The sequence below is a fragment of the Urtica dioica genome, chromosome 8 (genome assembly GCF_054948205.1).
Source record: "Urtica dioica subsp. dioica isolate 48M chromosome 8, U.dioica_male_clone48M_v1_H2, whole genome shotgun sequence".
Classification (NCBI taxonomy): Eukaryota; Viridiplantae; Streptophyta; class Magnoliopsida; order Rosales; family Urticaceae; genus Urtica; species Urtica dioica.
The window spans coordinates 14238753-14309223 of NC_142763.1; the positions used below are offsets into that span (position 1 = coordinate 14238753).

The 70471-nt window shown below is 38.9% G+C and overlaps 5 protein-coding genes and 4 pseudogenes across 12 annotated transcripts; 5 read left to right on the plus strand and 4 right to left on the minus strand.

The window, feature by feature from the left end:
* Positions 1–4285: 4285 nt before the first annotated feature.
* On the plus strand, positions 4286–5511 carry LOC149388390 (uncharacterized; annotated as a pseudogene).
* Positions 5512–7327: 1816 nt separating this feature from the next.
* Positions 7328–9493, plus strand: LOC149388391 (uncharacterized). Its single transcript, XM_089622414.1, has 2 exons — positions 7328–7562; positions 7665–9493. Exons 1-2 carry the CDS (start codon positions 7328–7330, stop codon positions 9491–9493), a joined length of 2064 nt encoding a protein of 687 aa, XP_089478540.1.
* Positions 9494–13019: 3526 nt separating this feature from the next.
* Positions 13020–19738, minus strand: LOC149388392 (pentatricopeptide repeat-containing protein At3g18110, chloroplastic-like; annotated as a pseudogene). The gene is made up of 5 exons (XR_016300643.1): positions 19357–19738; positions 16711–18549; positions 16408–16615; positions 14080–14170; positions 13020–13570 (listed from the first exon to the last, which is right to left on the minus strand). The product of XR_016300643.1 is annotated as a pentatricopeptide repeat-containing protein At3g18110, chloroplastic-like (transcript).
* Positions 19739–21376: 1638 nt separating this feature from the next.
* On the minus strand, positions 21377–23098 carry LOC149388393 (non-structural protein). 2 transcript variants are annotated; one of them, XM_089623987.1, is made up of 7 exons: positions 22915–23098; positions 22755–22812; positions 22332–22637; positions 22206–22254; positions 21996–22090; positions 21712–21824; positions 21377–21552 (listed from the first exon to the last, which is right to left on the minus strand). In XM_089623987.1, the coding sequence occupies exons 1-7, from the start codon at positions 23061–23063 to the stop codon at positions 21495–21497; spliced, it is 828 nt and encodes a 275-aa protein (XP_089480113.1). In that variant the 5' UTR covers positions 23064–23098; the 3' UTR covers positions 21377–21494. The 2 variants fall into 2 exon arrangements, with proteins under 2 accessions (XP_089480113.1, XP_089480114.1); XM_089623988.1 differs by lacking the exon at positions 21712–21824.
* A 2797-nt stretch (positions 23099–25895) lies between these two features.
* LOC149388394 (preprotein translocase subunit SCY2, chloroplastic-like) lies at positions 25896–33985 on the minus strand. Its single transcript, XM_089623578.1, has 8 exons — positions 33928–33985; positions 33706–33789; positions 27682–27823; positions 27277–27393; positions 26966–27095; positions 26702–26825; positions 26458–26564; positions 25896–26208 (listed from the first exon to the last, which is right to left on the minus strand). Exons 1-8 carry the CDS (start codon positions 33971–33973, stop codon positions 26119–26121), a joined length of 840 nt encoding a protein of 279 aa, XP_089479704.1. The 5' UTR covers positions 33974–33985; the 3' UTR covers positions 25896–26118.
* A 200-nt stretch (positions 33986–34185) lies between these two features.
* On the plus strand, positions 34186–39551 carry LOC149388395 (protein HUA2-LIKE 2-like; annotated as a pseudogene). Its single transcript, XR_016300644.1, has 9 exons — positions 34186–36137; positions 36326–36779; positions 36950–37040; positions 37144–37256; positions 37403–37581; positions 38222–38669; positions 38757–39111; positions 39207–39383; positions 39496–39551. The product of XR_016300644.1 is annotated as a protein HUA2-LIKE 2-like (transcript).
* A 16-nt stretch (positions 39552–39567) lies between these two features.
* On the plus strand, positions 39568–43549 carry LOC149388396 (isoamylase 2, chloroplastic-like; annotated as a pseudogene).
* Positions 43550–56171: 12622 nt separating this feature from the next.
* On the minus strand, positions 56172–62729 carry LOC149388397 (serine/threonine-protein kinase GRIK2-like). Of its 5 annotated transcripts, none has more exons than XM_089623349.1 (14): positions 62571–62729; positions 62355–62388; positions 61916–62134; positions 61411–61821; positions 61059–61133; positions 60903–60947; positions 60753–60827; positions 60532–60619; positions 59459–59527; positions 58206–58335; positions 57110–57281; positions 56893–57030; positions 56614–56818; positions 56172–56520 (listed from the first exon to the last, which is right to left on the minus strand). In XM_089623349.1, exons 4-10 carry the CDS (start codon positions 61756–61758, stop codon positions 58325–58327), a joined length of 711 nt encoding a protein of 236 aa, XP_089479475.1. In that variant the 5' UTR covers positions 61759–61821; positions 61916–62134; positions 62355–62388; positions 62571–62729; the 3' UTR covers positions 56172–56520; positions 56614–56818; positions 56893–57030; positions 57110–57281; positions 58206–58324. The 5 variants fall into 5 exon arrangements, with proteins under 5 accessions (XP_089479475.1, XP_089479473.1, XP_089479476.1 ...); XM_089623347.1 differs by having other exon boundaries at positions 59459–59548; XM_089623350.1 differs by lacking the exon at positions 57110–57281 and having other exon boundaries at positions 58286–58335.
* Positions 62730–66216: 3487 nt separating this feature from the next.
* LOC149388398 (uncharacterized) lies at positions 66217–68437 on the plus strand. Its single transcript, XM_089622415.1, has 5 exons — positions 66217–66864; positions 67030–67167; positions 67279–67671; positions 68073–68324; positions 68375–68437. Exons 1-5 carry the CDS (start codon positions 66259–66261, stop codon positions 68435–68437), a joined length of 1452 nt encoding a protein of 483 aa, XP_089478541.1. The 5' UTR covers positions 66217–66258.
* The last annotated feature ends 2034 nt before the right edge of the window (positions 68438–70471 follow it).

Here is a 70471-nt window from a genome sequence, read left to right on the forward strand (position 1 = left end):
AACACGGATACGTCTGTGGTGCGAAATGTGGTCCCAATGCCAATGCATATAATTCGGAGGATACGGATAATCCATCTTGGCTCATGCGAAATACCTACATACAACCATTAACGAGTCGGTTAGTGTCGAAGCGAGTTTAATCATATTCTTTGAGTTAATTAGTCAAATACCTATTCCCAAAACCATTTTGGGAACTCAAGTCGATGCGCTTCTTCAACATCTGGCCGACCTTCTAATTCCATGAGATCTATGTGTTCACTGAAATAAAATTCATGTTCATTTAATACATCACTTCGTATAAATAATTCAAGTTCATTTATTTCACTCATTTACCTCATGAAATAGTCAATTTCGGGACAATTTCATAAGATGTACCACTCAGCGAGCAATCGTATATTCTCATCTAAGCGTATCGTGGTCATCTTCCCGTAAGGCCGACAACTTGATGACTGAAACACCGATAACTCCGGTTCGACACCTTCGAAGTTAGACGCGACGTCTGTTCGTTGGGGCATGTTGAAACGATTCTCAACGCCTTCTAGATACCTTGAGCAGAATGTCAATGCTTCGTCTACAACATAGGCTTCGGCAATTGAACCCTCTGGTCTAGCTCGATTACGCACAAAGTTGTTGAGCGTTCCAAGGTATCTCTCAAATGGATACATCCACCGCATATGAACTGGACCTCCGTTAATTGCCTCCTCCGGTAGATGCATTACCAAATGAACCATGATTGTGAAGAAATCAGGCGGGAAAATTCGTTCCAACTTACACAATATAAGCTTCACATCCTCTTGCGCATTCTCAATGTCTGAAATTACAAGTGTTCTAGAGCAAATAAGTCTAAAGAAGTTGCAGAGCTCTATTATGGCATCTCGAATTGTTCGATCCAGAAAAAGACGAATAGCAGGAGCCAATAGGCGCTGCATAATCACATGACAATCGTGAGACTTCAAACCCGTCAACCCGTCATACACTCTGACAGATCTCAAGAACTCAGTAAACCGCTTCCGTTCTGAAGGTGTCAGAGTGTATGACGAAGGCGGTTTCATCCATCTATCTCCTTCTTGGTACAAATGATGCTCGTGCCTTATGTTCCAGTCCGCCAAAGTCAACCACGCCTTATCTGTGTCTTTCGTCTTCCCCTCGATGTTCAGCAAGGTACCAAGAAGATTGTCGCATACATTCTTTTCTATATGCATTACATCAAGGTTATGCCTCAGCGTAAGACTCGACCAATACGGCAACTCGAAGAAAATACTTTTCTTTGTCCAATTCAGCTCACTCGCATCGCGCTTTCGTTTCTTCCCGCCGAAGTCAGGGTGCTTCCCCGGGGTTGCATCTCCCACTAATCGCAATTTTCGAAGTATATCGCTCGCTGATTTTCTCACTGGTGGTGGTCGTTTCTCATTTCATACCTTGTACAGTTTGCTCTTCCTCACCGAGTGTAACAACGGCAAGAATCGACGATGATCGCAGTAAATAATCTTGTTTCGAGCCTTGAAAGATGGTGTGTCGTTGTTACACGTCGGACAAGCAAGGTACCCTTGACCACTCCATCCCGACAAACTGCTTCTCGCTGGAGAATCATTCACCGTCCATAGAAGTACGGAAAACAACCTGAATAGCTCACCGGTCGAACCATCTCTCAACACAACACTGGTTTCCCACAATTCCTTCAGCTCATCAATCAGCGGTCGTAAGAAAACATCCATGTCTTTTCCCGACGCACTACGACCTGGTATAAGCAATGTTAACATCAAGTACGATGTTTTCATGCACAACCACGGCGGTAAATTATACGCAGTCAAGACTACCGGCCACATACTGTACGATAAACTCATGTCACCAAATGGGTTGAAACCATCGGACGTTCCTCGGTTCTGCCGCAAACATGGGATATTTTCGGTCGATCTCCTTCCACGTTGCTCCGTCTGCAAGATGTCGCAGTACACCATCCTCCTTAATGCGTTCATTCTCGTGCCACTGCATCTCTAGAGCTGTGTGCCGACTCGCGTACAGTCGCTTAAGTCGATCTTTCAGTGGAAAGTAGCGCAACACTTTGTGCGCTACTTTTTTTCCACCGTCTTTCTTCAGCCACCGGCTCTCATTACAAACTGGACACTCGTCTAGATTGGCGTTGTCCTTCCAAAACAACGCACAATCGTGTTTGCAGACGTGAATCGACTCGTAACCCATACCAAATCGACGCAATTTCGCCTTTGCTTCATAGTGTGACTCTGGAATCGTGTTGCCGATCGGATGAGATTTTTTCAGTACTTTCAGTAGCTGATCAAACGACTTATTCATCCACTTGTTCATCACTTTCAAATGCATCAACGTGACAACAAATGAGAGTGACGAATACTCCGTACAACCCGGCCATAATTCTGTGTTCAGGTCGCTGAAAAGGTCATCGAACTGTCCACTCTAGTATTCTGCATTCGGGTCAATACTGTCATCGTCACCATCTACGTCGTTGTGATCTAAGATATTGTGTACAGCATCAAACATCCCTCCTCCTCTGTAATCCGTCTGATACTGCATTACGTCATCTTCTTCCTCCCCGTGAAAGTTCCACCTCATGTAATTCCTCTTAAATCCTCTGATAAAAGATGATTCTCTATATCAGGAATTTTTTGCATCAACACGTTGTTACACCTCTTGCATGGACACTTAACTCGTCATTCGACATTCACGTGTTGTCGGGCCATTGCCATGAACTCTGTCATGCCAGCCGCAAACTCAACGCTTAAACGTTGGTCCTCGATTATCCAATTCCTATTTGGATAACTCATTTTACCTATAGATTGAACATTTCAAAATTTAGTAGTTTTCGGATTTTATTTTATAATTTAACGATCCTACCGAAATTTCGGCAGAACCTCCCCTATAAACTTAACAACCCGGCATCAAGCCTTTAACTTTAAAACCTGCATAGAAACATCCTAAAACTAACAATAAATCCAACCTCAGTGGTTCGCTTATTAAAATTCATAATCCATCACATTTTTAATCATTTCTAACAACAATTAAATACAATTCCATTTAATTTACATAAACTAACTAATTGTTTTTACATGCTTTTACATAATTTAACCAAATATAAATATTTATAACTAATATTAAAATTTATAACTAATTTAAATATTTGTGTAAACAAAAATAATTTAAATATTTATAAAATTTATAACAAATATATAATTCTAAAAATATAAATTATGTAAATATAACTAATTAAAATAAATTTATAACTAATATATAACTAAAGTTCTATATATATAAATAACTAATATATATAACTAATATATTAATTAATCCTATAACTAACAAATATTTATATATATATATATATATATATATATATATATAAAGTTTAAAAAAAAAACTTACCGATCACGTACGGGGAGGGATAGCGCGCGACCAGAGAAGGGGAAGCGGCCAATGAAGGCGTCGGCGGGGAAGTGGCTACGGCGTCGGCGGCGGAGCGGCGGAGTAGTGGCGGAGCGCGGCGGAGGAGTTGCAATGGGAGAGAGAGAGAGGCCGGTAAGGAGAGAGATGTGAGGAGCGAGAGAGAGAAGTGAGGAGAGAGAGAGAGAGTTACCGGGTACGACGGTTGGCGTCGGCGGCACACGGCGGAGGAGGGCACGGCGACGGCGGGAGAGAGAAAAAGAGAGAGAATCGATTTAGGTTAAAGAAAGAGAAATGGGGAAGCTGGGTCGCGATCTGGTATTTAAAGACATTTACCGACGATTTTTTCGTCGCTAAATGATTTCATTTCGTCGCTAAAAGAACTTAAATCGCCAGACATTTAGCGACGATTTGTTCATCGCTATTAGTAAATTTCACATATTTAGCGACGATTTTATCGTCGCTAAATCATTTCGTTTTAATTTAATGGGAGGGATTTTTCCCTCTTTAAAATTCGTCGAAATTCGAAAACATGTAGCGACGATTATTTCTTCGCTAATTGTATAGCGACGATAAAAAACTATTTAGCGACGATAATATCGTCGCTAAATGTTTTCGTTTTAATTAAATTGGAGGGACTTTTCCCTCTTTAGAAGTCGAAATTAATTCTACATTATTAGCGACGATATTATCGTCGCTAAATGAATTCACAAATAATTAGCGACAATTTTATCGTCGCTAATTATATCCCCGCGAACTAGCGACGATAATATCGTCGCTAAAAGGGTGATTAACAACGATTTATTAGCGACGATTAAGTCGTCGCTAATAGTTTCGTCGCTAAATGTGGTATTTCTTGTAGTGGCTTTGTGATATGGCTAATTGTTGTCCAAAAGTTGTGTCATTTTTCGGTGTCATACAACTAATATACACATTATTCTCAGCTTCTACGAAGAGATGGGAAGTCTTTAATGATCATGTGAAAGGTCTCACTGTCAAGCCATTGTCGGAAACACGTTGGGAAAGTCGCATTGATAGCGTTAAAGCAGTAAGATACCAAGCCCCGCAGATAAAAGAAGCTTTAATGTTTTTGGCAAATAGTAATGAAGATGCCAAGACAAAAAGTGATGCTGAGACTTTAGCCGTTTACAATATCCATAATTATGAGTTCTTGTTGGCATTAATTATTTGGCATGATCTGTTATTTGTTGTTAACAACGTGAGCAAATTTCTCCAAACTAAAGATATGCGAATGGATGTTGCCATCAAAGAATTAGAAAGTCTACTTGGCTTTTTGAAGCAATACAGGGAAATTGGATACGATCAAGCTAAATTACAAGCTACAACGATAGCAATTGAGATGGATATAGAGCCCGTGTTCATTGAAAAACGAAGAGTACAAAGGAAAAGACAATTTGATGACAACGCTAGTGACGCGCTCTCACAATCCGAGGAAGAGTCCTTCAAAATTAACTATTTTTTCTACATTGTTGATCAAGCTATATCGTCATTCCATACCAGGTTAGATTATTTAATCTTACTATTCAACACTTACTATATCAACAAATATTTTTGTTCATAATTTATTGTCATAATTATCTTTGTCAGTAGGTTTGTACAGTTTCAGGATTTTGAAAAACAGTTCGGGCTATTATTTGATCTGAAGAAATTAAAGGTCGCCGATAAACATACTTTAAAGAGTTTCTGCGACAATCTTGCATCATCGATGGAGCATAATGAGATTTCAGATTTAGACAAGAATGATCTCTTCAAGGAACTGGAAATGTTGAGCCATAGTGTCCCGGAAGATATAAACAAAGCAATAGATGTTTTGAATTACATTAAAGACTTGGATTGCATTTATCCAAATGCGTGGATCGCTTACAGAATTATGCTAACTTTACCGGTCACGGTTGCCCATGCAGAAAGAAGCTTCTCAAAGTTAAAATTGATCAAGTCTTATCTTCGTTCAACTATGTCGCAAGAAAGATTGAGCGGTTAGCTACTCTGTCTATTGAAAAAGATATGGTCGAGAAACTTGATTATACGAATTTGATTAGTACTTTTGCATCTAAAAGTGTTAGGCGTGTTATGTTTTAATGAATGAAAACCTTGATTATAATTTTTTGTTTTATATTTAATTTTTTATTGTTATCAAAAGGCCCCAAAATTTTTATTCGCCTAGGGCCCCGGATGAGATCGGGCCGGTATGATTGTGCATTTTGTTATAATTTTATGTCATATGTTGGTTAGTTATAGCATTGAGATACAGTGGGACTGTATACATTTTGCCTGATAATATCTTATTAACAGTTGCCTGATATATATATATATATAGTGGGACTATGTATATTATATATATATATATATATATATATATATATATATATATATATGCTCGTTTATAATATCATAAATTGGGCAGATGCCGGTGTGAAGAATTTATCTTAAGAAAACTTCAGGTCTAGTTCAAAAATTAAAAATTTAAGGGCATACAACTAAACATTTCCCCTTTTATGGTCAATAAAGAAGTATGTAATTAAAACTTTCATGTAATAACTATTGTTAATGCCTGAAAATGGATCAACACGAAAATCGGTCCGCGGTTCGGTCTAGGACCTGACCCTATGACCGCGCGGTGGTCGAACGGAGAAGTTGTCCCAACACCTGTACCTCCGCCGTACCGGAAAAGGATTTCCGACGACTCGTCACCTGAGAAAAAAGAGAAACGTGAGCTAAAAGACCGCGGAGGGGTTTCCTCCGGCGGGCACTCCGACGCTCAACATTAGTCTAGGTGTCGTGCTTCAAAGTTCTAGAGAGAGAAGCTCTGACAAGAGAGAACCAGAGGTTTTGTAAGTGTGAGCAAACTTACCTCCAAATGGGAAAAATGGAGGTATTTATAGAGATGTGATGATGGGTTGGGGTAAAACCGTCATCTAACCGGGCTCCCCCTTCAGACATGAGGTGGAGGTCGAGCCTGGCTGGAGGTCGAGCCTAGCTGGAGGTCGAGCCTGATTGGAGGCCGAGCCTGGCTGGAGGTCGAGCCTGGCCTGGAGGTCGAGCCTAACGGGAGGTCGAGCCTGGCCTGGAGGTCGTGCCTGGCCTGGAGGTCGACCCTGCCTGGAGGTCGTCGTTACGAGGGAGGCCGTCATTATGAGGGGGATGCCGTTGTTATGAGGGAGGCCGTCATTATGAGGGAGGCCGTCGTTATGAGGGAGGCCGTCATTATGAGGGGGAGGCTGTTGTTATGAGGGAGACCATCATTATGAGGGTGGAGGCCGTCATTATGAGGGGGAGGCCGTCGTTATGAGGGAGGCCATCATTATGAGGGTGGAGACCGGCATTGGTTTAGATTCTTAGATGTTCGAGAGAAATCTTAGATTACCATTATCGTGAGCGTGATTAGCAAACATAAGAGTGTGTGTTTTGTGCGTAATTCCCGAATCCAAACCATAGGAATAACTTGTGAAGCCATAGTTCTTGCTTTCTCATAATCGTAATCTTTCGTATTTTAATTGTTTTTAATTTTCGTTCGTTTTGATAACCATCACAATCTTCAAATCATCGAGTTCAATTCGTGCTAGTAATCTTGTCAATTTAATCAAACATTTTGCTCATGGGATCGACTCGTACTTACGAACTTTACTACTTGAGCGACTACGTGCACTTGCGTACGGAAAAATCGCAACAAGTTTTTGGCGCCGTTGCCGGGGAATTTTGTTTTAATTAAAGATTAGATCAACTAGTTTACTATTTGAACTTCTTTTATTTCTTTTGTACTCATCTAGTTTCGTGTTCTCTTTTGCTTTTGTGAAGGTGCATGCGAAAGGACGGTGAATCGAGTCTTCTTCAGATCGACCCTGAAATCGAGAAAACCTGCAAACAGAATCGACAAGCAAAGAAGACATAATCAATGATGGCAGAACCTGCACCCGAACGACCACTCATGGAGTATGTGAAACCCACGGTCCAAGGGTATCGCTCGGCGATCAAGAATCCATCGGTTGAAGGGAATCGAAGCTTCGAGATCAAATTGGGGATGATTAACATGGTTCAACAGAATCAATTCTCGGGAGCCCCCAATGAAGATCCGAATGAGCACATCGCAAACTTCAATGAATTATGCGATACTTTCCAAATCCATAATATCAGTACTGATGCCATTCGTCTTCGATTATTCCCTTTCTCTCTACGCGACCGAGCAAAGTCTTAGCTCAAGTCGCTACCCGTCGACTCCATTGAATCATGGGAAGACCTCTGCAATGTCTTCTTCGCCAAGTTCTTTCCGTTCGAGAAGACAGCCCGACTACAAAACGAGATACATAGTTTCGGACAATGGGAAGGCGAATCTCTACACGAAGCATGGGCTCGCTTCAAAGAGATGCTGAGAAAGTGCCCACACCACGGAGTCACCCTTCCGATCCAGCTTCAGATATTCTACTACGGGCTACTCTCATCCACGAAAACTTTGGTGAACACCGCGGCAGGAGGCACGGTGCTAACTAAGACACCCACAGAGTTCCAGGAAATCCTAAACGAGCTGGCACGAGGCAATGACCAATGCCCGGTGGAGAAGCGAATCATGAAGCCACCCCCAGCATCCGCGAATGCCATGACATCCACACCTAATGTGGAAGCAATTAGAGCAGTGACGGCTGAATTGGCGGAACTTAAGAAGCAGTTGAAGGAGATGCAAGCCACAGCCCATGCGGTGCACTCAGCACCGGAGCCATGTTTCTGGTGTAACGGGCCTCACTTCATCGACGACTGCCCAAACGCAAACGAGTTTCAATCTGAGAATGCAAATTTTGTGGGGAACTACAATCGTCCAACGTTCCAGAACTCCAACAACTACACCGGAGCACGGAACAACCACCCAAATTTAACATGGAAACCGCAGCCTCAACAACAACAGCAACATCAACAGGGGTTCCTGAATCAAGGACCGCCCCGGGGGTTCCAAAATCAACAACAAGGGCAGCAACAACACCAACATGGGTTCCAGCCACAACAAAAAAATCAGCCCGCTCCTAAGGATGAAATGAAGGAGATGTTCACAGCATTCATGTCCCGAACGCAGACGTATATGCAGAATCAAGATGCGGTGATGCGCAACCTCGAAGCACAAATGGGACAGATGGCTGCTTCATTCAACACAAGGCCCCAAGGTACACTTCCAAGCACCTCCGAAGTAAATCCAAGGGAGCATTGCAACGCCATCTCACATCAATGCGCTGCGATCATCGAGGGCCCAAAGAAAGAAGAAGAAGAGGCTCCCTCTGTCACCGAAGCTCCTAAGCTGCCCTCGTCGATCCATATTTATGAGCCGCCAATTCCATTCCCGCAAAGGCTCACGGTGGCACTTTCAGCCAAAAGTAGCGCGCTTCTACAACAAGAGCTCCCGCCAAAGTTGAAGGACCCAGGCCAATTCACGCTGCCGTGCACCATACGAGATGTCTTCATCGACAACGCCTTATGCGATCTAGGTTCGGGCATCAACCTCATGCCCATGACCGTCTTCAATAAACTCGGGATGGGTGAACTAAAGTCCACGCGTACCACTCTCCAACTGGCAGATCGGACCGTAAGGCACCCGAGCGGTTTTGTGGAAGACCTCATTGTCAAAGTCAGAGGATTTACTTTTTCGGCCGATTTTTACATCATCGACATGGACGAAAACCACGAGATTCCCATACTCTTGGGAAGGGCTTTCTTAGCCACGTGTGGTGCTCGCATCGACGTGCAAAAATGCGAGTTGACGACGCACATGAAGAACGAGGAGGAGACATTTAGGATCGACAAAGCCCAAAAGCATGAAAATGAGATAGAAGAAGTCTATGTCCTCAAGACTATTGAAGTCCAGCCTCTTACGCCTCCGGAGCCTCCGCCACCTCCGCCACCTCCACCACCACTACGTGCTCCTCCGGAAAAATCAACAAAAGGCACGAATAAGGGTGCAAAGCCAAAGTCTACATTCAAGACATGGCGAGGACACTGGCCGAAACCGTTCAAAGAGGTTTGGAGAAAAAAAGAGCGCATAAAAGAAGATCCACCGCCGCCTGAGCGCGACGGCAACGAGTAGGGGAGTTCAACCACCCCCGCAAGATAAATTTTCTTCCCATTTGTGCTCATTGAACTACATTGGGGACAATGTAGATTTTAAGTTTGGGGGGATTCTTATTTTGTGGATTTGTATATATTAGGATAATTTATTTGTTTTTGAGGTTTTTAGGTAGAAATTGGTGTGAAGTGTCTTGATTGATTGTTATATTGCTTGCCGATGATATTGTAATGCCTTAGCTTTAGAGGTGAGATTTGTTCATGAACTACTAGGTGAGAAAGAATTTGTCGAGTTCTAGAGTTCCCATATTTGACCCGAATGATGCATGTCTCGACCTTTTAGGTAACCTTGGATAGCAACTTGACCGATCGTTTGATTGAAAACACCCACAACACACTAGAACCTTCTCTAATTCCTAATCGAGGCGAAATAAGTTACACACTAATCTAAGCCGAAATGAAGTAAGATTAGGATGAGCCACGTCGACCTAAAAAGCCGACCCGATCATGGATATCCATTAGAACCCTGTTTAGAAAAAGCCAAACACTATGATCCATCTCGTTCTAAGTCACTAAATGAGCTTAACCAAAGAAGACATTCCCACAAAAAACCCGTTAAGCTAACTAGGACTTCATCGCTTATTCACCTCTATATGACTTGTTCGTAGAACGATCTTCCGAGTCTAAAAAAAAGAAAGTCAAAAGCTCGTTAAATACCGTCGTTGTTTTTATTCATGCACTATGTAAATAGAAAAAATAATAAAAAAAAAAGATATGTCAATAAGTAGCTCAATTTTTAATTTTGAAAAAATCAACAAAATCTTATTAAAAAAAGGGTTTTGATATGTTAAATATGTATGCTAAAGTACATAATTGATATTAATAGAAATGTTTAAGGACACTTATGATATTCATAAAAATTATAGGGATAAACGTGGTATTTTGATTAAACACGGGGTCATATGATACTTTCCCTTTAATTTCCTTGGGAAATAGATTTATAGTTAATAGATGTGCAAAGAAATTTGTGGAATTCTAATATATTTGTTGCTTTGGCTGGGCTATTTTCGTGATATAGGAGGTCCAAATGGGTTATGACTCTTATGTCTCTATATTTTCTTTAATGCTAGTCAGTTCTTAAAACGCAACAATAGAGCATTTATAATTAGAATAAATGACAGGATTGCCCCCTGAATTATAGCACTTGAGATAACATGCCCCTCGATCTTTAAAATATCGATATTTTCTCCTTAATCTTCATGTTTGTTACAGATTGGTCCTTCCGTCTATGTTGGGTCACGTTCCGTCAGTTATATTTGCACGTGTGAGTCACGTGTTACTAAGTAAAAGGGTATTGATAAAAGGCTAATATTTTCCCTAATAAAAAAAAGCTTGTAATTAATGATGTATGAAAATCAATTAATTATAAAAATTATTAAACTTTAAAATTATAAATAAGTACAAATACGAGTATTGAATTATTACAATAAGAATTTTTATTATCTACTTAATGTATTACGAAGAAAAAAATTATAAGTAATTAAAAACATATCAGAATCTGGATTATTAAGAAAATATTCTAATTAGAATCCAGTCACTTATTCAATGTATCCCCAGGATTATAACACCATGATAGATAAATATAACACAAATATATATAATTAGATATAAAAAAAAAAAAAAAAAAAAAGAGGAGTATATATCTTAACCAAAGACCTCTTTTCTTAAAAGCACTGCAAATCATTTATATATTACGTAATAGCATAATTTAAATATAGAAAAATAAAACTATAAAAATAAAAATTTGTAGATAATTAAACCAAGAGAATATCACGTAGAGGGCCCATAGTATCTTGAACAGTTAGCCATAAGGATTCTTGATATCTTTGATGTTAGGGTTCTTTTTGTTTGGGAATCATGAGATTTGCTTGTCGTTTTGTAATTCCAGTGCTTTCAAATTCATTATCTACCCGGAGAACCATTCGTCACCTCGCTAAAAAAAGTGTTCCGCCATGTTTCCAAAGTGATGGACAAAATACATCTAATCTCTCTTTTTTCTTTTTACTTTTTTTATGAATTTTTTTTTTCTCAAGTGATTGAAGATGAATACTTTGTACACAAACTTGAGTTTGTAAATGCCTACGTAAATTTGAGATTGGCACAACTAAAAGTTTAAACAAATGATATGATACGTATAATTATAAGAAGAATTTGAAATCATTTTAAAATTTCACTTGAGTTTGGTCTCATAATCATTTTTGTGTCGTTTTAAAAATCAACAAATTTAAAACTGAAGTAATAATGAGATTATCAATGGAACAGACGTTTGAATAATGAGTTCAAGAATTACGTTTCCTATAGGATTTTTGAGTTTGTAGGATAGAGAAACGAGTCGGAGGTTCATAATGACGACTATGAAAGTTGCTTCTTAGTGCTTACTCTTGACTTATAGTTTTTTTTAGTGTTTGATAATCACAAGATTTTACGTGCGGATTACCTAGTTTCAAAGTTTATTTTCTTTTATTTTTAGAAATAGAATATGTTATCATAAATTATAATGTTGTTCAGTTAAGATTACCTAGTTTCAAGGTTGAGTTACTTGAAGTTGAAGATATTGATTCCTACAAATTTCGCGTCCTTCTGATAGATTACATGCAAAGGTGAACCATTCATGTAGGACAATTGCACGAATATTCAGCAGAAAATTATCATGCAGTTAAATCAAGCAATGATTTCCCATGCGTCGGCAAATCTTTTCCCAGCGAAGATGCTATATCACTTGAATAATTCAGTTTAAGATTACAAAGCCCTCGATATTCTTCTCTTCCACTTTGAAACCATGGCAACTCTCGGCTTGTATGTCATCGCTCCTTAGTAAATGTCTCGGCTTATGGAACTAGACACGGACCGAAATGTTTGTAAAGCAGATAAGTATTGCTGGCAACGATCAATATTTTTTCCATCAGAAGGTTTCACGGCCGAGAAAAGGGAAGAATAAGTTAAATCGAACTTGAAGCCGCTCTTCAAAGATGATGTCTAACATTGTGTCTTTATATTTTGATTATCTTTTTTCCATCAATCTTGTCCACCTATGTACGTTATGAAACCGGTAGCTTTCAACGTCTCTTTTATCTTGCCTGAAGCCCCTCGCAAGCAAGGATGGCTTTCATGAGTTTTCTTTTTGTAGAGATTGTTGGTGATGATTTATTATTAGCTTTTTGTCTTCAAGAGTTCTTATTGCTTCAACTTCAATGCGTCCTTTTTTAAGGATATTAATGTCATCTGCAATACTATGGCTAAGATGTTGGTGTCATGTATGAAGCTCTCTACATTGAGTCCTTCATTTCACTGAATCAATCCACACTTGGTGGTGGATAGATATTCATCTTAAAATCTAGTATTCCCATAATATCCTAATCACACATTTATTGTTAGTATTGAACATCTAAAATTCCCATGAACTTGCGTCAATAAAGGATTCGACCTATTTTTCTATTTCTTCAATTATCTACGAGCCGTCCACATTGGAATAAGGCCAAAAAAAATAAATTTATTATTTAGCACAATTTACCTAATTCGCCGCTTTACGTCCTAACCCAGCCCCAGCAGAGTTCGAAGGCAGCGATTCCCTCGTACCATCGTTAACCTTCTTCCTCAACTTCTCCAACTTTTGCCTCTTTCCCTCGATGTCGGCCTCGATGACCTGGCCTCGTCTCTCGTTCGAAAGCATGGCGAGGCGGGAGAACTTCTTGGGCCTGAGGACGGGCCCGAGCTTTTCGGTGATCTCTTTGAAAGCGGGGACGAGGCCGCGCCTCAGGAAGCAGCCATCGACGAGGCGCATCGAGTTGAGCTCGGGGAGCGAGCGGCTGTCTCTGAGCTCAAGGTCGAGGCAGAACGGCGAGTCCTTGAGCCACATCCTGAGGGAGTGAGCCTTGGCCACGAGGAGCCCGCTCCGTGTCTTGCAAGGCAAGAAAGGAGACCCCATTTCCCACAAGCATGCCTTCAGCGTCTTGTTCAACGATACGGAGTTGTACTCCGACGATCCCGTTATCAGTACCACCGACTTTGGGGATTCTGGGAACCCCTGCAACGACGCGTCCTGCACAAATATTGTGGATTTTTTTATTTTATTTTGGTACAAGCAAAATGTCACGCGCGTTGCTGCGGAATAATTAATACATTTTAGTCTGGAGGAAGAAATATATGGAGACATGTCTAGCAATATTTAAGTTTGAAAAAAAAAATGTATTTAAAGTTTTTTTGGAGACATTTTAATCTTTCTGATAAAAAAAATCGGTACGAATGAACACTACTTGTGTTTAGGGTCCAATCTCTTATTTTTTCTATTAAAAAAAAACAGTGCGTAAATGAGGTTCTTCTCCTTTATATATATAATATAATAAGTAGAGCATTAGTGTGGGTCTAGAGTCGAGACGGAGGGATTGACCTACTTCTCGATTTTTAGGCCGAGATCATCAAGTTTATTATCAATAAAAGTTGCATTTGTGATCTTAATTATCTCGGATCCTATCACGCGGTACAATAGCATATAGCTAATCCAAGATTTTTGTTCGAAATTACAGTTGAGTTCAGAGAAACCCGACTTGCCTGCATGTGATCAAGCCATAATGTAAGAGCAACGAGCGACGAGCCAGCGGACAACTTTCTGAAATCGGCACCCTAATCCTTATCAGCGACCCTGAAGTACAAGCAAACCAAGGAGTTAAATTTAACAGGCGGGAAAAAAATCTAGTTTTATATTTTTAGCGTATACTATTACTGGTAAGGGTTTGTTTGGAACTTGGAAAATAGAATGGACATGGAAATTGAATCTCTCTTATCTTCCTTGTGTAGTTTGGGGAAAATAAGAGGGAAAAAGAAAAAGGGAGAGAAAATGTATAGCTAAATAGGGGTTCCAGGTTCTATGGAAATCGAGTTGAAAATGAATCCATCCAAATTTGTACATGACTTCATTTTCCCTCCTATTCTCATGACTTCCAAACACGGAAGAGAATTTTCATTTTCCCTCCCATTTCATTTCCCTTCAAATTTCCGCTTTCCCTTGGCATATTCCTGGTTCCAAAGACCCTAAGGCTCCGTTTGGAACCCGGAAAATAAGAGAGAAAGTGAAAATAATAGAGAAAATAAAAATGTAAGAAAAAATAATAGAAAAAGTCAAAATTCTAATTGTGTTTGAAAGTCATGGAAAATATGAGAGAAAATTGACGGGAAAGTAACGATGAGACTAGGGACGGAGCTAACTCAAGTCGAGGGTGGGTTCTAGCCCTCTCCCCTTCAAATTTTCTTTATTTACATTTTTTGCTCATTTTTAAAAAAAATTTACATTTTTTACCCTAAAGTATTTACACTTTTGACTAATTTTTTTAAAAAAATTTCATTTTTACCATGAATTTTTTTATTTACATTTTTTGCCCATTTTTAAAAAGTTTTATATTTTTACCCTAAAAAATTTACACTTTTGACCCATTTTTTTAAAAAAATTTCATTTTTACCATGATTTTTTTTAATTACCCCCCTAAATTTTTTTATTTACATTTTTTGCCCATTTTTAAAAAGTTTTACATTTTTACCCTAAAAAATTTACACTTTTGACCCATTTTTTTTAAAAAAATTTCATTTTTACCATGATTTTTTTTAATTACTACCATGAATTTTTTTATTTACATTTTTTGCCCATTTTTAAAAAGTTTTATATTTTTACCCTAAAAAATTTACACTTTTGACCCATTTTTTTTAAAAAAATTTCATTTTTACCATTATTTTTTTTAATTAGCCCCCCTAAATTTTTTTATTTACATTTTTTGCCCATTTTTAAAAAGTTTTACATTTTTACCCTAAAAAATTTACACTTTTGACCCATTTTTTTTAAAAAATTTCATTTTTACCATTATTTTTTTTAATTAGCCCCCCTAAATTTTTTTATTTACATTTTTTGCCCATTTTTAAAAAGTTTTACATTTTTACCCTAAAAAATTTACACTTTTAACCCATTTTTTAAAAAATATTTCATTTTTACCATGATTTTTTTTAATTAGCCCCCCTTAAATTTTTTAATTTACATTTTTTGCCTATTTTTAAAAAGTTTTACATTTTTACCCTAAAAAATTTACACTTTTGACCCATTTTTTTTTTTTAAATTTCATTTTTACCATGATTTTTTTTAATTAGCCACCCTAAATTTTTTTTATTTACATTTTTTGCCCATTTTTAAAAAGTTTTACATTTTTACCCTAAAAAATTTACACTTTTAACCCATTTTTTTAAAAAAAATTCATTTTTACCATGATTTTTTTTAATTAGCCCCCCTTAAATTTTTTAAATTTACATTTTTTGCCTGTTTTTAAAAAATTTTACATTTTACCCTAGACAAATATGATCCCCTCATAGACAAATGTGGAGAGATTCTCATTTTCCTTTTGATTTTCGAAGGAAAATGAAATTCTCATTTTAGTTATACACTTTCTCTCGCATTTTCCATCATATTTTTTTTCTACAATATTTTCATCAATCCAAACAACCTAAGTAAAATAGGAGGGATTTCTATTTTCCTTTCCCTCCTATTTTCCGGGTTCCAAACGGAGCCTAAGAGCTCAATGAAAACCAAAGCGAAAGTATACACAACCAGTGAACTGATACAGTTGAGAATTATGGGAGACAAAATCAACCACTAGATCTAAACATTTCTACCAATAAATTACAACGCAATAGGACAGGCCTGTCTCTAAACAAATCAGATCTTAAAGGTCTTTAAATTCTGGACAAGATGACGAGAGCCACAAGGTCCCAGAATCTCCTCCCAATCTATTATGTTTGTTGCATAGCAAAAGCCCTCAGAGAAAAGAAATATATATATATATATATATATATATATATATATATATATATATATATATATGGTCAAGAGCCTAGACCAACCTGAACACATCGCGCCCATAGATTCCTTTCTTGATTGCAAGCTGAAAAACCCACGAGGCAGTTGCCCTGAGTTCGAACGCCCACAAGAGATCCTCTTAAAGCATTGACAAAGTTAAAGGCTGCATCGTCATCCAAAGGACGTAATTTTTCGAGGCACTGATCTACATCCGAAATCAGCGATTTTGATTCAAATCTTTCCGTCAGAATCCTGAGAAACGAAAACGAGAAACAAAATTACAAATACAGAAAAAATGTGTTTATACGGGAAACTCATGGGCATTTCAAAAAAAGAGTACCTATTACCTTATCGGAAGATCAAACCCGGTATTGCTTATAACAGTCAAGAGTTTAATTGCTTCTTTTGTTTCCAGAACCAAACTAGCTGCTCTAATAAAGCATGTCCATATTCTATGGTCCGCTTCCAAACCCTCGTTAATCATCTCATTGAGCTTTTCGATTGCTTTGTCATAATCTTTATTCTTTAGATAAGCATCGATGACGGAGCTGTACGGCAGTGTATCGAGATTCAAACCGGTGCCTTTCAAATTTTCGAGAACGTTCTCCGCTTCTTGAGGTTGCCCAGAGCTTCCATACGAAATCATAAGCAAGTGCATCGTCGCAAAATTGGGCTCCATACCCGCTTCTTTCATCATACCCACGAGCATTTCTGCTTTCGATGGGTCCTTAGAGTTCCTGTAAACTTTAATCATGGTATGGTAAAACGAACGGTCCAATTTATGTCCGCTTGATCGTAGCATTTCAAAGAGATCCTCGGCTTGACCGAACATTTGCTGCTTACTGAAAGCTGAGATCAGGCTTTTATACGTATCCAATTTTGGCTCCAAGCCTTTGTTTCTCATTTCGTTCATCAGAGATAACCCTTCTTCCGGCCTACTGACTTTGCAGTACATTATTATCAAAGTGTTGTAAGTATACTCGTCAGGGCTGATTCCAGACTCTTGAATTGTTTGGTACACTTGGACGGTCTTTTTGAAATCTTCGATCGTCGAGTAGAGTCTCAAAACGGAGTTCCATATCGAGATATCGGGCTTGAATCCCGCATCTTCCATCTCGGTTATCATGGCCTCGACGTCTCTCACTCGTCTCGATTTACAGAACAGCGTAATCATAACTCTGTAGAGATTCATGGTGGGAAAATACCCCGCCACCTTCATTCCGTTGTATATCTTCGTGACCTCGAACATGTTCCCGGCTTGAGCAAAGGCTTCGAGCATCAAGACGATCGACGTTTTGCTAATTTTGAACCCCATGTCTTGAAGCTCCTGGATCACGACGTAGAGCTCTTCCAATCTCCCGTCGTTGATCAACGCTTGCAATAAACCGTTCATGGAATCCACGGTCGGCGTCGGACCATCGCGCATCATCGTGTTGAAAATCGCTCTCGCCCGCTCGTAGCATCCACTTTCGGCGTAAGCGTTTATCAGAGCGTTCCACACTTTCCGGTCGACTTTTTCATGCCTCTGTCTAAGACGTCCCACCAAGCTCTCCGGAACCTGCCACACCTTGGCTTTCCCATACGCCTCGATGACACAGACGTAAATAGGGACTACTTGGCCTTCGGCGAGTAAGCCTTTCTCATCCGCCTCGTCAAGGAGACAATGAGCTGTCTCGGGGAAACCCATTTTACAATACATGAGAACCATGGCCTCGTACAACGAATTGGAAGGCTCGACGCCGAAGAATCTCATGTCGGAGAAGACCTGGGACGCCTCGCCAAAGAGCTCGTTCTCTTTACAGCCTTGAATCAAGGCCTCGTACATGGTTGAGCCTCTGCTGAAAGAATGGAACCCTTTTGTCTCACCGTACTCCTTGAAAGCTTCGTCGAATTGCCCGCCTTGCACAGAATGACAACGAGCGCCTCGGCTACGAGCTGAGTGGATCCGGTCGCGTGTTCTCTCAAGAACTCGAGCAATTCACGAGCCTCGGAGTGCCTCCCCGATGAACTGTACGAGCTGAGAATAGACAACATGTTTTCCCGGTCAAGTTCGTACCCGTTCACGATGGCCTGCCTCAAGATTTTCGCGGCGTGATCGTAACACTCGCCTTTGACGAGGATCGACGAAATGGCCTGTGGGTTCATCCCACGAACAGAGTCCATATCTCTGATAACCTTTGTTGTCGCTGATTTTTTGGACAACTATTTAGGAGCCCAGAGTGGTTAGACCCAAGGCCGGACCAAGTGGTCTCACTCCGGCTCGAGCGTGTCGGACTTGGTATCCCAAGTCGTCCCTTAGCTGTGGGTGAAGCTCACCTCGTCTCGATACCTGAAAAGCAAACAAGAGATTGTGAACTACAAAGGGGAAACAGGGAGGGTGCCCCTGTTTACCTCTCCGACGCTCAACATTAGTGGGATTGAGGTGGAGTATAGAGGTTTTAGGGGTGTTTAGAGGCCGAGACTTGAGAGAAACGAGCGAGGTACGAGTTCGACAGCGTTTCAGTACTCAAGAATGGATTACCTCGACTAGGGGAGCGGCCCCTGTATTTATAGGCAGCTAAGGGGTGGTTTGAAGACCCCTTGGCCGAGTGAGCAAGTTTGGGTCGGCCATTGGCCGGCTGAAGGGTTGGGTCGGCCATTGGCCGGCTGAAGGGTTGGGTCGGCCAATGGCCGAGTGAGGAGTCCTGGCCAGATGAAGGTTCACTCGGCCATTGGCCGTGTGAACTGCTGGAAGGTTCACTCGGCCAATGGCCGAGTGAACTACATGGCCGGCTGAAGGGTTCACTCGGCCATTGGCCGAGTGAACTGCTGGAAGGTTCACTCGGCCAATGGCCGAGTGAACTGCCTTGGTGGCTGGAGGGTTCACTCGGCCATTGGCCGAGTGAGCTGCCCAATGGCCGAGTGAGCCATTGACCCAACCAATGGCCGAGTGAGCCATTGACTCGGCCCATGGCTGGGCAAGGCATTTGACTCGTCGTCCTCCAAAGACTCGCGGCTCTCGATATCGACCTCCTCGCGGGCCGGGTCGGGAGAGACAACTGCGAAACGGGCTTGGTTTGGCATCGGATTGTCATGGCCATGAACACTATCGGAGGCCGGCTCGGAGAGCTTGAGCTTAGACCATCTCACTGAAGGCGTGGCTCTACTGTAGGTAAAAGTTTTGGTCGTTTTGCTAGCATCGGCATTATCGGTTTCGTTTCTTAATTGGTCCGAAGTCAAGCTAGGGTTAGGACTAATACTAGCCGTTGTTGTTGTTGAGAGGCCTGAATGATTGCAATTGAGAGAAGTGGTTTTGCGTACCTTGTTGGAGTGAGAATCCGAATGGAAAATAGGTATGGACGAAGAAGAAGCGGATAAAACAGCTGTGAATGCCATGGATTGACATAAATGTGTTGTCTGTATCAGTTTGCTCTGTTTCTGTGTCTCTTCTTCTTCTTCTTGTTCCTTTTTTTTCTGGTTGTGTTTCGTTTTAACCGAATTCAAGAAGCGTCTGTTGATATTCCACGTACTGCCATTTCATGGTGTGACGAAGATGAGGGAAAATGGAATAGCAGATTATGGAGAAAAGGAAAATTCTTAGCCTCTTTGGGGGATGGAAAAGAAATACAATTTCATAGAAGTGCCATTTCTGTTTGTAAGATTTTTATTTATCTATTTATTTTGTACTTATAGACCACAATTGTAATCAGGTGCAGATATTTCTACATTTTAGTTTTGGTATTTTTCATTTCTTTCTTATTTGGGGATTTCAGTTTTATTGGAAATTATGAAGAAAATTTCTCTAATACCGACTTTAGTTTTAATTCCAGGACTGCTGTCTAAATCAATTTAAATCCAAAAATGTTTGTTTCATGTTTTAATATTGTTCATTTACTAATTTGCTCATATTATTATTTGGACATTTTCATTTCATCTTAATTCCTAGAGCCTAGTTTCAAGCTTCTTTCTCACAGTATGTTCTTAGAGTTGTCTAAAGCTAATAAACTCTTCCAAATTTAGTTCTAGTTCGTCAATAATTTCTAGGTCAGAAAAACTATCAAAGATAAAGTTATCTAAAACTAAAATTGATAGTTTTATTTTTTTTCCGAGAGTTAGCTTATATTTGAAATTCCTTTTTTATATTCTATACTTTTATTATACATCATTAGTTCTTAAGTCTCACTATGTCACTCGTTAATTACATATAAATCCATGATATAGACAACAAGGAGGAGGGTCTTATTATGTCCTCATTATATTTCAGTACATGATATGATAAGGTGACCACAAATGACAAATTATGGTAGAAGAATTTTTTTTCAATCTCTCTCTCTCTTATCTTTCATCATCGCTAATAATTGTACCTCATCTTAACGCCTTGTCTAGTATAATTTTTAAATTAAGGGTTAGTGATCCAATCCAACCTTATTTTTGTACATTTTCGTAGACCATATGGTATAGTTTGTACATATTTATGTTTTCAATTTGGATTAGTTAAGAATTGGTTAGATTTTTAAAATCTTGGTATAAAGGAAAAATTGAGGGCAAAAATATGTTTCATTAACAGCCAAAATCTAGGTGGAATTTAATCCTCAAACATTTGTGATGGGGGTGCTTCTGTATTGCTTTTTGCTAGATTGCGAATTGCAATGCTTTGCAATAACTTTATCAAATCAGATTGTGATAAGCTGCGAGGATTTGCCATAACCCATAAGTTATTAAATACGTTTGCCATAGCTTGTGATAAGCTTTTAAATATTTTTTTAGGTGATTTTTTTTAAAAATATTTTTGCGATGGGGGCATATTTTAAAAAGAATATAAATATAAAAATAAATTTTAGTTTCCTAGATTCTGACTTAACCGAAGCTTTTAATTTGTATTTTATTGTCACCAAACTAAGTGCACAGTACGCAATTCTGTCATTGTTTCATCTCATTAAATTCAAGTAGAGATGATTTTGTCATTTTATCTTTGAAATATCTAGAATTTGTCTCTGCATTTGATTCCGAATTTTCAGGAGATACTCAGAGTCGGAGAACTAACAATAATTAATATTAGCGTTTCTTAGTTCATAAGGTACTCAACGTTAACAATGCATATCCTACTTATAGACTATAGTTCCACAAACCCATTTCCCACCAAAATGCCTTTTCATTCTTCAGGCTGCACGTTGAATGGTAGGCCCTTGATCACATGCCGACATTGGAACCTGAAATAACAAGCCTCGGATATAAATAAAAGTTCAGAAATAAGAGCAACGAAATGTTTTTGAAGTTGTAAAACATATGAGACAAAGACTAACAGATATAGCAAGTCAAACGTTGTGAAAACGAAACAGTGCTTTTGAAGTTCTAAAAGGGTCTCTAACCAGATTGATTCATTCTGAGCGGACTCGGCTAAACCAACCGGGTCGGTATTACTAGCTACAGTTTCTCCAAAAGCTAGGTTTTTACTCTTGAAGTGCACTCTAAATGGCACAATCTGTGAGGGAAAACAAAAATTCACTTTATCGATAAAACTATCCGCGTAGACATAACCCATCGACGAGATGCAAAATTTCAAGTGATCTTTGGAAAGAAAACCAAATTGCACTTTTCTCCTAATGCATCATTAAATATTTTGTCCTCCATTTCTGAAACTCTTCGAGATCACCTTCTTGTTGTATCTGAAATCACGTTTCGGGAGAAAATGAAGGGGCTGGCTGAATGACAATGGAGCTTTGACCAATAGATACAACTTAGATGTTCCTGAGGAAGTTGAATTTATAGAGTATTCAAATGGTAACCAAAATCACAATAAAAAATACTACGTAGTTAAGAAGAAAGAACATATATATATCAAAACCTTGCTTAGGAAAATCACCTTGATAAGAACCCGAGCCAGCGCCCTTTGAGATCAATGCCCGGATAACCTGCAAATTAAACGAAATTTTGCTGTTAGTACGAAATTTAATTATTACTTCCTTTTTAAGAGAATTTGATAAACAACCCTTTTCGAAATCGCATCGGCTGCTCTGGTTTTGTTGAATTCCGGCGGATCAACAGGCAGAGATCTATTCGGCGAAAATGAGAGCTCATAAACATGTTGAGGCCGCATCGGACTGGCTCCGAGAGCCAATACCACTCGTTCGATTCCATGGACTTCGCTGATCACTACCTTGAGCGCTTTTTCAACGTCGGAAATGCAACGCATCAGCTTCTCGAATCTTCTGATTCCCAGCCTGGTCTCTCTCATTTGACTCATGCACTTTCTTGGTAGAGACGCCTTCTCTAGGGTTTGTGTGAGCTCGGCTTCCTGAAACAAGTGCCACAAAACGGGCTCAATTGCAAATATGACTGGATTTTGAACCCTAATTTTTGCTATAAAAAAAAAAAAAAAAAAGAGGGAAATATCTTCGGCTTAGAAACGAACCAATCCATTCAATTCTTCACACCGAGTGTCGAATTCAAGAGTGATCTGTTGCAAGACGCTAAACGAAGGAAATCGGAATCGGATTCCGAACTGGTGAATTAGGGTTTTGCTGATCTTCCTGGGAACGAAACAGGAGCGATTTGGGGAAGGAGTGACTTACGAAGGGATTTGCTGGTGCATGTAAAGCACGAATCCGGAGACTTCGGTGATAATGTGAAAGATCATGGAAGTGTCGAGAGATTCTGCGGCGGTTTCGATCACCGCGCAGTCCGCGTTGGTCTCCAGCTCGGTGCTGCCCTGACCCTCCATGGCTGTCCAAAAAAACACTCTAATATGGGGGGACACGGATTTTTTTCCCACCAAAAAAAAAAATTGTTATAGTTAAATAGCTTATTAAAATTAAAAGATTTGTAAAATAGCAAAAATTTGTCCAAAAAGTAGGACGGCACAAAAAAATCGTAAGAACTGTAAATCGGACCGGATCAATGGTTTTTAGACCGTTTGTCCAGTTTAAAGCGATTTTTTTCATCCGATCTGGTCGGGTCTACTCATAACAAACGGTCCGATCCGATTTTTTATTTTTGCACCCCAGTCCAAATCGGACCGGATCGGTTTATTAAAATAAAATTAAATAAAAACTTAAATCCAACCCTAAATTAGGTATTAGTTCTTCCATGTTCTTTTTTTTTTCTATGGTTTCATCTTTCTCCAATACTTAATAAATGTATTTGACATTATATTTGTGCAAAATAAATTAAATATTAAAGATTATAAAATATAGTTAAAAATTGAATATATATATATATATATATATATATATATAAATAACATATTATGCAACATTATTTCCGTTCGGTTTTCCGTCGGCACGTCGGTTTTCCATGGAAAACGGCATTTCATTTGCCCTTTTCCACAATTTTTCCGTTGGGTTTTCCATCGGCATGACGAATTTCCGTAAATCAGGAGGGTCGAAACGGTAACGAAAACGGCATTTGATTCCTTGCTTCTGATTGATATTCCAAAATAATAATAAAAAAGTCATCCAAGTTGTGTTATTGGTGTATAATATTTGTGATGTGTTTAAATATTATAATGCATGTGTATGAGTTTCTCAAGTTTGTGCAAATATGAATTTATATATATATTTTATAATGGTTGTTATAATATAAAACGGTATAAACTGTTTAAAACAGTTCGATCTAAACGGTTTAAACGGATTAAAACGGTTTAAACAGCCCAAAACGGTCCGTTCTAAGCTGTTTAAAACAGTTTGAACCGGATTGGTTTAAACAATTATATCACAAATGAAAAGAATAAAATAAATAAAACATCGAAACAGGCATTAAACAACAAACAGCCATGCCCGGCCCATGCCTTAGGCAACTTAGGCCAATGCCTAAGGCCCCATTTATTTTTGGCAGAAATAAAGGCTCAATTTTAAAACATTAAAAGACTAGCGGCCATAGCATTGTCATAATCTTTTGAAGGCTTCTTAAAAAAAAAACTTGTGATGGTCCAATATTTGACTTTCAACTAGCCGTAGTAGTGTGTACGATGACTATCACTTATACTACTAATAAATAATAATGACCTTTGTTTACAAGAAATACAAAGCCAATTTTGAAGTGAAAATGTCAAAAAAATAGCATATCTCAAAGGTCACATTTTTTTTGGGTAACCTTGCTTGTGTGTGCCGCCGAAGAAAAAAAAAAGAGTAGGGAATTGAAATTTTTCAAAAGCTTGGAAAAGAAAGAGAGCTGTGATTTTTCCACAAACTTAGGGAAACAAAAGAAAAATCAGGTTTTATATTTTATTTTCTTAAAAGTCTAATTTTTTGGGTTTTTTTTTTCTTAGAGAGCTGTGGTTAGTTAAATTATATCTTTTTATTTGTGTGTTTTTTTTTTTTCCTTTATGAGCCGTGAGAACATAAAATAATAATTATAGCTGAAGATTATAATTTTTTTTGGAGATTTGTAAGTAAATAAGCCACTTTAAACATGTGATTTTGGATCTAGCCTATGTTTGACAATTTTTCGGGATATAGTCAAATGACTTATGTGGCAATAATTAAGGTCTGATTTGCCCTTATTTATTAACAAATTCGTCACTTTCTCTCTCCTATTTTTTTCAAATTATTTTTTTTTGTAATAAAACTTCAAAAATTCATATCTTTTTATACGAACTCAAAATTGAGTGATTTCAGATCCTACAAATTCGTGGCGTCGAGATCTTCAAAAATACACCCATTGTGTTTGATGAAAAATTATGTTTAATGCATCATAGTTACGTTTCCATTTATTTTTTTGATAATTTCAAAAATTTCCAGTTATTTCCATATTTAAGGTAATAACGTGATTTTTCTACATCTATGGTATTAAACATGATTTTTCATCAAACACATTGGATCTATTTTTGAAGATCTCGGCGTCACGAATCCGTAGGATTTGGAATCACTCAATTTCGAGTTCATATGAGATAGATATGGTTTTTTGAAGTTTTTATGTAAAAAAATGTAGGAAAAAAGTAGGAGAGAGAAAGTGACGAATTTGTTAATAAATAAGGGTAAATCATATCTTAATTATTGTCACATAAGTTTGTTGGCTATTTCCCTAAAAATTGTGAAACATAGGCTAAAAACAAATTTCATAATTTCATTTTGGCTATTTCGTTACACTGCCTTTTTTTTTTTAAATGTATCATCGTTTCTTTGATACTCTTTTTTAAGAAGGCCTAATTTTGTGTTCTCGCCTAAAGCCTCAATATGTATTAGGCCGGCCCTGCAAACAGCTTACCTACCCCTTAGTCTTTAAACAAGAGAATTAAATTTTTAACATCGGCAACATTGCAGTGAATACATGGAGTGGGACCCACAGCCTTGGTGGTACGGCCCATATATTTTTTCCCACAATTTTCTACGTTGTTTTGCACCGATACGCTGTTGGCTATCACTGCTCTTTAAACAATCAAATCAATTCAAATTGGACGACGAATGCCAAGAACTAACACATACAGAGTATCTACATTTTAATTTCTATATATCTGATCACCTTATAGGTCAATGCAATGTGCTTGATCTACAGTACATTTTTTTTTTTGGATACAAAAAATGATATGCTTCAAGGTGCTTTTTTCCCACACAACCAAAACTTCTTCCCTTCCTTGGGAAACCTCTATAACACCATAAATTTGGTTTCAACAGCATGAACACTTTTGCAAGAAATTTTCAAAGACGACCAACACTGCTCAACGGGATGTTGTCCGAAGAATGTAGCTCCCCAAGACAAGGGCGGTGCGGATTTATCATTCTGCGTTGGTGAATAGCACAAAATATTCATACCCAATCTCTGCTCCCGTTTTTTTTGTGTCATACACCATACCGCCTCAAAGCTTTGCTTAAGCTCGGCATTACATTGTAAGCTTGGTAAGATCTTCTCAGCTCAATAATGGAACCAACCTGAACAAGAAGTGTCAGTCCTAGGTATCATGAGTCGCCGAAGGACAATTTTTTTTTTCTTTTTTCTTTTTCCAAATCACTTTGTGTGGAACAAAAGAATTGTGAAGTAAAATCTAGCAATAGACACACATTTGCAGAAGATATTTTTCCAGCAAAGATGAAACCAAGAAAAGATTTGCCACTATATATGCCAACAAGATAAACAAATCTGAGATACTTATAAAGGATTACGGTCAAATGTATTCTTACAATAATTAAGACGGATGTGAAGCCAATAGCAAACCCGGCATTGATACGACGCAAGTAATGGTCAAGTATGGTCGATGTGGTTGCCAAAATACTTAACAGAGCACCCCCTGCAATTATTCACACAGAATGGTCAGCACCGAAAATAAATAAGTAAATAAACTTGCCTTCAAATGCCTAAGAGGAAAAATTATCCTTTATATTCTAGTACATTAAAACAAAATAAACTTTAAGATGGTAAACAGACCCCAGAAGCGCGTCGAAGCCTGAATTTTTGTGAGGTATTCAATAGTGGCCTTCCCAGGTTTTATACTAGGTATCCTTGCACCCATCTTGTTCAAGTAATCTGATATTTCTTTAGGCAAATTAGCCTAAACAATGCAATTACCAGACATATCAGAAATGTTAAAGAGAGAAAAAAAAAATTGATAGACTTATTTAATGTACATAGCAAAAACAATTCTAGAAAGGAAAAAAAAAAAAAAAAAAAAAAAAAAAAAAAGGAACTTACAATGTCAAATATATTGAACAGGAAGACAAAGAAGGCATATATTGAGTAGAACACCCAAGGACTTGCACCGATAGAAGTTTCAGGATTCAGTACCTCTCTAACACGCACCCAGAAAGGCGAACCAAGAAGACTGCAAACAGACAACAAAATTCCAGAAGAAAGACGAATAAGTAAAAAGGTCGAGTTGAATTGTTCTTTCTTTTGTATATAGAGGACCCCAACCCAAAAACTTGACGAAATAACAAGTGAAAGGAAATTACATGCGCAGAAAAATATAATCATAAATTTAAATCAGTAGAGGTTGACAGAACCTGGCAAGAATAGCTGGAACAGCCAACAGATAATTAGTCGTCAGAACCGGCTGCATTCCTGCTGGATTGATATTGAAAGGAATATACGGCTCGACCTCAGTCGTTGGGGAATCATCTCTATTCATAAAGCAAGCCAAGTAAAAAAAAAAAAAAAAAAGTGCCAACCATAACAACCAAGTCTGATAACAAAAGCTTCAGAAGGTAGCGCCAACCAGCTCGTGCCACATTTATAATTTTTTTAAGAAGAAATTTTTTTTATATACAATAAGTATGGGGCAATACCTCCATGACGTGTCAAATATGGATTAGTAAATGGCAACAAAGGAACATGATTTGCAAATACGGGATCAAAACAGATTCTTTGAAGAGCAAATAGGACTATTGGATATTAAAAAAATGTATTACCTGGCAGCGGACGCAAGTTTAAAACCGTAGTACTGTAGCTTAATCTTTCTGCAGCCTTCTGTTACAACAACTGCGGACATGGTCACTACCGTGAAAACACCTAAGAGACCTAGTACATAGGGGCACCACGCCATTGCATTTCCTGCAATATGTATTCAAAACGCTTGATCAAGATGAAAGCGTAAATTCTGGACAGGAATACCGGGTGTTCCACAATTTTTTTTTTAATATCCATGATGATCAGACTAAAAACAAGGCATGGCATTATCAACCGGGAAACTGACCCAGTGCCCCAATTTTTGCATCCAGGGGGAATCGAAACGAAGGTCCCAAGAATAGCCCTTAACACTGTATTGGAATAGCTATTTTGGTTTAGGTCGTTTTAGCTAGTTATTGTCTTTATTGTCGTTTACTCCTTTTATTCAGTTTCTTTGTCGTTTGTTTTGTAACTCTGTATTATAAATACTCTGTAATCATTATTTTTGAATACAATGAAGAATATTCCTTGTTCAAATTTCTTCTCCGAAAATCTCTCTGCAAATGTTCGACGAAGCTCAATCGTGAAATGGTATCAGAGCAATTCGCTCCGCTCATCTCCACCTCCGTCTAAAGCAGACTTTCGGCTTTTCTATTCTTCTTCTTCGTTTTCTTTTCCTCAATGGCGACTCAAGAATCTGAGAACGAATCTCCGGCGACGGGAATCACATCCCGACGGATTCTCAATGAAGAAACCCTAGATCCTTTCTTTCTGCATCACACCGACACTACTGGACAAATTCTTGTCACAAACGCGCTCACAGGAGACAATTATCCGACGTGGAAGAGATCTATGAAGATCGCGCTCTCTGTGAAGAATAAATTCGGATTTATTGATGGATCTATCCCCAAACCGAGTGATTCCGAACCAAATCGCCTCAATTCTTGGAAAAGAAACAATGACATCATCATTGCGTGGATGCTCAACTCAGTATCCAAGGAAATCTCATCTAGTGTGATCTACAACGACTGCGCAGCATCGATTTGGAAAGATCTCGAAGAACGTTTCCAACAGAGTAATGCGCCGAGAATCTTTGAGCTGAGAAGAGCGATCATGAATCTAACGCAAGATCAGATGACTGTTGGCATGTATTTCACTAAATTGAAGAGCTTGTGGGAAGAACTTGCTGATTTCAGGCCGGATTGTCCTTGCTCATGTGGAGGAGCAAAGGATTTGGTCAATTTTGTTCAAGATGAATATGTCATGAAATTTTAATGGGACTTAATGAGTCCTTCAGCAATGTTCGAAGCCAGGTTCTTCTCATGGATCCAATGCCTTCAATCAACAAGGTTTTTGCAATGGCAACACAACATGAGAAGCAAAGATCTCTCAGCACTGATGTTCTTGGAAGCCAAGATTTGTCGAACTCGACAGCAATGGCGGTCAAAGATGATCCAAAGCGGTTCAACAACAAGAAAGACAAACCAACCTGTACTCACTGCAAGTTGGTTGGTCACACCGTGGATAAGTGTTACAAACTCCATGGCTTCCCACCAGGATACAAATCAAGATTCAAGGCAAATGCAGCCGAGGGATCAGGCAACTCCTCTGAAGCCAATCCTGGCCCTACAACCAATGCCATGGCAAGCCTCACCACTGATCAGATTCACCAATTGATCAGTGCTCTCTCCAATCAGCTGACTGCACCAAGTGCGCCTGAAGGATCCAACAACATCAACATGACCACTCTCTCTACAGGTTCATACTGTTATTCTAACAGTACAGGTTTTTCTAAACACTCTTACAATTCATGGATACTAGATTCAGGAGCCTCTAGACATATCTGTGCATATAAGTCCTGCTTTCATACCTTTAAGCCTCTGCATAATTCCACAGTGACTCTACCCAACCATACTGTGATCCCTGTACATAGTTATGGTGATGTATACATCAAGAATTTAGTGCTCAAGGATGTACTGTTTTTACCTGGTTTCAAGTTTAATTTGATATCAGTCAGTGCCTTGACACGAAGTTCTCTGGTCACCATAACATTTTCTGATACTGGTTTCATGATTCAGGATATCAAGTCGACGAAGACGATTGGCAAGGGTGAGACCGTCAATGATTTGTATGTGCTAAGCAGTGAGAATCAACATTGCATCAACCATGTTTCATCTCACACTTGGCACAACAGATTAGGACATCTCTCCTTCAAAAGACTTGATATCTTGCGTGACAAGTTACATTTTACTAATGCAAATAAGAATGTACCCTGTGACATTTGTCCTTTAGCTAAGCAAAGACGTCTTCCTTTTATTTCTCACAATCATTTAGCTAGTAAACCGTTTGATCTCATACATTGTGATGTGTGGGGGCCATATTCTGTTACCTCTCACACTGGTTTTAAGTTTTTCTTGACCCTTGTTGATGATTGTAGCCGGTTTACATGGATCTATCTAATGAGAAACAAATCTGATGTTCATGCTATTATACCTCGCTTTTGTGCCATGGTTTCTAACCAATTTTCTACTACAATCAAACAGTTTCGTTCTGATAATGCTAAAGAATTGGTTTTCTTTGACTTTTTCTCTAAGACAGGTATTATTCACCAATTTTCCTGTGTAGAGACACCACAACAAAATTCAGTGGTTGAACGCAAGCATCAACATTTATTGAATGTGGCAAGATCTCTCTATTTTCAATCTCAGGTTCCCATTCAATATTGGTCTGAATGTATTCTCACATCTGTGTATTTGATTAATCGGACTCCAAGTCCTCTTCTTTCTCAAAAATGTCCTTATGAAATTCTTTATGCTAAGAGTGTTGATTATGATTTTCTAAGGGTCTTTGGATGTCTTGTTTTTGCATCTACTTTAAAGGCTCATAGAACTAAGTTCCAACCTCGGGCAAGAAAGTGTGTTTTTATTGGATATCCTCCTAATATTAAAGGGTATAAATTACTCGATTTGATCACTAGAGAAATGTTTATTTCCAGAGATGTGGTATTTCATGAACATATTTTTCCTTTTCATGATCAAAAGAATACTAATGCTCAAGCTGATCCTTTCCTGGATTTAGTCTTACCTGTTCCTATGAGTTTCACAGACTCTATAGATCACTCTGCACACTCAAGTCAGTCCAAGGACGTTGAAGAGGCTCATGACTCTGAGCCTAAATCCATTCTTCAACCTGGTATCCTGCCTGAACCAGTCACTGCAGTCAGAAGATCTACAAGACCAAGAGCACCTCCAACCCATTTGAAGGACTTCCACTGCAACCAATCAGGTGTACATCTTCCATCTCCTCATACTTTATATAATGTTCTTTCTTATGACAACCTTTCTAGTAGTTACAAGTCATATGTTCTTTCCATATCTGATCACTTTGAGTCTCAATTTTATCATCAGGCTTGTAAATTTCCACAATGGAAACAAGCCATGAATGATGAGCTCAAAGCCATGGAAGACAATAAGACCTGGTCTGTTGTTAATCTGCCACCTGGTAAAAAGGCCATTGGCTGCAGATGGCTATACACAAACAAATTCAATGCTGATGGTACCCTGTCTAGGCATAAAGCCAGACTTGTTGCTAAGGGGTACACTCAAAGAGAGGGCATTGATTTCTTTGATACCTTTTCCCCGGTAGCTAAATTAGTCACTGTTAAGGTTTTTCTTGCATTAGCTGCCTCTCAGAATTGGTGTTTAGCCCAACTAGATATCAATAATGCTTTTCTTAATGGTGAGCTTTTTGAGGAGGTATATATGGATGTTCCTCTAGGTTATTCTATTCAGGGGGAGCTGAGTCATGTTGGTCCTAAGCCTGTTTGTCGTTTGCATAAATCCATATATGGTTTGAAACAGGCATCTAGACAATGGAATATCATGTTCACCAAGTCTATTTTGGATCATGGGTTTGTTCAATCAAAATCTGATTACTCTCTTTTTACCAAGGGTAATTCAGATAATTTTGTGGCTATATTATTATATGTTGATGATATCATTGTTGCAGGTCCAAACCCTTTGGTCATTAATGGTGTGAAAGCTTACTTGCATACCAAGTTTAAGCTGAAGGATCTTGGTCCTTTGAAGTTTTTCTTGGGATTGAGATTGCCCGGTCACATTCTGGCGTTGTGATGAGTCAGAGACACTACGCCCTGCAAATCCTTGAGGATTATGGTTTTTTGGATTCAAAACCAGTCAATACTCCAATGAATCCTAGGCATTCATTAAATTCTGAAACTGGTGTCTTATTAGAGGATATTAAGCATTATAGAAGTTTAATAGGACGTTTGTTATACTTAACTATATCGCGTCCTGATATTACTTATGCTGTTCATTCTCTGAGCCAGTTTTTACAAGCTCCTCGTGATATTCACTTACAAGCTGTTCATCATTTGCTCAGATATATCAAAGGGTCTCCGGGACTTGGGTTGTTTTATCCAGCAACGTCTTCAACTCAGATACAGGGATTTTCCGATGCTGATTGGGCAACCTGCGCTGACACTCGGCGTTCAGTCACGGGATTCTGTGTCTTCTTAGGAGGAGCTTTGGTGTCATGGAAGTCCAAGAAACAGAATACGGTTTCCCGCTCCTCAGCTGAGTCTGAGTATCGAGCGATGGCTGCTGCAACTTCAGAGATTATTTGGTTGCAGCAACTTCTCCGAGATCTCAAGGTCTCATGTTCTAGTTCTCCAGTTTTATACTGTGACAACCAGGCGGCGATGCACATTGCGTCAAATCCCTCGTTTCATGAACGAACAAAGCACATCGAGGTTGACTTGTACTTTGTCCGTGATCATTTAAGCCGTGGGGATTTGAAGCTTTTGCCTGTGAGAACTCATCATCAACTAGCTGATGCTGTTACCAAGCCGCTTCCTTCTTCGACTTTGACTTCTATTATATCCAAGTTGTCAGTCAAGAATCTCTACCTTCCAACTTGAGGGGGAGTATATTGGAATAGCTATTTTGGTTTAGGTCGTTTTAGCTAGTTATTGTCTTTATTGTCGTTTACTCCTTTTATTCAGTTTCTTTGTCGTTTGTTTTGTAACTCTGTATTATAAATACTCTGTAATCATTATTTTTTAATACAATGAAGAATATTCCTTGTTCAAATTTCTTCTCCGAAAATCTCTCTGCAAATGTTCGACGAAGCTCAGTCGTGAAACACTGTTCCACAAATCTATTAACTGTAATTTGATTGGACTTGTTGTGACCATTTCATCCCCTAATCTTCGAAGTATGTGATGGCCAGGACCCAGTATAATTTGATTGATAATTTTGCGGTCTCGTCTAAATGCTTATGAGATAGGACCCGAGATAGTTTTTTCATCTCATCCTCTAGCCTTTTACCTGATGCTTCCATAAAAAACTTTGTAATCATCAACGAAGATATACCAAGTCTGATTGGGACTTGAAATTCCCTTAGTAGACTCACTGGTCACAAGCTGAATGGAATTGCAAAACTCTTCGAAATCTAGAACCGGCAATCAAAAAAACTTTGAAATCCTCAACAAAGATATACCAAGTCAGGTTGATTGAGACTTGAATTTCCCTAGAAGCATCAGTGGTCGTGAGCTGAATTAAATAGCAGAACTGTTGGAATTTCTAGAACCAGCCACTATTTGGGACAACATCCAAGACACAGAAGAGTTCTCAGCTAAAGCCATGTCCCTCTCTCTTAGAAAAATTAAGAACTTTGGGGGCTCTTGTCCCTGAGAATAGTCAACACCTTAGAAGGAATTCAGAAAAGGAGACCCCACATTTCGTTAAGGCTGAATAGGTGCATCTTAGTAAAGAGACAGAAGAAGATATCAAACACGTTTTTTTTTTCCGCTGGCTATTTCTTGCTGGAGTTTGGAACAGCCTAATCCCAAAGCTTCAGGTTGATAAGCCGCTCCCAGCATCCCTCGATAAGATCTATGTATTACTCTTGTTCATTTAAGTTTGTCATTCATTTTTGAAAGACTTCTTGTCCTATTCTTTAGGGAATTGATTCAATCATCAAATAAAGGTGTTTTTTTGTTAGAAAAGAAGAAGAAAGTCGCATGCCTGATAGCCGAGACACCATGTTGTATACCATTTCTGTGTAGCCCGTCAATATTCCAATACATATGATCAAACTTGACCCTTGACCTGTAATAATAAATTTACAAGTTCTTAGACTAAAAGCACAGTTAAACCAAGATCCGTGAGGGGAAAAAAAACAAAAAACTAGAATAGCTGTAAGCAAGTATTAAGCTGCGTATCATATAAAAACGTACAGACTAATACCAAATCCAGATTCTGAGATGGTATCACAGATCCAAGTTATTGTCATTGCTCCACACACCAACAAGTATGTTTTTTCTGGGTTTATATTTCCGGCTTATTTTTGTAGAGTGACAGAAGCCACTACTTGCGGTTACCTTTTTTTTTTTTTTCCGTTCTATACACGGGCATTTTCTAATTTGAACTGAATGCTGGAGCTCAATTTACTTGACTTTTATCTTTATATATAAGGACTACGAGTGAACGTGTATTTCCCCATTAATGAGTGCTTTATTATGCAGAGCCTTCTGCAACCCTGCTGATGTCGAAGCATTTACCGAGGAGAAGAAGCAGTCTCTTCTTACTAAACGGCATGGAAAGGGTTCTGATTTTGTTCGCGCGGTTAATGAAATAATTGAGAAGTTTGAGGAGTTGAAGCAGCAGAACCAAGGTGAAGATTGTGACTCTGGCGAGGTTGCTCATATAAATGGTGGGAACGCAGCAAACTCATCTGCGAACCTCGAATAAAAAGATCAGCTTGAACCCCCTGAAGCAACTCGTGATTCTCGATTTAACTCATCGCATTCTAATTTAGAAAGTCTTCCAACTGAGGATACTTCAGCTGCTGCAATTGTAGATGCTGCTGATAGAAAAGAGGAGCCCGCTGTTGCCGAAGATGTTACAGAATCACCTTTGCGTGCTCTTTATTTATCAAGCAAAAGAACCAGAGACTTGCCTCTGCAAAATGGTCTTTCACAGAGAAAAGAGTCGTTAGTTAGAAGGTCCAGAAGCTCAAGGTTGGAGTCCCGAAGGTTGCTAGACGCTGTAGTGCAGTCTAGTGATACATCAAAGAGGAAATTATCCGAAGCCTCTACGTGTAACAGTGTTGATCTAGCTGCTTTTGCTTCAACTGGTAGCATTGAAGACAATAATTCCGAAGTTGTCACCGTTGAGTCCCACAATTTAAGTTTAAATGAAGTTAGTACCATTGATTCAGGTAGTCAATTAGAGCACTCTGAGACTGTGGCCGGTGATGTTGAATTGAGCAAAGCGCTCGAAAACCAGATAAAGGCTGTTACGAAGAAGAAAAGGAAGCCAAGCCGTAAAAGGCCAACTAGTGACGCAGTCGAACCTATTGCTCAAGTCAAGGAGGATGATTTCCCCAATACCAGCGAAAGCTCCCAAAATAATTTTGAGAAAATAAGTGGCAGCTGTCACAAAGAAAATGGAGATGAGCACTTACCGTTGGTGAAGCGAGCTAGGGTCCGGATGAGCGAACCTTCCCTAAGGGAGTGCAACACGTTTACACGCCCTGAAGGTTCATCAGAAGAAGCTAACAAATCTTCAGATTGCAATGATCCCTTGCTTAGGGAACCCTCTCGGACGAACTCCACTTTGCTCTCATCGTCGCCACCACGTGGATGTTCTCAGTTTTATGGAAGTAGAGCTAATTTTTGGAAAGTGAAAAAGGACCAGCTGTCGTATGGCTCAATAGACGACGAAGCTGCTTTGCCGCCATCTAAGCGTCTTCATCGTGCTCTTGAGGCCATGTCTGTTAATGCTGCTGAAGAAGATCGGGCATGTAATGATATGGCAGCGGATGTGAATATGCTTACAGACAGTACTCTTTCTCCTTCAACAAGTAAGTCCCCTCATGCAGCGATGGAAAATCAAATGCCAAATGGGTATAAAATCGAGTCTATTGGCAGCGATCCTCAAGAACAAGCAGATGCTTCTGGTTCCAACCTTGGGAAAATTCTTGAAGCAACCTCGGTGACCGACTTAAATGGCCAAGGAGTTGAGGGTTCTGACATCCAAAACAGTGAACCCAGTAAGGAATCTTTCGTGGATGCTGAGACTCATACCGATGAAGCATGTGGTGCAACAATTCCTTCTGTGATCCTACCTGAAAGTCCAAAGCATCTGTTATCTAGCCCTTACAGAAAAGAATCTGTTGTGGGATCTGCTCAAGGTCTAGAAGAGGAGTTGTCGCCTTGCAAAGACAAAAGCGATTCTGAAACAAACGAGTTAATAAATAATAAATCGGAAGAGACAGAAAAAGAATTAGAGTCGTATGAAGGTACTTTAGCGAGTATAAACCCTATGTCAGGTGCGCATGTTGATGATATGGAAGTTTCACCTCAAACTGATACTGGTGTGCTTCAGTTAAATACAGAGAGCACTCATTTAGAAAATATCAGATCTCCCAATGACAATAGAGACGAAAATGACATGTAAGCTTTCATTTCTAATTCATGTTCCACATAATATCCGTGTTTCTCGTTCTTGCATTACATGCGCTGTACTTGCCTTTTCGTATTTGCATGAAAATTTTAGTTTCCCGTTGATTCCTGATTGTGTGATAAACATCTCATTTTTTTTGCTCTATCTTGCCATGGTTTGCTTCATACTTCATTGATAGGTCTGTGGATGTGGCAGAGGCGGTAAATAAACAAATGCTCAAAGAACCAAGTTCAGAATCATTTCCAAATGGCTACTCGGGTGACGGCGTTGGTGTTCATTCAAGTCCGTGTTTAACTGATGCTGGAAATTCTCTTGCCCAGGCATCTCCTTTCAACACGTCATCCGGCCGATTGTCTACTTCAGATAATAGCAGCTTCATTCAAAACAATGGAAGCTGTAGTCCTGATGTGCATTTGTTCCACAAGACCGTTTCACACCCTTCATTCACCGAGGAAGAGAAATCTGAATCGCTGTCATCTCGTAGGCCGAAATCTGCTGGCAGGTATCCAGAGTCAAATCCCGCTCTCTCATCGTTTGAGGCACTGCTTGGGTCTTTGACGAGAACAAAGGAGAGCATTGGCCGAGCAACACGCTTAGCTGTCGACTGTGCGAAAATTGGTGCATGTTCCAAGGTTCAAAATACTGATCCATCTTGTCTTGTAATTATTGCTCTACTAGCTGATGACTGTTAATTCTTGGTGCTTTTAACACACACACACACACACACAGATATCACATGCTAAAGTTATCATGGGTGTCGATTATCACCGAAGTTTCTGCTGACAATAGTTCCTTCAATCAGGTTGTAGATATTCTTGCTCGTTCTTTGGAGAGTGAACCAAGCTTGCATAGAAGGGTGGACTTGTTCTTTCTTGTAGATTCTATCATGAAGGGTAATATATCTGTTCTCTTGAAACCAACATTCATAGATGCTAACTATATCGTTAAATTGCTACTGCGGAGAATGGGCGTTTTGACATTGTTTTGAGAAAACAGGTGATACTTGTGGCTTATACACATCTTCAATTCAAGCAACGTTGCCCCGGTTGATTGCAGCTGCTGCGCCACCTGGAAGTTCTGCTCACGAGAATCGGAGGCAGTGTCTCAAGGCAAGTGATATATCTATATATATATATATATATTTATATTTTTTATATTTTTTTTTCCGAAGAAATGCTGAAATTAATACAAATAATTTAATTTCTTTCATGTGTCTGCTCTTAAAATAGGCTGAAATTTGGCTCTGTTGATGTAGGTTTTGAGGCTTTGGCTGGAAAAAAAGATTCTTTCTGAATCTGCTATTCGTCGCCAAATGCGAGAACTTGACTCCCATACGGCTGCTGGTCCCTTCTGCAAGCGCTCAATGAGAACTGAGAGGTCTTTTGATGATCCTATTCGAGAAATGGAGGGAATGCTTGTTGACGAATATGGAAGGTTTGACTTATTTATTTTTATCAATTTCCTTGTATGATTCTCTTTAAGGTGTTAAGTTCTAATGAAACCTAAGAAGATCAGATTTGAGAGATGGAGTTATGAGCTTGTCATAAGTTGCTAGGTCGAAGAGAACCACATTTTTTTTTACCTTTGCCTTTTGCTTTCCCCGATCTACTCTTGCAAAACTCATTGGGACACATTGTTTCTAGGTTTAGTTGCAGAAAAATAATATCATAAAAAAACATGATAAGATAGGACTAAAAATAAAAATATTGTACGATATGAAAACAAAAAATTGTACTTTGCAAATCTTAATTATGAAATATTAAAAAACTAAAGAAGACCTTGTGATTTTCACCATCAGACCTTGCAGTTCGGATGTCCTATGGTGGAGCCTACAAAATATAATGAATTATTTGGCCAAGGCTGTGTGTGTGCGTATGACCTATGTGGTGAATTTGGTTTATAATAATTTGATGTGTTTTCTTTGGAACAATTTGCATCCAAATAATGAATTCAGGGATCACTTAGGGACTGAACTGCGACATGTCATATAGTTAAGGCGAAGAACCCTTCTACTTGTAATGACTGTAGTAAAAGAAAAGTTGATAAAACCCCCGTTCGTTTTCCTTTGTTGCAGCAATTCAAGTTTTCAGCTTCCCGGATTCTGCATGCCATCATCCATGCTCAAGGACGAAGATGCGGGAAGTGATTCCGACGGGGGTAGTTTTGAGGCTGTCACTCCAGAGCACAGTCCCGAACACCGCGAAGACCACGGAAAGATTCCGACCAATGAGAGGCACCGACACATTTTGGAGGATGTTGACGGAGAGCTTGAAATGGAAGATGCCGCCCCCACTTGCGAGACGGAATTGACCTCCTCTTCTTCTGCTGCTCAAATGACGACGACAATGCCCCAAAACCATTTCGAACACAATAATTTACAACTCCCGTTTGCACCTCCGCTTCCCCAAGATGTTCCACCATCATCTCCTCCGCTTCCATCATCTCCTCCTCCACCGCCGCCGCCGCCGAGTTCTTCTCCGGGTGCAAATGGGGTCGATCTCGATGCAAATCATTATTCAGATGTACGAGTCTCGACACCTTTTCATTTACTTTTCTCTGGGCTTTAACCTTGCGGACATGTTTACGATATCTGTGGTTTCTTCTTGCAGCGCTCAAATACACCGAGAAGTAACCTAGGGATGTCTGATATGCGCTATCACGAATCCGATCACCAGAGAGATCGTCGCAGGCAGCAGATGGCGGAGTCTTATCCCGGCCGGGGTTTCCACAGCAAGAACTACCCGGTTCGGCCACCTCATCCTCCGCCGTCCAATCAGTATAATTTCGTCAGAGAGCCTCACTATAAGCTGCGGAGGGATGGTGTTCCTCCGCCGCCTTCCTACCACTCCAGCAGATACCAGGTGGAGCAGAACTGGGACCGAGAGAACTTTTACAACAATCACGACAGAATGAAAGTGCCTTCTTCCCATGACCCCGTTGATGGGTGGAGGCATCCTTTTTCCGGTAGAGCTTTTTTTTTTTTTTTTTTTTTTAAAGAAGTACATTGCTGTTTTAAAAGTCCAGTTGCCAAAATATTTGTTGTATTTATTGGCCTTTAGGTCCTCGGTATCCGGGGAAAGGGAAGTTTTACGAGCCTGATCCATTTGGGGGCCCCCAATCTGAGCATACGAGATACCCTAATCAAGGGGGGAGATATCCCCCGCGTTCGATGAGCCATAGAAATTCCATGCCTTATGGACCTCCTCTTGAAGGTCCGATTCCAGTTTCTAATAGAGGTCTGTTTATTTTGTCATAATTAGTGCCTGTTAAAATCTGTTAATAATAAAAGTTCTGAAGTGCGACTCTTGTTGATATAATCTTTTATTTTTATTGTTTTTGTCGCTGCAGGTCCAAGCTACTGACAGCCAAGATGAATGAATATTACTAATGTATCGTTTCCGGTAAGTTACTGGTATATAAATGGATATCCAGTTTGTTTTTTTAATTTTTTTTAAAAAAAATTTTGTAGTTTTTTTTTAAGCGGCCTGATAATTGGAGTGGAATTTTATAGGTGTCACGGAACCATTTTTGATCGGGCCTTCGCAGCTTGTCCGGTGTAGTTGGGTTGGTCACTATCTATTTATTAAAAAATAAAAAAAGGAAGAAAAAAAAGCCGTTGTATTTATCTCGTCTCCAAGGGATAGAAGAAGGGTTTGGTTGGAAGGCCAAGTCGTTGACTATTCCGGGTTGTACATACCTATTTCTGTACTGCTTTCCGCTAAAGCAGGAAGGCAAAGCAAATCCGGTACTTGTAGAGATTGTTCGAGAGCTCAAACTAACTCAGATTGCCGTGAAGCGGCTATATAGCCAAATAGAACTTAAGCTTTTGCAAAATAGCCATAGTTTGTCAACTATAAGCAAACTAGCCAACTTAATCTAAGTTGGATTAAATTTAATCCCAACGAACTATAAAGACAGAATGTAAGGTTTATGATGGCCGGATTAAAATTAATCGAGGCAGGATTAAATTTAATGACAATCTGGAAATCCAACAGATCTGAAGCAGAACCGAAACATCTCATTCTTCGGCGACGCGATTCTTGCGTCCTCGACGCTCGCGATGTTCCCGATCGCTCCGACGGCGGCGGCGAAACCGGATCGCTGCGGGAGAAAGACTCGACGGAGACGGCGTCACCGGAGGCGGCGATGACGGAGACGGCGAGGGCGGCGAGATCGCGGAGAGGAGTGCTGGTACAGCCTGGGCTTCACGGAGCGGAGGTAGTTCGCCTGGTTAGGGATTCCGAGTCCTCCGCCGTAGGCCTGGTGAGACTGGAACTCTGCGAGAGTCCGCTTTCCGATGAGAGTGGTGGCGTGGGGGCTCTGGCGAGCAACGCAGCGTGGTCCAGAAAAATGGGTATTTGAGAGATGGCTATTTTACCAAACAAATGAAACTATGTCTATTTTGCAAAAGCAATAGTTTGAGATTGGCTAGTTCATACCATATTTCCTAATTTATTTTGGGTTATTTATCAGTGCTTAATGTATATGGTTATTCAACTTGTAGAAAACTTATTTATTCCCCCAAAGATGGAAAGAGGAAGTAGCAGTAATGGCCAGCTTTAAATTTATTTATTAGTTGAATTGGGGATATGTATGTATTTAGCCTCTCGAGGTTTTGGCCACCTTGATTTCATTCGGTATTTACATATTTATACAGTAGTTACTTAACGAAGACAAATAATCAAATTTTTAACACTACGCAGTAGATTATAATAAAAAAAATCAGAAGAGCCTTGAGCGTAGGAATTAACGGCTGAGATTAGGCGTGGCGTAGAGTTTTAGTCAAGCTCGAAGTAGGGATAAACGAACTAGGCCACGTCACTAATCGCTTCTTCCATAAGCAACCGGAAATATTTCACTAAACGATACCCAATCGTTGTGCTTTCTCTCGTCTCTGTCTACTCGGAACTGAGCTCGCCTTCGCTCTCTAAAGCTCTGACATTGCAATGGTGAATTTCCTCAATCTCATTTGACCTTCCCGTACTCTTCAAACGCCAGACTGTAAGTTTATAGCTCCTCTCTTCCACGTTTTCGACTTTCTCTTATTTATAAATCGTTTCGACAACATTGTTTTCTTATCCTCCAGATTTTTATTTTCTATGTTCTGTGTAGTGCTCTTGTTTTTGGCTTTTGATATTAATTTATTTTATATCTATTATACTTTGTCTGTTGACGCATTGGATGTTGTTTATATCGGGATATTAATTTGGTATTTCTGGGGTTCAATTTCCTACATTCTTGTCAGAAAGAAAGATCTGAATTGTGTTGTAAGAATTGAATTGTCTTCCTTGGAATTGCCCAAAAATGATCAAGGTAGACTGGTTCTAGATTGGGGCTTATACGCAGGTGATTCATCCGTACACTTGCCTTCTGAGGCTCGATTACAACAGTCTTCTTTTGGGAGGTTCTTTGTGGAATTGGAGCTTGAGGCAAAACACATCCCGTGCTATCTCTCTTTTCGATTGAGATCTCTTGTAAATAGTGACACTAATGGTGTTGAAATAAGAAGTCACAGGGAGGCAAATTTTGGTGTACCTCTTGGTTTTGGTTCGGGTCACCCAACTCCACTGGGTCTCACTTTCTCACGCGATGGGTCCGTGAACTTTTCCATCTTTTCAAGAAACGCAGAAAGTGTGTTTTTGTGCTTGTACGATGACGCTAGAGCTGATAATCCTGCTCTGGAGCTCGACCTTGATCCATATGTCAACCGAACAGGTGATCTTTGGCATGCTTCCTTTGAAAGTCTTCGGAATTTTTCTCGTTATGGTTATCGAGTAAGACATACTTGCTCCGAAGAAAACGAAGACGAATCGGAAGATCAGAAAGTACTTCTGGATCCTTATTCAAAGATGATTGTGAATTCTGGTTGTGGAAAGTATCTTGGGCGAATACATAAAGAACCTGTTTTTGACTGGGGTCATGATGTTGGGCCGAAGTTACCGATGGAGAAGCTGATGATGTATCGGCTTAATGTGAAGCGTTTCACAGAGCACAAGTCTAGCCAGTTACCTTCTGACATCTCTGGTACTTTCTCTGGTCTGAGTGAGAAGTTAGAGCATTTAAAGTATCTGGGTGTAAACGCAATTTTGCTAGAGCCTATTTTTCCATTCGATGAGAAAAATGGACCGTCATTTCTTTTCACCAGCGAGTCTCTACGGACCTTCTGGCGACTCTACATCTGCTATAGTCTCGATGAAGGAGATGATCAAGAAAATGCATGTGAATGGGATAGAGGTGATTCTGGAAGTCGTTTTCACCCACACAGCTGAAAGTGGCGCACTTGAAGGTTTTGATGATTCAACGTATTATCTGGACAGTCTTCGGCACTGGGTGACCGAATTTCACGTCAATGGGTTTTCCTTCGTTAATTCAGCGTCTCTGTTGCAAGGCTCCGATGGGAATTACCTGTCTCACCCTTCTTTAATCGAAGCGATTTCTTTCGATCCTCTGCTCTCGAGGACCAAGATCATAGCAGACTGGTGGGACCCACATGGCACAGTGACTGGTGGGACCAAGATGGGCAGAGATGAACACCGGATTCTGCGACGATGTTAGGAACTTTCTTCGGGGCGAGGGGCTTCTGAGCAGCCTCGCCACGCGACTCTGCGGGAGCGGAGACGTTTTCTCAGAAGGACGAGACCCGTCATTTTCCCTCAATTTCATCGCCAGGAACCACGGGCTTCCTCTCGTCGACCTTGTCTGCTTCAGTGCCGAAGAACTGTCTTCGGAGCTGAGCTGGAACTGCGGGGAAGAGGGTCCCACGAATGACATCGTTGTCCTTGAAAGAAGAATCAAACAAATTCGTAACTTCCTTTTTGCCTTGTACGTGTCGCTGGGCGTTCCTGTTCTGAACATGGGAGATGAGTGTTTACAGTCCACTGGAGGCTCTCCCGCGTATACTTCTAGGAAGCCCTATAATTGGAATGCGCTCAAAACAGGTTTTGGAATCCAAGTCACACAGTTCATCGCATTTTTAAGTTTGTTGAGAAGGCGACGGAGCAACGTGCTTCAGAAGAAGAGGTTTTGGAAAGAAGAAAATATCAATTGGCACGGAAGCGATGAGTCTCCTCCGAGATGGGATGACCCGACCTGCAAATTCCTTGCCATGAGATTGAGGTCCGAGGAAGAGAAAAAAGGACACAAAGAAATGGAGTCGGATAGCGAGTGTATTGAGGGTGATGTGTTTGTGGCTTTTGACGCGGCTGACTCTTCAGAGAGCGTTGTTCTGCCACGATCCGGAGAAGGAATTGTGTGGCACAGATTGGTTGACACAGACACAGCTCTTCCGTTTCCGGGGTTTTTCTCGGTTAGTGGTGAGCCCTTGGTTGAGATGGTTCAAGGAATCCTTACTTACGAAATGAAGCCTCTCAGTTGCATTCTTCTCGAAGCTAAAGTTGAGTAATTCTACTGTTATGTTGGATTATGCTCTTGTAAAGTTCATAGAATAGTCGAATAATAATTGCATAGTTCACTTCACAAGAATATCGTGTTATCGGATTACAGTACGTAAAGAATTATCAGTTTGTATGTGATCAATCTCCCAAAATAGATTCTATGATTGCCTGATAAATATTTTATTAAGAGAACATATCATATATAAGCCTAAACAATGCAAGTTGCCAGAAAACTAAATATTTTCCTTGCTAATTATTGTTCAAATTTCTCCCTTTCTACAATGCATACTTGTGTCCTTTAACATTATTATATATATATAAAGCAAATGGATTATTCCTAAACTATGACATTCACAATAGTTTTGAACCAAAATCCAACATATCTAATTTAATCCAAAAACATGACTTGTTTTTTTACACAATTACGTTTTTATCCTTTTATTTCTTTCAATTTTTTCTCATTGATTCTCTATTTCTCCTTTCTCTCGCTCCACCATTTTTTCCCTCTTCTACTCAGCCATCTTTGAAAACAACAGATGATTCACTTCACAAGCGTTGACGCGAAATCAAAAGAGGAAGAACACCGCCGAGAGGATTGAGCTCTCTCCGTCGAAGCCCATCGATGTCTCGAAATCGGAATCAAAGCTCGCAACTTTTGAAATCAGGATCGAAGCTCACCACGCCGCGGGAGAAAACGCATCACCATGTTCGTTTCGAAGCACGCCGCGCCATTGTACAACGATTTCTATTCTTATTAGGGTTTTGATTTAGAGTTGGTCTCGTGAGATTTATGTATATTTATTTGTTTATTTATCTGAAATGGCTTTGATTTGTTGAATTCTTGTGGTTTTTGAAGTTAAAAAACAATGAAAGAACGATTCTTGGAAGCATGGAAAATCTGGAAAAAATTCTGAAAATTTCTGGGAATCGTTGAAGATTTATTGTCATTGTTGCATTTTTATTGACATTAATGTCAATAAATCTTCAACGGTTCTGGGAAAATTCTTTGAAGATTTATTGACATCAATGTCAATAAAAATGCAATTTTATTGACATCAATGTCAATAAATCTTCACAGTTTTTTTTTGTTATGATTTTAAATGTTTATAAAGGAATTTTAAACGTTTAAAATATAAAATTAACATCCCGATTACACTCTTTTTATGCAGTAATGAGTGATATTTTAGTGTATGTCAAACATAGTGGGACATGGGTTAAACCATGTGTATACAAGGAGGGTGCATCGTTTGTACTTGTGCTTTCGGATGGTTTTGAGTACAACCATCTCATGGACGCCATGTATGCTGAGATGGGGCTCTTACCATCCACTCATTCCATTGTGGTCAAATATGATCGACACCATTTTCGGCATTGCCAATAAAGATTACAAACGATAGCCACGTCAAAAGTTACTTGTATTTGAGGAGCCGAGACCTTTCCATGTCAAATTATCATCTTGTTATAAATAATATAAACAAACAATGTTTATTGACATTGATATAAAAAAAAAGAACAGGAATGAATTATTTTTCAATAACTCACTGTGACTTTTTATTGACATTAATACAAATAAGTTCCAATGTTTATTGACATTAATATAAAAAAAAAAAAAAAAAAAAAAAAGAACATGAATTAATTATTTTTCAATAACTCACTGTGACTTTTTATTGACATTAATACAAATAAGTTCCAATGTTTATTGACATTAATATAAATAAAAAAGAACCGGAATTAATTATTTTTCAATAACTCACTGTGACTTTTTATTGACATTAATACAAATAAGTTCCAATGTTTACATGAGCATGTTCTTTTTATTTATTTATATTAATGTCAATAAATAAATGGAACTTATTTGTATTAATGTCAATAAAAAGTCACAGTGAGTTGTTGAAAAATAATTAATTCCTGTTCTTTTTTTATTTATATTAATGTCAATAAACATTGGAACTTATTTGTATTAATGTCAATAAAAAGTCACAGTGAGTTATTGAAAAATAATTAATTCCTGTTCTTTTTTTATTTATATTAATGTCAATAAACATTGGAACTTATTTGTATTAATGTCAATAAAAAGTCACATCGGAACTTATTTGACGTGGGTATCGTTTGTAATCTTTATTGGCAATGCCGAAAATGGTGTCTCATATATGATCACAATGGAATGAGTGGACGGTAAGAGCCTCATATCAGCATACACTGCGTCCATGAGATGGTTGTACTCAAAACCATCCGAAAGCACAAGTACAAACGATGCACCCTCCTTGTATACACATGGTTTAACCCATGTACCACTATGCTTGACATACACTAAAATATAACCCATTACTGCATAAAAAGAGTGTAATCGGGATGTTAATTTCATATTTTAAACGTTTAAAATTCCTTTATAAACATTTAAAATCATAACAAAAAAAAAAAACTGTGAAGATTTATTGACATTGATGTCAATAAAATTGCATTTTTATTGACATTGATGTCAATAAATCTTCAAAGAATTTTCCCAGAACCGTTGAAGATTTATTGACATTAATGTCAATAAAAATGCAACAATGTCAATAAATCTTCAACGATTCCCATAAATTTTCAGAATTTTTTCCAAATTTTCCATGCTTCCAAAAATCGTTCTTTTATTGTTTTTTAACTTCAAAGACCATAGGAATTCAACAAATCAAAGCCATTTCAGATAAATAAACAAATAAATATACATAAATCTCACGAGACCAACTCTAAATCAAAACCCTAATAAGAACAGAAATCGTTGTACAACGGCGCGGCGAGCTTCGAAACGAAAATGGTGATGCGTTTTCTCCCGCGGCGTGGTGAGCTTCGATCCTGATTTCAAAAGTTGCGAGCTTTGATTCCGATTTCGAGACATCGATGGGCTTCGACGGAGAGAGCTCAATCCTCTTGGCGGTGTTCTTCCTCTTTTAATTTCGCGTCAAAGCTTGTGAAGTGAATCATCTGTTGTTTTCAAAGATGGCTGAGTAGAAGAGGGAAAAAATGGTGGAGCGAGAGAAAGGAGAAATATAGAATCAATGAGAAAAAATTGAAAGAAATAAAAGGATAAAAACGTAATTGTGTAAAAAAGCAAGTCATGTTTTTGGATTAAATTAGAGATATTGGATTTTGGTCCAAAACTATTGTGAAGGTCATAGTTTAGGAATAATCCCTAAAGCAAAACCCTCAATTTACTGTTCATACTACAGTAACCCATTTTTTCTTAAAATTTCCAAAAATACCTATTTATTATATATATTATTATATATATAAAAAGCAAAACCCTGATTTTACTATTCATACTACAGTAATCCCATATTTTTCTTAAAATTCCCAAAATACCTATTTAAGTTTTAAAATTAAATAAGTAACCGTATAATAAAATTCCAGAAACAACTTTAAAAAAAGAAAAATTCTAGATACAACCCTAAAAAGCGAAAATTCAAAAAATAACTCTAAAAATGAAAATTCCCTAAACTAACTTTAAAACGATAATAATTATTAGCCGATTAATAGTTTTATAATTCAAATTACTTATGATCAGTACAATTATTGAAAACTAATGAACATATAAGTAATGATGTTGGTTAATCATAATTTTTGTGTTGCTAAAAAAATTGTGTTCATAATTACAACTTACTATTTCTATTTTTTTTTATATATGAGTTATTATTTAATTAAACTGGTTTAAATATATATTAAAAAGTGGTAAAAAAAATGCTAACTTTTACATATGACAAGTGATAACTGTTGAAGTTTAGGGAGAGTCGAACTAGAGAGAAGATAAAGAAAGAGTGAATCGGAGAAGAGAGAGAGTGTTCCGAGACTTTGAATATTTCTTATTATTTGATATTAATTTGTATCACCTATTTATACATATGGTAGGTACAAGAGAGAGTAATAAATACATGTGTAATACCTACTTCTAGGAAAAAGAGAATAATAAATATACACAGAGAGCAAGACATAGGAAATAACATGAGAAATAAATGCGACAATTTTCCATGAGGAATGAGTTCCCAGTAGAGGACTTCCGAGGCAAGCTTGTCAGCGGAAGGGCGAGCTGACGAGCTAGACGCGGAAGGGCGAGCTGACGAGCTCGACACGGAAGGGCGAGCTGACGAGCTCGATTTCAACACTCCCCCTCAAGCTTGAGTGTATATGTTGAGGAGGTCAAGCTTGCTACATAGCTCGGAAAAGGTTGCTCGCGGAAGAGCTTTGGTGAGAATGTCGGCGAGCTGATGACCTGACGGAATGTATTCCATATCGATTATTTTTTCTTCAATCTTTTCACTGATGAAGTATCGGTCGATCTCGATATGTTTTGTCCTGTCATGATGGACTGGATTTTTGGCTATGCTGAGATCAGCTTGATTATCGCAAAAGAGCTTGATTGGACCTTCGATGATGATCTTGAGGTCGTCGAGGACTCTCTTCAGCCAGATGCCTTCACATACTCCACTTGCTAAGGACCTGAGCTCGGCTTCAGCACTACTTCTTGAGACAACGGACTGCTTCTTGCTTCTCCAGGTAACAAGATTTCCCCAGACGTATGTGCACATTCCTGATGTTGATCGTCTGTCTGGAACATGTCCGGCCCAGTATGCATCTGTGAATACTTCGACACCTCGACTTCGTCTTTTCTTGAAGGAGAGACCAGTCCATGAGGCAGATTTGAGGTATTGGAGAATTCTCATGACTGCGTCCATGTGAGTTTCTGAGGGATTACTCATGAATCGACTTACCATACTCACTGCGAATCCAATATCTGGTCTCGTGTGAGTTAGGTAGATGAGTTTTCCTACGAGCTGCTGGAATCTTTCTTTGTCGGTGGCGGCCTCGTTGGTGCGAGCTAGAAGTTTCACATTGGCATCCATCGGAGTGTCAACTGGTTTGCAGCCAAGCATGCCAGTTTCTTTGAGGAGATCCAACGTGTACTTGCGCTGGGAAACAGAGATGCCCTTTTCTGATCGAGCTACCTCCATGCCGAGGAAGTATCGTAGGCTGCCGAGGTCCTTGACTTCGAACTCAGATGACAAAGTTTGCTTTAGCCTCCTGATCTCTTCCAGGTCGTCTCCGGTGATGACTATATCGTCCACATACACACTAAGAATGGTGTGCTTGCCTTGTGTGGAGATTTTTGAGAAGAGTGTTGGATCTGCTTGACTCTACTCGTAGTCACAACGTTTGAGCACGTTGGTGAATTTTCCGAACCATGCTCGAGGGGACTGTTTTAGTCCATATAGTGACTTCTTGAGTTTGCAAACTTTATTGGCTCCTTGATCTTTGTCGAATCCTGGTGGGAGTTGCATGTAGACTTCCTCTTCCAGTTCGCCGTTTAGAAAAGCATTCTTTACATCGAGCTGGATGAGGGGCTAATCTAAGTTGGCTGCTAGTGAAAGGAGGATTCTGATGGTATTGAACTTTGCAACTGGAGCAAATGTTTCTTGATAGTCAATGCCATACGCCTGCGTGTACCCTTTTGCGACAAGTCGGGCTTTGTATCTCTCCACTGTCCCATCTGGATTTTGTTTGATGGTGAAGAGCCATCTACATCCAACAGTTCGCTTGCCTGGTGGTAGCTCGACGATATCCCATGCATCATTCTTTTCGAGGGCTTGGATCTCAGCATGACTTGCGTCTCGCCACTCGGAACTTTGAAGGGCTTCCTCGATGGAGTTCGGCATTTTTCCTTCATCTAACTTCGCCACATAGGCTTGGTAGCTCATAGATAAATTCTCATAGTACACGTAATCCGCCATCCTGTATTGAGCACACGACCGAGGAGGTTTTCTCAATGCAATGGGTAAGTCTGGAGATTCGATGTTACCTTGTTCAATAGTGTCGTGGTTCAAGTTCGGAGAGACATCTTGGTCGCGAGCTTGTACCGGACTCTGGGTGATATTCAGTTCGCATGGAGAGGGTTCAGAGGCTTGCGAGCTGGGAATTTCTTGACCAGGTGAGGTTGGCGAGCTGGGAATTTCTGGAACAGGTGAGGTCGGATTTTGAGGCGAGCTGGGCGAGCTGGGAATTTCTGGAACATGTGAGGTCGGATTTTGAGGCGAGCTGAATTCTGGGTTTATGATGAGCCAATTTGGGAAGTCATTTTCGTCATTCTCCCCCTGACGAGCTGAATTGGCGAAGTAAGGACTGAACTCATGAAAAGATACATCCATTGAGACTATGAATTTTTGTGATCGGGGTTCATAGCATTTGTAGCCTTTCTGGGTTGCTGAATAGCCAAGGAAGATGCATTTGAGCGATTTTGGTTCAAGTTTACCTTGGCCATAAGAATGGGTGAAGACTGAACAGCCGAACACTTTCGCAGGTAAGGTTGAGATGAGTCGACAGTGAGGGTATGTCTCTAGAAGGACTTGAGATGGGATTTTATAGCCAAGGACACGAGATGGCATTCTGTTTATGAGGTAGGTGGCTGTGAGGACAGCTTCTCCCCAAAAATGAGATGGGAAGTTTGAGGAGAACATGATGGCTCGGGCGACTTCGAGAATGTGTCGATTTTTCTGCTCGGCTACCCCATTTTGTTGCGGGGTATGAACGCACGAGCTGGAGTGTATTATGCCATGTGTTTTGAAGAAATCGCCGAGCTCGGAATTAAAGTAATCTCGAGCGTTGTCAGTGTGGACAATTTGAATGGATGTGTCGAACTGTGTTTGGATCATTTTGTGAAAGGTTTTGAATAGATTGGATGTTTCAGATTTTTGTTTCATCATGTATATCCAACTGAGTCTAGTGTGGTCGTCAACAAAGAGAAGGAACCATCGAACTCTAGTGATATTTGGAACTTTTGAGGGCCCCCATATATCACTGTGAATTGTGGCAAAAGGACGAGATGGTTTGTATGAGGTGGGGTGATACGAGCTTCGAGAATGTTTGGCGAACTCACACATGTCACACTGAATGGAATTGATATTTTTATTGATAAACAAAGAAGGAAACATTCTTTTGAGATACATGAAATTTGGATGCCCTAGTCTAAGGTGATTGAGCATGATCTCTTTGTACTGGGGTGAATGTTGGGCGAGCTGACACATAGCGGGCTGATCTGGCTTGATGACATAGAGTCCAGTACTCAGCTCGGCATTACCAATCTGTCTCCCCGTGACCTGTTCCTGAAACACACATGAACTTCCATAAAAAATAGTTCGGCACTTAGAGTCTTGGTTGATCTTATGCACAGATAAGAGATTGCATTGCAGTTGAGGCACAAAGAACACCGAGTCTAGCCTCATGGACTTCGTCAAGACAACGGTGCCAATACCAGTGACTTGAGTTTTGGCTCCGTTGGCGATGGTGACTGATATGCTTTTATTACAAGCGGAGTAAGTTGTGAATAGACTTCGATTACCAGTAATGTGATCAGTGGCACCGGAGTCGACAATCCATGCTGTGGGATTCTCTGAGCTTACATTGAGGGCTCGAGGAGAGTTACCTAGAGGACCAATGCCTGAGTGTTCTCCACTGAGTTGGACTTGTTGGAGAAGCTTCTGGAGAATAGCGAGCTGGTCGTTGCTGAAGGGAGAGGAGTCTGAGGTCGAGGTCGAGGCAGCGGATGAGGTGGATACTAGGTTTCCGACTGAGTTCGGATCCTTAGTATCTTGAGTTGACTTCGAGCTCGGTGGTTTCCCATGCAGCTTCCAGCAGGTTTCTCGGAGGTGTCCACGTCGTCTGCAATGATCGCAGTTGCGAGGTTTCTCTGTTGAGACGCGGGCTGCAAGAACTTCGTTTCCATGTGTGGTGAGGGCGGACGAGTCTGAGGATGAGCCCGGAAGTGAGCTCGATTTGATAACTCCCAGCATGAGTTTCCTCCTGCTTTCCTCGTGTCTGACCGCGGAGAAGGCTTCACGGAGAGATGGTAGTGGTTTTGTACTAAGTATCCGACCTCTGACCTCATCAAGGTCTTGGTTGAGGCCGGATAGTAGTTTAAACACACGTTTGGTCTCCACTATCCTGCGGTAGATTTTTGAGTCTTCGGAGCTGGTCCACTGGTGCTATTCGTAGAGGTCGATCTTCTGCCACATATGTGTGAGCGAGCTGAAGAACTGAGTAACAGACATCTCTCCTTGACGTAGGTCGTGGAGAGTGTTCTCAGTTTCAAACAGCTCGGACATATCTTCTGAGTTGGAGAAGATTTCTCTAGCTGCTTGCCAGATTTCTGCTGCCGTTCGGTAAAGGAGGAAGGTTTCTCCGATTTCGGGGAGCATAGAGTTTATGAGCCAGGACATCACCATGCTGTTTTCGGCCTTCCAACTCTTGAACGTCGGATCTTCGATCACAGGAGATGTGGCCACGCCTGTGAGGTAGTCATCTTTACCTCGTCCCGATATGAACAAGAGCACAGATTGGGACCACTCTAGGAAGTTGTGGCCGTTGAGTTTGTGGCTCGTGATATGTTGGGAGAAGGATTCAGATTGCGACTGAGTGGGCGTGGTCTGAGTGGTGTTCATGATGGTTGATTTTCCCTGCTCTGATACCATGTTGAAGTTTAGGGAGAGTCGAACTAGAGAGAAGATAAAGAAAGAGAGAATCGGAGAAGAGAGAGAGTGTTCCGAGACTTTGAATATTTCTTATTATTTGACATTAACTTGTATCACCTATTTATACATATGGTGGGTACAAAAGAGAGTAATAAATACATGTGTAATACCTACTTCTAGGAAAAAGAGAATAATAAATATACACAGAGAGCAAGACATAGAAAATAACATGAGAAATAAATGCGACAATTTCCCATGAGGAATGAGTTCCCAGGAGAGGACTTCCGAGGCAAGCTTGTCAGCGGAAGAGCGAGCTGACGAGCTCGACGCGGAAGGGCGAGCTGACGAGCTCGACACGGAAGGACGAGCTGACGAGCTCGATTTCAACAATAACCAACAATTGCAAACCGTTCACATTATTATCTAAATTAAAATTTATCAAGCCTCCCGGGCAACGCCGGGGTTTATTTCTTGTATATATATAAAGCAAAACCCTCAATTTACTGTTCATACTACAGTAACCCATTTTTTCTTAAATTTCCAAAATACCTATTTATAATATATATTATTATATATATATATATATATAATATAAAGCAAAACCCTGATTTTACTATTCTACAGTAATCCCATATATTTCTGAAAATTCCCAAAATACCTGTTTAAGTTTTAAAATTACATAAGTAACCGTATAATAAAATTCCAGAAACAACTTTAAAAAACGAAAAATTCTAGAAACAACCCTAAAAAGCAAAAATTCAAAAAATAACTCTAAAAATGAAAATTCCCTAAACTAACTTTAAAACGATAATAATTATTAGCCGATTAATAGTTTTATAATTCAAATTACTTATGATCAGTACAATTATTGAAAACTAATGAACATATAAGTAATGATGTTGGTTAATCATAATTTTTGTGTTGCTAAAAAAATTGTGTTCATAATTACAACTTACTATTTCTATTTTTTTTTATATATGAGTTATTATTTAATTAAAATGGTTTAAATATATATTAAAAAGTGGTAAAAAAAAATGCTAACTTTTACATATGACAAGTGATAACCAACAATTGCAAACCGTTCACATTATTATCTTAATTAAAATTTATCAAGCCTCCCGGGCAACGCCGGGGTTTATTTCTTGTATATATATAAAGCAAAACCCTCAATTTACAGTTCATACTACAGTAACCCATTTTTTCATAAAATTTCCAAAAGTACCTATTTAAGTTTTAAAATTACATAAATAATCGTATAACAAAATTTCAAAAACAACTTTAAAAAACGAAAATTCCAGAATTAACTCTAAAAAACGAAAATTTCAGAAATCACTCTAAAAATGAAAATTCTCTAAACTAACTTTAAAACAATAACAATTATTAGCCGACTAATAGTTTTATAATTCAAATTACTTATGATCAGTACAATTATTGAAAACTAATGAATATATAAGTAATGATGTTGGTTAATCATAATTTTTGTGTTGCTAAAAAAAATTATGTTCATAATTACAACTTACTATTTCTAATTTTTTTATATCTGAGTTATTATTTAATTAAAATGGTTTAAATATATATTAAAAAATGGTAAAAAAAATGTTAACATATGTAACACATATGACAAGTGACAACCAACAATTGCAAACCGTTCACATTATTATCTAAATTAAAATTTATCAAGCCTCCCGGACAACGCCGGGACCTATTGCTTGTAATAAAATAAAATAAAGAATGATCAACTCCTCTACAAAAGAATGATCAGATCACATGCGCTATCTCGTGGCTCAGTCCAGAGCATCTCGCTCAGAAAAGTTCAATCATCTTCGCAGAGAGTCAATGAAACAATAACTTAGCACTCACTCATAACTTACACAAAACAAAACAATAGAATTTATAAAACATTAGTAATACAAGCGTAGGAAAAACGTATAAGAGATCAAACAAAATATATTCATTATGTGAATGACACTTTTACATTGCTCATTTGTTATCAATATAAAATTTCAAATCTTTATAAATATAAAATAGAGGATTTTATGAATGAAGTAGCTAATATAAACTATTTTTTTTAACAAAATGGTCAATATTTTATAAGCTATTACATAATAGCCACTTTTAATGTAGAAAAAAACTAATATAGACCTTCATGTTTATATATATATATATATATATATATATATATAATATATATATATATATATATATTCGTCTATTTGGAAAAAGAAAATGTATATTTTTCTTTATCGAAGTTCGCAAACAAGATTTCTTGCTCGAGTTTTATCCTTATACTAAAAAAAAAAATTTGGCTCGTACAATTAGCGACCGGAGAAGAACATACATTGTTTTTAATCGAAATGCTGCGTTTATTCTCATAGTTTTTAGAAATATCAGAAGTGCCCAAACATTCTTATTAATATCAACTATATACTTTGAAACATGTTTACATATCAAAACCCTTAATTTTATAAGATTTTTTTGATTTTTTTTAAACAAAAAATTGAACCTTCCATTTTTATTGGCGACTGTATATGGTGGCGACAACAACAAAGCTTTCTCTTCTCTCTAGTAAGCTCTTCCTTTCGTCACTATCGTTCGTGGTTAGGTGCAATTAATTACTTCTTTTAAAAATGGGCAGTTAATTTTAATTTTGAATTTTTTTAACAAAATCAATTAAAAAGGGAGGGTTTTGATATGTAAACGCATTTAAGGTGTATAATTGATATTAATATGAATTTTAAGAGACACTTTTGATATTTCTAAAAACTGTGAGAATAAATAAACGCAACATTTCGAGAAAAGGTTCCATGGGAACAATTTTTTTATTTTTAGGGTGTGGACTAGGTAAATCAATAAAAAGTCCTGATGATCCTATAGAAAATACCAGCATAAATGAAGAGCTCATTACGACGATCCCTCCAAACAAGCACAGGCTTATCGCCAAATGTTCAAATTCGTGCTAATTTTTTGGTTTTGTAATTGAAAATTTATTTATTTTCAATAGAAACCTATTACGTGGTAGGGACTGTAATTTTCCATGAATTTCCCATTTCTCGCTCAAAGATTGAGCCATGTTTATTTCTTTTTAAGAGACGTGATATTTTTCATATATTTTGTTATATTTAACAGAATTATTGGCTCATGATGGAGAAAAAAATATATAAGACTATAAAAATGAGCAAATTCATTTAGTAAAATGGTACGTTCAACTTTTAATTTACAAAAATCAACGAAATTCAAGATTAAGAGCGAATTTTGATAGGTAAACACGTCTTAAAATATATAATTGATTTTAGTAATGACGCTAAGGGGGATTTATGATATTTATAGAAATTAAGTGAATAAACGACGGATTACAATTAAACTCAGGGAGACATGTGACATATATATATATATATATATATATATATATATATATATATACACACACTAGAAAGTAACACGTGCAACGCACGTGGTTATTATAGTTTTATTTGAAAAGAAAAAATTTAAAATTAATCCGTTTTTCTTAACTAACATACATTAAGAGATAATAAGAAATATAAAGCAAGTATCGTATTCACAAACTAAATTAAAGAGAATCTAAATTGTAATTAGTTTGAGATGAAAAATGGTTTTAAAGAGAATCTGTTTTGATGTGAAAGAAAAGACGAAGTTAAAAGGAAAGTATGGGATTTTCGTTTTGATTTGGTCTACAGATACTTTATATTTATAAATATAACAATATGTGATTTAACGGGAAAGAAAAAACGAAATTAAAACGAAAGTATATGTTCTTCCTTTAGATTTGGTCTACATATTATATTTATATTTATAAAAATCTCTCTCACTCTCTCAATTTGATTTAATAAGCTGTTGCATTTAGCAGAGATTAGGATCTAAAAAAAAGGAAAACACGTTTCAGTGTTTAGTCGCATCTTTAACCAAACCGAGTGGCTACATACACGATTACCGAGTCAATCTTAACCAATTTCCTAAAAATTCTCTAACAGATTTCCATAAGTATATATGCATACGATGTACATGTTATATATATTTATGGCTACTGGTTTTTTGTCGTTGAAGTAAAAAACCAACCTTGATTATTGAATGGTGTGTGACACTGACATTTACCACATATAATAATTAACACCCACAATCCAGCAAAACCCTAAACTGCCATGAACATGTTTCCAAATCTCATGCACCGGAAAGACAAACCCGGCATATATTATACACGTCAAATAACCGATATACAAGTAGTAATGGTAGTAAAATAAAAGAAAAACTCAGCGAAAGCTGTGATTGACCTTGTAAGGGTCCAATAGGCTGCTGCAATAGCTTGGGGAAACTTGGGAGAGAGATCTTGATGGCATTTCCACTCCTTAAAGGGCTTCAAAGCGATCGGACTTTCCACAGCCGCTGAATCGACGCACAGCATCGATTGTAGTCTTCGTCCCCCAAATCCGACAAAGCCTTAGCCTTTTTGTCCCAAGGATTCCTAACAGCTGATCAAAGAGTATTTCAAAGCCTTGTAACTAATCAATAATATACGTCGTAAAAATTGTATTATAAAAAAATAAGAGTTCCGAAATACGAACCTGAATCGGGCAATCCGACTTTCGAAGAACCAGAGATCCCTCCTTCTCGTGGTCTATGATCGCGATCTTCGTCGGCGTGCTCAGGTAACTGTATCGATCTATAACCCAGACGATGATCATGACCCTGGCCGTTGAAAGTGATCGCATCAGCTTGCTAAGTGAACCTCTCTATTTGAACCAGGTTGTCAAAGTAATCAAGCGTTTGCTGTAATCAAGTGATTCAGAGAACGAAAGACCATTAGAGTAAAAGAAGAGAATTAAAAAAAAAAAAGTTCGGACCTGATATCCGATACGGGCACGTAGTTTCGGAGAGCGAAAGTGAAAGTGAAAGTGAACGCTTTGTTGTCTATGTTCCTCACTCAGGGTATCAATCTGAGCTTCTCGGGCCTGACACATACTCAGAGCCTCAACTCGAAGCTACATAAAACAAAAAAGAAAACGACGGTTAATGAATAAAAAAAATGCACGCATTGGGACAAATGATCGAACACCTTACCCGCGAAGCCAGGTCTTGAAATCCTCGTCGGTTGACTTGACGAGGTTGACTTGATCCTCAAGACAACCAATGTCTTGGCGTAGGCCAGAGGAAGAGACGACGAGCCGTCGTCGATCGACCAAAGCTTGTTCCTTGCGAAGACGTGCTGTTCCAGAGAACCAGTATTCCCAAACTGCAAAATATTTGACAGGCTATTATAACCAATTAAAATTGGATTCATTTTAACGTGTCAATGTCTGTCAAATTATCTGTGGAAAGGAAACAGGAACTCCTCCTCTGAGGACTTTTGGGGGTTTTCAAATTGCCTGTTGATTCAGTTTCATATAAAAGATTGCTTGTTAATTAATCGATCACTATTCAAAGTAACATAGTTTGATCATGTATTCATTCCTTAATTACTAACAGTATATTTACTACTTTTCTTCTTATTCTGCCTTCAAGAGTGTAAATATGTATTTCATGCAATTATCTGAATTGTGGTATATCAAGTCTTCAATGATTCACAACTAAGGCACGCCAAAAATGAAAAGTTCATACGTACAAGGTGAAAGTGGGACATTTGAAAAAAAAAAAACCATGTAACCATGAGTATAATAGCAAACGATTGACCACTTTTTACCAGAACTGAGAAAAATTTAACTTTGATTTATTGATCATTAGATTTATAATAAGTACTTAGCCAATAGAGTAATAAAAAAGGATGTGAATTTGGTGCCCAATGTACTTATGCATATGTGCTAGGCTTCAAGCGTATCACGCTCTTAATTTTGACCAAGAAAAAAGAGAGAAGAAAGTCTCTGTTCAAACTTACAATATTATTCTTTTCGTTTCACGTCTTAATCATTTCGGATAATAGTTTTAAACAAGCTACAGACATACATCAAGAACAGAAGACAATCAATATCTTCAGGGTTTTTGTCTTTTGATTTTTTTTTTATCAAATTATACAAGAAAAGTAATATACCTCAGCAGTTTGGAATTATAAAACATAAATAAGAGAATCGAACACAATAATTAATTTCAGATTTCAATTCAATATCCAAGAATGTTATTCCTCAAATTTCCAGCAGAAGAAGACAACGAATTTGTTACTTACCTTAACTGAGACCGGCACGACAATTACTCCTTGTTTATTTCCCGTGGACGTCTAACTTTTTGCGTTGTTCGAAAAGACACCGTGTTGGATCTTCTACAAAGTATTGAGACAAGGATTCTTCAGTTCTTCCCTGCAAGAAATTGTAGAAGTACGTAGTTCCAAACCCATTATAAAGCTTATTTATAAAAATAAATAAAAAATTGGAACCATAACTGATACCATTAAATTCCTACATAAAAATGCCATGACTTTGATCAACTCTTTTCTAATTCATACTGATTATCATTCAGTAAACAGGAATGGTAAAATTATTGGAATTGGTTGTTAAAATTAAACTACACAATTTATGGCCTTGATCATAAAGTCCTAATTAAATCGATGAGAATTAAGAAATCAAGTAGCTTTAGTGTACTTAATATCAATGTGATCAGCAGTCCATGAAATAAGTAAAGCACATTCAAAATGGGAAGAAGATCTCAGAAGGCTCGGGGGTCTAATATACCCGCTATTTTGTGTTGCAAGGAACTGATGAACTTACACATAACTTGTATATATTTTTTATCTAGACCTCAGCAGTTTGGAAGTATAAAACATAATAATTAATTTCAGATTTCAATTCAATATCCAAGAATTTTATTCCTCTAATTTCTAGCAGAAGAAGACAACGAACTGTTACTTACGTTAACTGAGATATATGTTATTTTTACCAAAATATTGAAGAAATAAATATTTTCTCCAAATCCATAGTATTGAGTGCATGTTAGAAACCCAAGCTTTATTATCCACTGTTCTTCGAGGTTCGTAGAAAATTTAGAAGAAAAAAAAATGAGTGTCGTGTCGAATAATGGACGTTTAAAATCTGAGTTGATACTTTTCTAACCAAAAAAAAAAAAAAATCCAAGCTGATACGGAGACAAAGTCATATAGTATGAGGTGTAGCTAAATAGGATAGATTAGCATTACTACAATTTTCTTTTACAATAAGTATGACCGGTGAACAAATACTTCTTCAGGAACGGATATCTCATCCTAGCTTACAGCTAGATCTGATTTTTACTTATCAAAAGCCAAAACAACCCAGCTTGTTCATATGTATTGTACTAATAATTATCACGATAATTAAGCTAACTCCGCTCACACATGTATGAGTTTTTTTTCAATTATTGTTTATATACATATATGTATATGTATACTTAGTTCCAAACCCAGTATAAAGCTTATTTATTAAAAAAAAAAATTAGAACCAAACTTACCACTTCTGAATTCAAGGAAATTAGCGAGCGAATTACGGCTTGAGCGGTGCCAAGAAAGTTCTTCAAAACCTACAAGAACAACATACACTTCTTCAATGGAATGAGGCCCTTGAATACAAAAGCTCAAACTAATTCACTCTTTGCAGTGTTCACAATTTGACCGCTCACAAGCCTTTGACTTCGCTGTGACTTAATCACTGATAACGTGTCACAATGACAACGGACTCATTAGAAACAGGATAGTCCTATTCTTTTAACAGCTAGCCAAACTTTTGTAATTATGCAATAGAGGACATAACATACTTTTTCTTTCCCTTTTTTTTGTGTTCTTTCATCTCATGCAGTATCACATTCAACTTAATTTGGTTGGAAAACGCACACAGACACACAAATATATATGTATACATATAGTCTAGGTAGTATGCTTAGTGGTTTCATTGGGTTAAACGTTCCATATTCTTCTTTTGTTGGGACATTATAAATTAAACTTTATTTTTTTCCCTTTATTAGGATAGGCTAATTTAGTGTTTTGGTCCAGAAAGAGATCTTGTGGATGTACCGCGGGCTCACCCCGGCGAAGGAATCGCAGAGTGTGAGCTTTTCAATTGGTTTGCCAAAGAGGTTTACAAATAGCTGACTTGGATTTGTTGAGAGTAATCAATTCCTAGATAGTTTGAAAGAATCAATAGCAATTACAAGAATGAACAAGAATAGAAATGTACAAATAAATAGTAGCTTATCATGAAAGAGCAATTGCATACCCAAGATATAATAAACACATCCTCACCTGAAGAAGAACAGCACATGTCCTCTGGCTTTTATTTATAAACAAGAAATGCTACTATAAATATATAAAATAATAATTAAAAAAAAGTAATATTTTTCATTTCCATATCATGAGTTTTTTTTGGAAAAAAAAATGTAGTGACAGCAAAAATACAGAAACACCTTCCTGTATCTTCTATTGGGAATCTATCGCAAACGCTACACAGCATACGCTAGGTCATAGCTATCGAGCCCTTCAAAAAGGTTTTTTTAGTAGAAATATAAAAGCAGATATCGTAGATACGTACCTATATAAAAGTGATCTGTTTCGAGATCATTAATCACTTCGATGAGATTTACAATATTTGGATGCTGAATCATCTTCATAATTAGGACCTGGTAAGAAAAAAACAATATATAACATTTGTACATACCTCAAACTACATAAATGATTTATATAAAGTTAAGGAAACTATGGAGATCAATTGAAATGCAAACTACAAAAGCGCAGTTAACGAAAATATTTTACCTCGCGAAAAACATCAGTCATTGTTGTCTCTGAAGGTGCAACTCGCTGCTTCAAAAGATGAGACTTGTGAAAGGACTGCAAATAAAATACAATCAGCTCTCGAATTTCAAATGCAGAAACATCAATCCAGAATCAGGAAAATAATAGTACCTTGATTGCATAATGCTTCCCATCAACACGGCTTCGATAAAGAACCTGTTTCAAAGATGAGTATATTGATTTTATCATAAGGCAACAATTAACCTAGCAAACAGCTAAAATGCCACTGCGTATGTGCTCTCTCTATCTCTATCTCTCGGTGCTTACCACTTTCCCATAGCTTCCACAGCCAATCTTGTGCTCGCAAACATATTCATTCACCACCTTGTTCCCATTCTCATCCTGAACATTTTCAACACATCAATCCACATAAATCTGTTACTCTTAAAACTACGTCACAGTAAAGACAAATCTGCATGCAAACCAAAGAGGTACAAATACACTCTTGTGAATCTCATACTTTAAGCACTAACTCTAGGAAGAAAAATAAAACGACAACAGAGCGCACCACATTCAATATAACAGACTCGACTTACAGCGAAAAGAGCAATGACTTAAACAGAACTACTACGACCACAATCCATACGACGAATTGACTTGCACAAAAAAATGACTTTACCTCTGTTCGAACGAGTTGATGGGTTTCCTTAACGGGGAACTGCCTGCAAACCAATCCCATATGTTCCCTCAACTCGAGAATCTCTTCGGAGCATTTTGGGCGAGTTTGTGACTCGCGGCCAAGGCTTCCCGCGTCACTCTCGTCTCCTCTTCCGGTGCTTGTAACGTCGCCATCGTACGAACGATCATCATCATCATCATCTTCCATATCTTCATCCAATAAGAACTCTTGGGAAAGGCAATTGTTAAAGCCCGAGCTCGGTCTAGATAGCGGGTTATGCTTTCGGGCAAACTCGAAGTAGCTACAGCAACCCATGAACTTTGCTACCGAAGAACTCTTACTGAACATACCAATCTGTGTTTTGCGATCTGAGCTCCCAGAAACAGAGAAATTATATTCTAACTACAAAACCTGAATTAAACAATAAAGCAGCTATCTTTAGCATTTTATATATATATTTCAGGGTTTCGAACATACACCTAGAAATTGTTTTAACAGTAAGAACCTGAATTCGCAGAGGAAGAAGAGGCTTTTTCGGGCCCAAATGAAACTCTGCTATTCTAGTGGATGCCATTCAGCCAAATGATGAAACGATTTTGAATGATCAAGTGCATTGCAATTCGAACCCAGCATCGCGATATGATGACTCCAATTGATTATTATTAATAATATAACCACGAAACAAAATCCAAAATTCTCCAACCAACAATACTTTGACCTTGTCCTGCAATACGCAGAAGAATATAAACAGTAAACACCCACAATTAAAAAAAATAGAATTATGGCCACCCAACACAATATTCAATAAAATATGAACGTCAGTTGATAAAACAATAAATATATATAAAAAAAATTATCTTGGCACGAACGACAGTGACACAATCCGAGAAACAGAGACTTCTCGAAATGAAATACAGTAATTCAATTCAGAAAAAATTGCATACCTTGCGTAAGGAGACAAAGCGACCTATATGAGATCTGAAAACCCGAATTTATAAACCACTTCGTAAGCCCCAATTTAAAAGTAAATTCGAGCAAAACATTTATAAAATCTGAAAACCCTATTTTTCAAATTAAATTCGAGCAAAACCTATATCAAATCTGAAAACAAGATAGAAGAAGACGAGGAGACATAAACGAGGTCGAGATGATGAACTCACCGTGAAGAGGAGCGGAGACGCGCGAGCCAATGGCGAGTGTTACGCTGGCGGCGAAGAGCGAAGAAGAAGAAAGAAATATAGAAGAAAGAGACGCGAAATAAAGAGACGAGAGAAAATGGTGAAGCCTACGAAACCGTACAAACCCAACCGAACGGTAACAAACTAAAAAAATAAAAATAAAACCGTTTGTATTCAAAGTGAGTGGTGAACAGTAATTTCGGAATTGGTTACATGTCGTATTTTAATTGGTAGATCCTTATGAACAGTGTTTTCGGATTTGCGCTTATTATATTTTAATAGATTTAGTGATATTTTGATAAAAATAGGTATAACTTTAGAATTTTTGTAATTTTAGACATGACAATTTAATTTGATCTATGGGAATTTGACGTTAATAATACCATCTTGTTGTCACTTATCATATTTAGCCCAAAACTCAAAATTTGACACATGTAATACCTAGACCAATAGGTAAAGACTATTATACCCTCAAAACTAATTTAAACGAAATAAACCATCCCAACCCAATTTTCTCCATTTTCCCTCGCACACCTACACGACGGTTTATCTCCCTCCCTCTCTCTCTCACGATTTTCAAACCTCCAACCCCTCCCACATTTTCGCTCTCACGATTTCACTATCTCTTCCTCTTCCCTCCCACGATTTCGCTCTCTAATCATCTTCCTCTGTGTCTCTCTTTCTCTCCCTGTCCTTCTCTTTCTCTTTCTCGCTCAAAAATCGCGACGACCCATCTCGGGGACCCACGACCCAGCTCTCGGCGACCCAGCTCTCGGCGGCGAAGGCGCAACCCACCTCTGCTCGACCCAGCTCTCGGTGACCCAGCATTTGGTGACCCAGCTCTCGGCGACCCACTCCTCGGCGACCCAGCTCTCGGCGGCGAAGGCGCAACCCACCTCTGCATGACCCAGCTCTCGGCGACGAAGGCACCTCTGCTCGACCCAGCTCTCGGTCTCTATCACATTCTTGACGTTAATCGGTGAAGAAGAAGAAAAGATTGTGTTCATCTTCATATCAAGGTAAATCGGCCGATCTCTATTAAAGCCTCAAATTGATTGAAAACTCTATTTAACCTCAAATTATTTGATTTAGGGTTTTTGGCTCAAATTTTTTTGGGTGTTTTAGTGTATTTGGTGTTTGGGCGAGTGTTTGTTGTGTTTGGCCGAGAATGTGTTGTATTTGGGCGTTTGATTGTATTTGGGTTTGGGTGTTTGAGTGTATTTGTGTTTGGGTGTTTGAGTGTATTTGTGTTTGGCCGAGAATGTGTTGTCTTTGAGTGTTTGTGTGTATTTGTGTTTGGGCGAGTGTGTCACGGAATGACCCGAGTCCGTGACGAAGTGGATTCACTCCGTGACACATATTTCATTTATTTCGGTCTCTTAAAACCCTAGAAATACTGGTGAGTGTTTGTTAAAACCCTATTTCATTTACTCAAAAAGGTATGGGTATCTCTATTTCATTTATTTCGGCCGAGTGTTTGTTGATTTAGGGTTTTTGGCTCAAAATTTTTTTGGGTGTTTTAGTGTATTTGGTGTTTGGGCGAGTGTTTGTTGTGTTTGGCCGAGAATGTGTTGTATTTGGGTGTTTGATTGTATTTGGGTTTGGGTGTTTGAGTGTATTTGTGTTCGGGTGTTTGAGTGTATTTGTGTTTGGCCGAGAATGTGTTGTCTTTGAGTGTTTGTGTGTATTGTGTTTGGCCGAGAATGTGTGTGTTTGTGTGTGTTTCGTGCTCGTGTATATATTTGATTGAACAATGTTAGGGTTTGGCGAGTGTGTGTGTGTGCGTGTATTTGGTCTTGAAGTTGTTGAAAATTGGTGACTTGATTTGTTTTAGGTTTTAGATTCAATGACGAAGTCTAAAGGAAGCAAGGTCGAGGAGGCCTCAAAAAGTCTCCGAAGAAGTCCTAGGACGGCTTCGAAAAGGAAAATAATTTCGCCGTCCAAGCGTTCCAACGATGACGACGCGTTCGTCATCGCACCAACAAAGATAAAGAAGGTATAGAATAAAAATGAAGTGACTTAATTAGATGTATGTGCAGCTATTTGATTTTGTTTTGTGTTTGATATAGCCAAAAAACAAGGCTGAGTCATCGGGCGTTGCGACCGCCTTGGAGAGTCCTACAACTGCTATTCCCCGAAAGGTGAGTGTCAGAAACTCATTTTGATCCTGGTTAGTGACAGATGTGTCACGGACTCGATGACTTCGTGACAGATGTGTCACGAAGTCAGCGAGTCCGTGACACATCCGTCACGAAGTGGGTGAGTCCGTGACACATCTGTCACGAACTCAAGCATAATGGTTTCACTAATAATGTCATTGACTCATATGTGTAGGAGTGGAGACGGTTTATACCGGAGTCCAACGTTGAAGGATTTTCCTTTAACTTCCACGGGGGATTGGAAAATTTCCTCGCTCTCTTACTCGGCCGCAGCGCCGAGACTCAAGCTGGATTCGCCCAATCATGTTTTGGGCAGTTCGTGGGGCAACCCAAAATAGTCCGGTCGTCGGCGATTATAAGCCACTTGGTGTTGAGGACCAGGAGCTTCGAGGGCGAAACCACTGACGGGCTTCTGATTGAGATTGGAGGCCAAGTCCGGGAGTTCACGAAGAGAGACTTCCAGGAGATCACATTCCTCAAAGTCGTCGATGACTACGAGGAATTCAAGTTCGAGGGGGTTGTTTCTAATGACAGCCTCTTCAAAAAATTCTTCCCGGGGAAGTATTTGAGTCGGAACTTGGTCAACCAATTCTTGGAGGCGAGCGTAGATTGGCCGACAGAAGTTCAGGTAAATTACCTGAAAATTTACTTCGTCTTGAATGTCCTCCTGGCGGACGATGCGAAGAACAGGACACCGTGCGTAGAGCTCATTAAGGCGGTGGAGGACACGGACACATTCGGTCGCCATTCATGGGGCAACGTGGTGTGGAACTACCTTCTCGGCGAAGTCCGGAAGTTTGTGGAGAAGGGTGGCGAGCCAATGGAGCAAGGTAAAAAAAAAGGAAGCTCCATCTCCCCGGATTCGTCGAGCCGCTTCAGGTTTGGGGGTACGAGTGTCTTCCTTTCCTGACGAACATGGGGGTTTGTGAGAAAGTCTCCACCACAGCTCGGCCAATAATGCGTCGGTGGAAGTCTATCGGACTTGTTCAGGATGCCGCCATGAGAGGAATCAACTTCAATGAGGTAATAAATTTGTAGGTTAATTCATACTTAATATTGATCATACTCATTTGTTAACTTGTCCCACGTATAGGTTGAATTTCACGGAATCGGCGACACTTCTTCAAGCGTTGCAACCCCTTCTACGACGGCAGCGGGGGTGGACAAACGCTCGGAGAAGAAACCCAAAAAAGACGCCCCACAACCAGAAACACCACCACCACAACCACCACAACCACCACAACAACCGTCCCATTCACAAGCACAGACAGTTGAGGTAACACAATTTTGGGTTTCTATTTTAATTTTAATGAATCCACTCCGTGACACATCTGTCACGGAGTGGATTCACTCCGTGACAGATGTGTCACGGAGTGGATTCACGGAGTGACACATCTGTCACGCACTGGATTTACTCGCCAGCCAGCTTACTTTGTTATGTTGGTCATGGACAGTCCCGGCTTGACTCTCTCGAAAACTCAGTTGGAAATCTCGACGAGCGTTTCCGCTATATGCAAGACGACTACAGGAAGTTCAAAAAAGAAATTTTGGACGCGGTGAAGAGCTACAGAGTGGCTCTTGATGAACTAGATCAGTACTACGATTGGAGAAACGAGTTACAGTTAGAAAAGAAGCGCCGGGAGAAGAAAGCGGCCAAATTGAAGAAGTGGGAAGAAGAGATGGCGAAGAAGAGAGCGGAAAAAGAAAAGAAAAAAAAAGAGGAAGAAGAATATGTTGAGAAGCTGAAGAAAATGCAGGAAGAAGAGAAGAAAATGCGGGAAGAAGAAGAGAAGAAGCAGAGAGAAGAAGAAGAGGATAAGAAGAAAGAAGAAGAGGAGAAGAAGAATAAAGAGGAAGACGAGGAGAAGAAGAAGAAAGACGAAGAAGAGAAGAAGAAGAAAGACGACGAAGACGAGAAGAAGAAGAAAGACGACGAGGACAAGAAGAAAAAGGACGATGACGGGGACAAGAAAAATAAGCAGGACAAAGACGACAAGAATAAGAAGGACGATGGCGCCAAGAAGAGCAAGAAACAGGAGGAGAAGAAGGATGGCAACCAAAAGAAGAAGAAAAACGAAGTCGAGAAAGGGAAAAAGAAGCAAACCAGTCAACAAGAGGTACAAGATATGCAATAGACATATTATTTTTTTCTTTAAGAGTGGATTCACTCCGTGACAGATGTGTCACGGAGTGTACTTAGTGCGTGACACAGTGTCACGGAGTCGCTGAATTTCGTTATTTTGATTACACTCATGTTGAACTAAATGATTTTGAATGGTCAGGAGGACGAAAGTGACGTCGAAAACACACAAGGTCAACAATCTTGGGGTGATGAAGATTCCCCTCTCAGTCTAGAAGCCCAAATGAATGCAGAGGCTATGGAAGAGTATGAGTTGTTAGGGACACAGGGGGTTCAAGAGGTACCTCCATTAATTTGATGGTTGAACTTAATTCTTGACTTGTTTAGAAGCATATAATTGTTATGGTTGAACTCAACAATAAACTTGAACTCTATTTCTCTTGTTGGATAGATATATGACTTGAAGACACCGAATCCCCATATCCTTATTGAAGACTCACCTATCAAGAAACATTTGACCCGGCAACAACGCAGCCCCGATAGGTTTACTCCTTCCAAAAAGGCGTTGCCTTTTCTGAGGTTCACCAATGCTCCGGACGTGCTTCCTGATGAACTGCCGCTGTCGGAGGTAACCAAACAACCGGACCAGGATGACGTTGACGTCATGAAGTTGTGGTTCCAAGTCGGCTTGAAGAGGGGCCACAAGAACATATCTCAGGGCAAACCAAAATATAAGCCGGAGGAAGAAACCATAGCGCCTTCTATGGAACTTGGACAGATGGCTATCAACCAGAAGACCTTCTTCTACAACATGTGGCACGAGGACGGTTGGTTGTCTGATCAGGTATTAATGTGTGTCAATAATTTTTAAAATATGTCTTGTTTTGCAGCTCACTTCGTGACAGATGTGTCACAGAGTCAATTCACTTCGTGACAGATGTGTCACGGAGTCAATTCACTTCGTGATAGATGTGTCACGGAGTCAATTCACTTCGTGATAGATGTGTCACAGAGTCAATTCACTTCGTGACAGATGTGTCACGGAGTGAATTGACTCCGTGACACAAGTGTCACGGAGTGTACTCAGTCCGTGACACATCTGTCACAGAGTGAATACACTCCGTGACACATCTGTCACGGAGTGAATCCACTCCGTGACACTTGTGTCACGAACTAAAGTCACTCCGTGACACTTGTGTCACGGACTGAGGTATTTAGTGCTTATGTTTATCTTTTGTCGTGCAGCATGTGGACGTCGCGATGTACTACCTCCGGAAGAAGAAAAAGGCGGGTTTGTTACGTCACTCCTTCACCATCATGTCCACGGTCTTCTTTAAGTATCTCCGAGATAGTTACACTCAGTTCAATGCTAGTCAAGATCCGGGTGTATTCTTAAAGAAGAAACTGAAAAAATGTGTCGTCGACCACATTACCGGAGAGTCTGGAGCGGAGCAACTGGTGGACCCATGGGACGGGGTCGATGATGTCTTCATCCTTGTAATAGATGCCGGACACTGGTATCTTCTTGTTGTCAACGTGCGTTCAAGGTGTATAACGGTGTACGACTCCATGAGTTACACCGGTGGACACCAAACGCTCGTGGACACTGAAGTTAGAAACTTGGCCACCATTTTGCCATATGTTCTGCATGTCGCCGACGTTCTACTCTCCAATGAAGAAATATTCAAGGTCGTCCACTACGATCAAATGCCACAACAAGACAATGGGTAAATATTTTAATTCTTAATTTTACATTCTTAATGACACATATCAATTAAAGCATGCGTTTTTTGTTCCTTCAGAAATGATTGTGGCATGTTTATGATCAAGACTGCCGAGTTTTTGGCGCACGACCTTCCATTGTCTGATTTGAAACAGGAGGACATGATCATGTATTGACAGAAAATGACCACCGAATTATACCGACACGGAGCGCTAAAACTACACACGCGTGGAAATGTCAATGTTGAGGCAACTTGAAATTATGTGTTTATGATTGTACGCATGTGTTTATAACTTTATATATGTATTCTTAGAACTTCAATTTCGTAGTTTAAAAGTGTATGTATGTGTTTATAACTTTATATATGTATTCTTAGAACTTCAATTTCTTAGTTTAAAAGTGTATGTATTGTTTATAACTTTATATATTTATTCTTAGAACTTCAATTTATTAGTTTAAAAGTGTATGTATTGTTTATAACTTTATATATGTATTCTTAGAACTTCAATTTCTTAGTTTAAAAGTGTATGTATTGTTTATAACTTTATATATTTATTCTTAGAACTTCAATTTCTTAGTTTAAAAGTGTATGTATTGTTTATAACTTTATATATGTATTCTTAGAACTTCAATTTCTTAGTTTAAAAGTGTATGTATTGTTTATAACTTTATATATTTATTCTTAGAACTTCAATTTCTTAGTTTAAAAGTGTATGTATTGTTTATAACTTTATATATGTATTCTTAGAACTTCAATTTCTTAGTTTAAAAGTGTATGTATTGTTTATAACTTTATATATGTATTCTTAGAACTTCAATTTCTTAACAATAACATTGTTTCAATACCAATAAAGTTCAAAACATTCAAAATGTAATACATAGCAAAACACCAAGGAAGTTCTAGATATTCAATGATAAAACGTGTCGAATTACAAACCAAACCAATGTCCCATCCCCGGAGCCCTCATTTCCGGTGGAATTGGGTTGCGACACGTAGCTCTATTGTGACCTACACCTCCACAACGGGAACATTTACGAAGCGGGGCATCAGATTCTCCAAGAGAGGGAATCCTTCTCTTCTTAGGTCTACCCGCCGGACGACCTAAGAAGTTAGGCGGATTTACTTTGATCTGCTTGATTTCGTCGGGAAAAGTCCATGACGATTCACTTCCTTGAGGATGAATAACCCCTGCATACGCCAATTTCCAATACTCGGTCGTGTAGTACTCTGCACAATAGCTCTCAACTGGTAGGTTGCGTAAGCGACAAGCCGCAATGGCATGGACACATACAAATAGATCAGTTTGAAATTCTCGACACGAGCACGTCTTATCAATCAAGTTCACTGCCCATGGTGTTCCTTCTGTGTCTAAAACCTCGAATTCGTATACTGCAGAAGGCCGGACCTAAAACATAAGCAAAAAAAAGTTTAAACATAACCACTCAGTCCGTGACACATGTGTCACGAAATGACCCGAGTCCGTGACACTTGTGTCACGAAGTGGATTCACTCCGTGACACATGTGTCACGGACTGAAGTCACTCCGTGACACAAGTGTCACGGACTCGGGTCATTTCGTGACAGAATTTAAAAATTAAAAACACACTATAACCTGCATATTTGCCGAGACAGCAAGTTTTTTTTAACATTTCGGTATGATATTCCATTGACAACACACTTTGAGTTGATGCTGCCTTTTCTCGTCGTTGGTAGAACCAAACTTGCATTCTCTCCCTCAACCAATCAAGGCACTTCACTATTGGAAATGATCTTGCTTTAACAGTTAACGCATTCAAAGACTCTGCGTTGTTTGAAGCTATGATCGTATACCTTGATGTCTTGAAAAAACAACGTGCCCACTTCTCATTTCCTACTTCGTTGACAAGGTACGGACGTATCAACTGGATTCTTTTGCTCTAA

Excerpts from the sequence above, each read along its gene's own strand:
- LOC149388398 (XM_089622415.1), top strand. The coding sequence starts at position 66,259 with ATGCAAGACGACTACAGGAAGTTCAAAAAAGAAATTTTGGACGCGGTG. Across the intron at positions 67,168-67,278 it reads GGACACAGGGGGTTCAAGAG|ATATATGACTTGAAGACACC; the intron begins GTACCTCCATTA and ends CTTGTTGGATAG. Across the intron at positions 68,325-68,374 it reads TCGATGATGTCTTCATCCTT|GTGTATAACGGTGTACGACT; the intron begins GTAATAGATGCC and ends CGTGCGTTCAAG.
- LOC149388393 (XM_089623987.1), bottom strand. The coding sequence starts at position 23,063 with ATGGAGGGTCAGGGCAGCACCGAGCTGGAGACCAACGCGGACTGCGCG. Across the intron at positions 22,813-22,914 it reads ATGCACCAGCAAATCCCTTC|CGTCTTGCAACAGATCACTC; the intron begins GTAAGTCACTCC and ends TCCTTCGTTTAG. Across the intron at positions 22,091-22,205 it reads TGGCTCGGGTTCTTATCAAG|GAACATCTAAGTTGTATCTA; the intron begins GTGATTTTCCTA and ends CAACTTCCTCAG.
- LOC149388394 (XM_089623578.1), bottom strand. The coding sequence starts at position 33,973 with ATGACAATAACTTGGATCTGTGATACCATCTCAGAATCTGGATTTG. Across the intron at positions 33,790-33,927 it reads CATCTCAGAATCTGGATTTG|GTCAAGGGTCAAGTTTGATC; the intron begins GTATTAGTCTGT and ends TTATTATTACAG. Across the intron at positions 27,096-27,276 it reads GTTCCAGCTATTCTTGCCAG|TCTTCTTGGTTCGCCTTTCT; the intron begins GTTCTGTCAACC and ends GTCTGTTTGCAG.
- LOC149388397 (XM_089623346.1), bottom strand. The coding sequence starts at position 61,758 with ATGTTCAGTAAGAGTTCTTCGGTAGCAAAGTTCATGGGTTGCTGTAGC. Across the intron at positions 61,134-61,410 it reads ATCAACTCGTTCGAACAGAG|GATGAGAATGGGAACAAGGT; the intron begins GTAAAGTCATTT and ends GAAAATGTTCAG. Across the intron at positions 60,948-61,058 it reads GTGGAAGCTATGGGAAAGTG|GTTCTTTATCGAAGCCGTGT; the intron begins GTAAGCACCGAG and ends TCTTTGAAACAG.
- LOC149388391 (XM_089622414.1), top strand. The coding sequence starts at position 7,328 with ATGGCAGAACCTGCACCCGAACGACCACTCATGGAGTATGTGAAACCC. Across the intron at positions 7,563-7,664 it reads TTTCCAAATCCATAATATCA|ACCTCTGCAATGTCTTCTTC; the intron begins GTACTGATGCCA and ends AATCATGGGAAG.